Source organism: Vicia villosa, unplaced genomic scaffold (assembly GCF_029867415.1).
Source record: "Vicia villosa cultivar HV-30 ecotype Madison, WI unplaced genomic scaffold, Vvil1.0 ctg.000114F_1_1, whole genome shotgun sequence".
In the NCBI taxonomy this organism is placed as follows: Eukaryota; Viridiplantae; Streptophyta; class Magnoliopsida; order Fabales; family Fabaceae; genus Vicia; species Vicia villosa.
In genome coordinates this window covers 350,575-422,663 of record NW_026705022.1, presented here as the reverse complement: position 1 = coordinate 422,663, position 72,089 = coordinate 350,575, and the positions used below count along the sequence as shown (strand labels likewise).

General features: G+C 32.0%; 2 protein-coding genes and 1 pseudogene across 3 annotated transcripts; all 3 read right to left on the bottom strand.

The window, feature by feature from the left end:
* Positions 1 to 5,920: 5,920 nt before the first annotated feature.
* Positions 5,921 to 7,523, bottom strand: LOC131624339 (ribulose bisphosphate carboxylase small subunit, chloroplastic). 2 transcript variants are annotated; one of them, XM_058895287.1, is made up of 3 exons: positions 7,298 to 7,523; positions 6,987 to 7,114; positions 5,921 to 6,352 (listed from the first exon to the last, which is right to left on the bottom strand). In XM_058895287.1, exons 1-3 carry the CDS (start codon positions 7,472 to 7,474, stop codon positions 6,241 to 6,243), a joined length of 417 nt encoding a protein of 138 aa, XP_058751270.1. In that variant the 5' UTR covers positions 7,475 to 7,523; the 3' UTR covers positions 5,921 to 6,240. The 2 variants fall into 2 exon arrangements, with proteins under 2 accessions (XP_058751270.1, XP_058751269.1); XM_058895286.1 differs by having other exon boundaries at positions 6,980 to 7,114; positions 7,298 to 7,514.
* Positions 7,524 to 30,267: 22,744 nt separating this feature from the next.
* Positions 30,268 to 35,754, bottom strand: LOC131624379 (uncharacterized; annotated as a pseudogene).
* Positions 35,755 to 36,777: 1,023 nt separating this feature from the next.
* Positions 36,778 to 60,584, bottom strand: LOC131624378 (uncharacterized). The gene is made up of 11 exons (XM_058895330.1): positions 60,297 to 60,584; positions 39,073 to 39,216; positions 38,744 to 38,990; positions 38,538 to 38,628; positions 38,299 to 38,457; positions 37,941 to 38,088; positions 37,626 to 37,783; positions 37,417 to 37,530; positions 37,171 to 37,270; positions 37,030 to 37,086; positions 36,778 to 36,951 (listed from the first exon to the last, which is right to left on the bottom strand). The coding sequence occupies exons 1-11, from the start codon at positions 60,582 to 60,584 to the stop codon at positions 36,778 to 36,780; spliced, it is 1,680 nt and encodes a 559-aa protein (XP_058751313.1).
* Between the last annotated feature and the right edge of the window lie 11,505 nt (positions 60,585 to 72,089).

The window sequence follows — 72,089 nt, the reverse complement described above, 5'->3', positions numbered from 1 at the left end:
CACAATCCATACATGCCATATATTCATTCTAACAATCAATGATCCATGGTTCACTCACTAAATGTCAATAACCTAATAATTCTTTCATGAGCAAGAAAACATGGAGAAATGAAAAACAAACATGATCAATGAGGATATCTATCATCATACTACACATACACACCACAAAATCATGTTTATAACTTCAAAACTCACAAAACACCCAATCCACCATTGTTGGTCAAGCTTAGAAAAGAGCAAGAACAAGAACAAAACAAAACAAAACTATAAGAATCATACAATCAAGATAAACTAGATTCACCCCCTTACCTTGGTTAGATTCTTGGCTCTAGCTTGGTTTGGATTTCTACAATTTTCTTCTTCTCTTTGTTTTTCTCTTCTTTTTCTTCTCTTCACAAGTTTTCTCTCTTTTTTCTCTAAAATATCTCCTTTTCTCTCTATAACTCTTTCTATTTCTCTACTTCTCATTTTCACCCACTCAACTCCCATAAATTCCAATTTTGGCCCAAATGTTACTAAACATTGATTCTAACCAATTAACACCCAAAACATAATAATTACACACATGGAAAATAATAAGTAAAATATTAACATAATTAATATTTATCGACTGACACGACTCAAAAACGGTAAAATTTAGGAAAATGTAGCAAACATCACAATTAATTAGAAAAACACATTTACGGGCGTTACAGAGAAGATGTAGAAGAGAAGTTGGTCAGAAAATCCTCTAATATTTGCCTTATAAGTTTGACATGAAGGTAATAGCTATTGAAGAAGCTCAAGATTTAAGCACTTTGAAGGTTGATGAACTCATTAGCTCTCTTCAAACATTTGAAGTAGTTTATAAATGGAAGATCAGAAAAGATGAACAAAGGTGTATCTTGTGTATCCAACACTGAAGAGAGTGAAATATCTTGCCCAAATAAATAACCGGACTTATTGATATATTAAATATTTAAAAGACATTATTTTCCTAATACAATTATTGCATATAAATTTTACTGACATTCCTGTAATAGTTGCTGCTGAATAGCAATTGAGAATGATATTTTAGAGAGACAATATGAAGACTTGGTTGATGAATTTGTTTCAAAAAGTGTTCGAAGAATAACTCTTTTAAAATAGATAAAATGTTTATCATAATATTAACTTGAAATTGTATTTTAATATTATTGTTTAAAATATAACTATTTTCAATGTTATTTATAAGGATGATAATTTGTTTGATTTTGTTTACAATTTAAATAGAGAATACTTTTATTTAAATTATTGTTATATTTTTTATTAAAGGCTTATTTTTAAAATTAGAATAGGGCCTCCAAATAGTTTGAGACGGTCCTGATTACAACGGTGTAAAAACTTTTAATTTTATACACATCCGAACAGAGCCGTCTTTGAGGGCGTGCAAGACGGGCTACCGCACGAGGCCTCAAACTTTAAAAATTTCTTTACCCACCTCCCTATGGGGGTCACCCCCAGCGAAAACCCCATTTTACCCCGCTTCGGAAATGCATTTCCGAAATATTTTTTTTTCTAAATTTTTCCAGACTTCGGAAGTGCATTTCCGAAAAAATCCCAAAAATTGGGATTTTGACTAATTCGGAGATGCATCTCCGAAACAAAAAAAAAAAATCTAAATAAATCCCAAAAATTAATTTTAGGATATTAATTAATTCACACATCATAAATTTGATATAATTTATGAGTAATGAATAATAATAATTATATATTTTGATATAATTTATGAGTTATGAATAATAGTTATTATATATTTTTATCCTGATTCATATTTTAAAATTTAAAATAATTTTAATTAAAAAAATTAAAATAATTTCACTTATAAAATAAGTTATAATTTTTTATTTATATATTTATAATAATTGTTATATATTTATAAAAAAAATTAAAAAAATGTGTGTTATATATTTATAAAAAAAATTAAAAAAATGTGTGTTTTAATTTATATATTTATATAATAATTATAATAATTATTATATATTTATAAAAATTATTATATATTTATATAATAATTATAAAAATTAAAAAAATGAGTGTTTTAATTTATAATAATTATTATATATTTATATATTATATATTTATATATTTCACTTACAAAATTAATAATTATGATTATATATTTATATATTTTTATTCTGATTCATAATTAAAAATGAGTTATAATTTTTTATTTAGTTTAAAAAAATTAAAAAAAGATTTTGTCTTAATTTTATTTAATGAATAAATTTTATATTTAATTTTATATAATTCAAATTTTACTTATGAAATTAAGATGTTTTTGATTTATATAAGTTAGTAAAATAATTTTTAACTTTAAAATTGTTTAGGAAGTTTTGATTCATCTTGATTTTATTGATTCACCTTCATTTTATTGATTCACTTTCATTTTATACCTATTAATTGTATTGATTCACCTTGATTTTAATTTTTTAATAATTATTGAATTCTTTTGGAAGTATATATCCGAAACATTCCAAGACCAATTTGGTCTTGGAATATTTCGGATATGCATCTCCGAAAACACCTCCTCTCCCAAAAAAGGAGGTTTTCGAAAATGCATCTCCGAAAACTCAAAAAAGGGGTGTTTTCGGAAATGCATCTCCGAAAATACTTTTTTTTTCGTGTTTTCGAGAGTGCATTTCCGAAAACACTTTTTTTTCAATAAAAGTACGTTTTCGGAAATGTATTTTCGAAACAGGGGTATTTTGGTAAATTCGCCAGAGGTGACTAAGAAGGTTAGGAGGTGGGTAAAGAAATTCTCCAAACTTTTCTCATTTAAGTCATGGTTAGATAGGACCTCATAAAATATTAATTATTGTTAAACCTTTGAAAATAGGTTCTCTATTTATTATTTTATGGTTAAACCTTAACTAATCTATGCAGGGCCTCCAAAAAAATTAAGATGTCCCTACATCCGAACTATGTTGAGATTAGTCTGCATTACTAAAGACTTATACATCAAATTAAATAGGATATATGTAGTTAAAATATAATTATAAAGCTTTAAGTGTTTTCATTTATATTATGAATGAACTATATAAACAATTTTTTTTAAATTTTTTTTTGAAAAATACATTATCAGATATTTTCATACTCTCTCAAACACTATTTCTATTGAAAAAATATATGATTGTGTGGAATCAACTATTTAGAATATATACTGCATAAGTACTTATCCACTGTACTGCACATTATTATTTTGATGCTGTTATTTTCTTTTGGCTTATAAAAATCTAATTACATAAGCATATAGTTAACTGAAGATTTTGAAACAAAAGCTAAACAAATCATAATATGTTGTTTTATGCTCAGAATATTTTTATACCTTGCTATTATTAAAAATTAAAGCAGAAAAATTATAATAATCATATAATTATTTTACAACCTCAAATATTATGACAATGACTTTGTTTTTGTCTTCTTTTATATTTCTATGATTGAGTCATAGTGACTCAGCCTGACTCTGTAGTCAGTATAGACCGCACAATTACATATAAAGCACTTATCCTGTTTCTTTCTTTGTTTTAAAATTTTAAAAATATAATTATAAAAGAAGTGAGGTTGGAAAATGCCATCAAAAATGATTTCTCAAGTATCTAAATAGACTAAAAGCACGCTTTTTAAATAAAAATTATGCAAGTTACATTTGGAAATGATCAACTGTTGCCGATATGTTACAGGACTTACTTCAAAACTTGGAAAAAATAAATTAAATAATTTTGATTCATATTAAAACAAGGTTATAAGAGACTTACAAATTTTAAAATATTTTAAAAAATAGTATAAAAATTCGTTTGATGCACATCATAAGATAAAAAATGTAGTTATTATATAATGTGTTTGATGTATATATAATATTTAAATTATAAAATTTTAAAAATTGTTAAAATATTTTTGATAATGTTATAAGAAAATTATTGGCACCATTAATTTAAATAGAAATATGATATATATATTATATTAAAATGGTATAATTGTTTCGTTAAAAAAACGTGAAGTGATAAAATAAAGCTTTGATGTGGTGGAGGAAGTTTTTGTAGGGTGGAGAAGGAGTGGACCTGCAATATTACCACTTTAAAGCCTAAATTAGTGATTTAGGGAGACAAAAATTTGAATATAAGAATGAATTGATTACTTCAAAATGCACGATATATATATATATATATATATATATATATATATATATATATATATATATATATATATATATATATATATATATATATATATATATATATAGATATATATATATATATATATATATATATATATATATATATATATATATATATATATATAGGAAACAATCTACATATGATTCAACGTCTTGTGCATGTTTCCGCTCAATTATATTCAATGGCAAGAGATGTGATGAAGGATGTGTCCGTGTGTCCTCGACACATGATGACTGTCTTGTTCTATGTGCCTTTCTATTAAGCGCTTGTTATTAGATCTTCTTCTTCAGTCTTGCAAATGACCAAGAATAATTGCCTCCAAGCCTTTGTTCCTACGTCGTAGAGTGAGACTTTGTCAAATTTCTGTTCAGTCAGACCTTTGGTAGAAGAACATAAAGACCTTTAACGGGATATGAATGTCTTCGAGAAGAGGTGCATTAAATGTCTTCGTCAGTATCAGCAATGCTTTGCAAGTATGTCTCAACACGTATTCCTACGCACCATAGTAATTGTTCATTCTAGTATTTGGGAATTTGAGTATTCCCGAACAATGTGCGATGAGATCTCAACTATTGGGGGCATGGTTCATAGTTTTCAACGCCGAGAATCGCATGATTCATCTTTCCAGGGGTTATATAAGGAGTTCTAAGGTTATAATGTTTTTCTTTTTGCTATTTGTGAATCTTTGAGAGCTCCACTTCCACGTCTGTAATATCTTATATCTTCGTCAATCTTCTCCTACTAACTATTAATTTCGACATACTTGTGCAATTGATAGAATATACTATGAGAATCACTTAATTTATCTTGTAAAACTAACTTATAAGTCCGAACTTTCTCTTTGCATACTAACTTATTTTATTAGAATTTTTAGAAGTTGTGAATTTTTAATCCTTTCTATTTAGTACATTGGTGGGTTAAATTTGTAGACCATGTTTGAATAAGTGTATGATGTGGTAGTGTGAGAAAAGGAGGAGGAAATTCTTATCTATTTCTTTATCTTTAAGTAACCTTGTTCACAAAAGTACCTATCTAAAGGGTCCCCCTAAATATTAATGCTACCTATCATTAGTCATACTCACAACGGCTAAATGACTTTATCAAATGGAGAATCCATGACAATATACCAACGACTTACAAACAAAAATGAATCAAGGTGTGTTGGAATCAACTGCTTCCCATGGATAAGATTATAGTATATACCTGAGAATTATGGAAATTCTAAAAACAATTCTATTCTTTTGGCAAGCACCAACTTGATCCAATATCCATTTATGCTTAAATTTTGTACAATTTTATAGTTGATATTTATAAATTACAGTGACTTAATTGATTGAGAAATGGCACAAGAAAAATAATATGATGCTAATTAGTTTTATTTCTTTGAAAGGAATGTTTAAGAAACAAACATGTATAAACTTTTGTTTTTGAGAAGAGAAAATCATTACTAACTAAAGTGATAGCCGTTTTTCAAAAATCTCCGATAAAATTTGAACCGCATGTCTCAAATTATTAGGTCAAAGTCATACTATGAATCTGATACCTAAAAAATATATATTGACTATTGTTGAATATGACACATAATTTAGATAATTAAAAAGATTGAGTCTGCGAAGATTATATTTATATGCAAATGATTATATCATAATATCGAAAATCTCAACCCAATCATAATTTGAAATTTTACCAATATCATAGTATAGTAAAATTTTGAATCCACATAATTTAAAAACAAAGCAACATATTTTATTAATGATAGTTCTCATCCATTCATAATTTCCAAAGGAAATCCGAATACATAACAAAAAAAATACAAGGATGATGATACATTCATATAACAAAAACAAATGGTAGGAAATATAGTTCTTACAAATGGTCAAATAATACAAACAAAGTAGTAATATAGGGTGGTGCAAATATCAAATTTAGTAGTCCTTTGGTGTGTGAGCAATGAAACTAATGCATTGCACTTGACGAACGTTGTCGAATCCAATGATTCTGATGAATGCATTAGGGTATGCGGTTTTAGCTTCTTCAAGCTCCTTCAACACTTGAGATGCATCAGTGGTTCCAAACATAGGTAGCTTCCACATTGTCCAGTAACGTCCATCATAGTATCCTGGTGACTTGTTGTGCTCACGGTACACAAATCCTTTCTATATAACACAAATCAAACCAAACAATATACACATCAACCCTAAAAAAAACTTAACTCAAAACATAGAATTCAGACCGTCTTAATTAGGTCAGAAATTCTCCGCATATATAGTCGGCACATTTGTAGTTGTTTGATTGAGATCGAACATTTTTCTAAAAATAAAATATCGATTTTGAAATATGTATATTTAGGTCAAAAACTCAGCATTTAGGTAGTTGCCATATCAGTAACTATTTGATCGAGATTGAACATTTAAAAAAAAAAAACTTAAATATCAATTTTGAAATATGTACAGTTAGGTCAAAAACTCTCAGCATTTACGTAGTAGTCAGTACATCGGTAACTGTTTGATGGAGATCAAACATATTTTTGAAACTAAAATATCGATTTTGAAACATGTACAATTAGGTAAAAAAAAACGCTTAACATTTATGTAGTCAGCGCATTTGTATCGGTTTGATTGAGATCGAACAATCAACACATATATAATTGTTGGATTGATCAAACCTTTTATAAAATAATGATTTTAAAATATGTATCGTCTAATCTCAATCTAACAACCAATGGCGTGTTAACTACGTAAATTAAGAAGCAAAAAAAGTTTGCAAGAGTTAATGAAATTAACCTCCAACTCAAATTCCAAGCAAGGAACCCATCCCTTCCTAAGAAGGTACTCTACTTCCTTAGCCAATTGTTCCTGAGTGAGAGGTGGAAGGTAGGAAAGTGTCTCAAACTTCTTCTTGCCAATTGGTGGCCACACCTATAAATATTATGCATAAAATTAAGTCAAAAGGATAACAAAATTTACAATTTTAATTACTTAGTTATGACAATTATACTATATACATTGTGTATAAAATTTCCCTAGAAACATAATATAATTGTGTCAATTTAATTAACCTTAAGGTACTTAATTATGTATCATGACTTAATAATTAGTTACCTGCATACAGTTGACTCTTGAACCATTGCTTGCAATGGAGGTAATGTCATTGTTGACCTTCTTGGTAACCGGGAAACCGGCCGACGATTTGAGACCGATGAACGGTGCAACTAAGCTAGCTTGTGCGGGGGAGGCCCGGTTAACGGTGGTGATTGCGGCGGAGGAAATCAAGGCCATTTTTCCTTCTCAACTTTTGCTTCTACTGCTTCATGCCTCAACTCAAAGTTGCTATATATAATGGTGATATTTAGATGACATAATCTAATGGTGTGGAATGAAAAGGATTGGTTGATGAAAAATTTCGACCGTTGGATTGAATATGCGATGATGTTACGTAATATTGGCCACATGAGAGTGTAAAGTTTTGAAATGTTAGCCTTATCGTTAGGTACCACTAAGGTAATGCCACGTGGATTTGGTTTCATAATCTTATCTCTTCTTTGGAAGTACATAGAATGTGTGATTGTGGTGAAGTTGATATTTTTTGACATCACATTTGAATCTTAACATGTTTGTGACCATAATTTCCTAGGTGTCTATCTTAAGTTATAAGTAATTACATTTGTACCTTTGTTGCTTCAATTATATTTTAAAAGGTAGCAATGAGTCTAGGGTTTAGGGATCAAATTATTATGTAGGCTCTTAATAATCTCGACTATTAGTTTTGAGTATCTTACAATTTATATCACACAATAATAATATCAACTTTAAACAATTTCAACTGTTAATTCGAGATCAGATAATTGTTATGGAAAAATCGAATGATGTGATAAATACACCAAAAATTTGATAGATTGTCTGTCGTAAAAGCACACACGTTTACGTGCATTAAACAATAATCTCGACTATTAATTTGAAATAAAAAATTTACACCAAACAATAACCAAATCAATTTAACCACATGATAGTTAATTTGAAATCAAATAATTGAAATTTGAATTCAATTGAGAGATGCAATAATGTTAAATATTTTTGAGAGAGTTTTGCTATTAAATTTACTCTTTTTAATTTGAAAGATTAATCTATTAAATTATATATAAAAAGGACATCTAATTCACATAAAAGATTATCATAAATTTAGATTAGTAATGTTATTTTTTTAAAAGGTTACAAAAATTTTAAAAAAATCTCTTCAACTGACATTCTTATCCATTTTGTTGGGTTGCCAAAGGTAGGTTCTAGCTTCACCATTACATGGGACCAATATTTTTACTATTACAACAAAAATTTCCATTAGCATTGTTCCATTTTTGTTAGATTTTGCTTAGATTTTACAATGGCAAGTTGTAGCTAAGTAAAATTCATGTAGATAAGGGATGGTAAGGAGAAAGATGGGTCTTATCATGCTTGGTTGATTAGTAGCCAAACATACAATGTTGAAAACATAAGATCCACATATGGCACATGTAATCAACCATACAATACAAAAAACCTTATCTTAAAAAATTTCATTGTATAAAGATAAAATTTATTAAAGCATATAAAAATTAAAAGTCATGTATTATATAAAAAGTCAAGAATTTCAAATGTGCTTTTCAATCTCAATATCTAATCTTAATGATTAGACAATGTTTTGGATTAAGTTAGTTAATAGTTGAGATTTGTACCATAATGAATTTTTGTCAAAATAAATTCCATAAAAATTCAAAGAGTTTAAAAATAGGTTTTTTTTTTTTTTAAGAAGGCATGTTTCTTTTTTCTTCTGAGTCACATATATTATAAGTAACGATATTTATTTCATTCATTCTCTCAGAAGAAAAAACAAAGTGCTACATAATTTTACAACTGTGCAATTTTGTAAGTAGTTGAACACTTGTTCTAGAGGAAACAAAGACAGCAAAGTATGTGTGAAAAGGAACTGAGATGAATGTGATGCAGAATAAAATCAGAAAAGAATGATAATTTCCAAATATATTTTTGAGGATTTTATTATTTAATTAGACTGATTTTATTCTTTGTTGGTTAAAAAATTTATACGATGAACAAATCACAACCATTGTCACTATCTAATTTATTTAAACACATATATTATAATTCTAAAATGAATATAAATCACGTAGTCATTAAAGGTAGGTGGGAAATGATTTCTCTTGACAATGACATTGTTAAAGTATAGCACTAGGGCTGGACAACGGGCCGGGTTGGGCGGGTTCGGGCCCAAAAATGACACCCAGCCCAACCCGCGGTTGAAGTTTAGAGACCCATTTCCGCCCAATTTCATACCGGTTTTGACGGGTTGGGCCTAGACGGGCCACGGGTTGTTGCGGACGGTTTGTTCGGGTTGGTAAACTTGCCATATTTTTAGCCCAATAGCAATATTAAATTTATCACATAATATTAGATTCAGATTTATTTTAAATGACTTATGCTAAATGTAACAATATTAATTGACTAATGCAAATTAAAAATTACATCAAATTTTCATTGGAAATTAACTAATTCACATTTGAAGAATTTCTTGGTCAATATTTGAAGAATTTCTTGGTCAATATTGAATATGCATTTCTTCCTAACGTTGAGTGAAGCTCTTCATTCATCTGTAAAAGATAGCTAATAAAAAATTAAACAAGGTTGACAAGAATTAGAAAATAACATGGTCATAAATATATTATGGGGTAACCACAAAAATTACAACATATAAAGTGAACACCACATTTTACAAGTTGTTCTTGACCATGCATTTCCAGCGGTTACATAAGGAGAATTATTATCACTGACAGATGATTCTCTATGTGTAGATTATGACATCTTTATACAAGCATCCCTAAAAATAAACATCAGTCTACTTAAAACATAAAATGAAAATCCTTAAATCCCAATGGAACAGGTAATTCAAATTCTATTTTTACAGAGTAAATGTTGGAAGAAATAGACAAACCTCCATGTTTGGCAACATCAGCAGCATAATGTTAAAGGACCGAATCTACACAATTAGCTCTAATAGAATCTCATGGATCTAAATAACAAAACTCCATTGAATCCTTTAAAAATTTGACAATGTATATAAGAAGCATTTTAGCTTAAGGAGAGTAAAAAAGTTGAGGCATGTGAGTTTCAAATATATCTAAAAAACAGCAATAATAAAACCAGCAAACCAAAAGCAACAATAAACAAACAGCAAAGTAAAATCAACAAGATCGTAAACAATAAACACTGAATCAAAAACAACAACAACAATAAAACCAACAAACTAAAATCAACAAGATCTGAAACAAAAAACATTAAATATAAAAAACAACAGCAAACAAAAATCAACAAGATCTGAAACAATAACCACTAAATCAAAACCAATAACAACAAAACCAGCAACCCAAAATCAACAAGATCGGAAACAATAAACGCTACATAAAAAAAAACAAAAGAAAAATAGCAAATCAAAATCAACAAGATCTAAAACAACAAACACTAAATTAAAAAAAAAAACAAAAAGACAATAAGTTTAAAACAAAAATGTTACCTTTAACCTTTATAGATTTAGAAGAAGAATAGATGAATCTGAAAGTAGGTGGATTTTTGACCTAAAAAGAGACAAAAAAACAAACAAAGTTAGAACTTAGAAGGATACCAACATAACCTTTATCTTTGTAAATAAGAAGAAGAATAGATGAATCATGAAGGTTGTGACTATGAGGGGAGTGTATGAAAGTGAAACTGTTGTGGCGTTAGGTGAGAGAGAACGGAGAGAGATGTTTGTGTGTTCTATTGGAGAAAACCCTAGTGAAAGTAATTAGGGGTATTTTACTAATATGTGTGAGAGTTGAACGGGCGGGTGTGGGTACCTGCGGTTCTGATTCTATCACCCATATCCGCCCTTATGAACCCATGTCAACCCATTACACTGGCCCGCAAAACCGAAAACCGTTTGAACCCAATCCAGTTCGGTTTTTTTATTTCGGTTATTGCGGACTGGGCCGGTTCTCCGGGTTTTGTCCAGCCCTATATAGCACATACTGCTATTACTTTCATAATGAAAAAACAAAGATAAAAGTAGTGAAAAACATGTTTAGACTAATTAATTAACATTTTTACGGAAGTTAAAGAGGTTTGGGATATTCTTAAGACTTCTCATGAAGGCACATCGTAAGTCAAGGTTGCATCTTCTCACGACACAGTTTGAGAATTTGAGAATGAAAGAAGATGAATTCATCTCGTATTTTAACATCAGACTTCGTGACATTGACAACACCTCATTTGCCTTAGGAGAGAAGATGTCTGAAGAAAAGCTAGTCAGAAAATCCTAAGATCTCTACCTAGGAAGTTTGACATGAAACTTACAACTATTGAAGAAGCCCAAGACTTAAGCAGCATGAAAGTTTATGAGCTCATTGGTTCTTTGCAAACATTTGAGATTGTCATAAGTGATAAATTTGAAAAGAAGAACAAAAATATTACCTTTGTATAAAACACTGAAGATGATGAAGATCAAAACGAAAGCCTATCAGAGGCTATACTGACTACTAATTGTGTGTGCATGCATGACTAACTACTGATTTTGAAAGATTGCATGACTGACTATTTTGGAGCATTGACTACTGTGTAGCAACCATTTGAATTCTAACTATGCTATTGATTCATGTTGTTGCTACTCTGATTTTTGTTGTTGTTGTTTGCTCTGTGTACATGTGTGTGGTATGCTTAATGCTTAACTTATGTTGCACATCTTGTATGTTCTTAAGGAATGTTGTTTTCCAAAACAACATGGTGTGTTCAAGCTATTTTTGTGAAGAAATACACATGTGAGAACAGATGACCCATCATGTGTGCAACATTTGTCTCTTGTCAACAAGACAAGACAATTAATGTATGCACGCGTTTTTTAGTTACTTGGAGCATGTTTTTCTATTACTTGTATAACAAGGGTTGTTGGTATTACTTGTACAATAGGGAGATTTAAACTTGAATTCATATCAAATTAATTCTTTTTATTGGAGTTGTTTTGGAGAAACAAATCCTAACTAAATCTTCATTATTTCTGAACGAGATCAGATCAAATATCCAAGAAGAAAAGCCCATATATGAATTGTTATATATAAAGGCTCTTTCCATGCCTTAACGGTCACGAACTTAGTGTTTATTTGTGTTTTAGGTTGAATCTGTGTTTGTGTTTCTTGTACACCACATTATTGCTTCATTCATAAGACATCGTAGTTGGTTTGTTTATTTGAATTGTAATTCAACATTCATAATTGTGTTTATTGATGTTGATCACTTGAGATTAATGATTGAGAGAAAGTGAGAAGGGGCTTTTAATAATTATGGGGATCCTAAATAGAAAGACACTAGGGTAGAATTAAGAAAAAGGACTTTGAACAAGGGGCTTGTTCATCTAAGACACTTTGTATTAGTTTTATAGAAGAGTGACTTTTCTTATTTGGGTATGGATGCCCCCCATATATAAGTGTGGTTTACACTAAACTGGGTTACCAAATCTTTTATGTTTATTATTGCTTTATCTTTAGTTCTGTGTTCCTGTCATATTGTGTGAAACCTGGTATAATAAGTTAGATAAGTTATCCTAGATATCTGATCCAACATCTGTCTCCTGAGAAATAGAATTTCAATTAATTTATTTATAAGGTGTTTTGATTGTTCACATGTATATAATACATTTTTAAATGCATGTTGTTAATTATGTGCATTTGATCATTATTACGTTGATTCATGCATTTATTAAATCTTCCATTCACATTAGTTTTATCATGTATTTATATTTTGCTGTGTAGTTGCATGTCTATTTACTTATTTGTTGCATTTAGCATGTTTATCTTTCTATTTTTTATTCAATCTTTGTTGTTGTATACTCTTCTTAACTATTTTTAGCTCATAAGTTTCTATGGAATATCGTTTGTGTTGCTGGTTTTATTTGCATTTAGGCTCATTCACATCTATCTTTATTTGATCTTGTCAAAGGGGAAGAAGTTGTAATGTGAATCTAGATCTGTTTTATGTTGTTGTGTATTGTGCAACATTTTAGGGGGAACACGAGCAATTGAAAGGAAAGCATTGATCACATTTTTCTTTTGCTTTATATCGATTGAATTCTAAGTGAAAGCTTGCCAAGCATAAAAAAGGGGGAGACTGAAGTGGCTTATCTTTGATACATTAAGGGGGAGACCTCTATGTAGTTTTGTTTCTTGTCCCTTAAGCTTTCAATTTGAAATGATATTTATATTTGGGTCTCCTCTTTAATTACGCATCTTTAAGGATAAAGTTTTTTTTATCATTGTTTAGCATGCATAAATCAAAGTGTTTGTGTTTGAGTATGAACATTATGCTTTGAAATTGCATGAAAACTTTATTTTTTTGATCCAAATCTATTTTGTGAATATTTCCCTTTTAATCCTAATCATTAAATGATATTTAATCACATCTTGATCAAGGAAGAAAATTGATTCATCAATCACATAATTATCTTATGATTTTGTTTGATTTTATTTGAATAAAATCACATATAAATGAAATAAATTCATAAAATAAATAATATTTGACTAATGGACTCCTTTTGGGCTTAGTATCACGTGAGAAACTCAAATACATAAGCCCATCACTCAAAAGTTGGGGATTTGCCAATTAGGGTTTTTCCCTTTTCTTGAAAATCGACCAACTTGTGCCAAGCATATCTCTCTCAATTTTTATGGTATGGACATGTTATAGGACTTTCTGGAAAGCCCAAGATGTCTTATACAAGTCACTTTGGAACCATTTTTGCATTTGGATATTTTATCTTGAAGATATGGCCCCTGACAAAAAACAGCTTTTGTGAACTTCTAGAAGGACCTGTAATGTTTTGGTTCATATCTCTCAAATGGTGCATTTCTTGGTCTTGGTCCCGACATCAAAGTTGTATAGAATTGAATTTCCTTGGAAATGAGATTTGGTTGGGGAATTTCTGATGAACCATGTGAGAGTTATGGTTGGTCAAAGTTCAGTTGACTTCTAGTTCAAAAACCCTAATTTAGAAACTTGGACTTTTGTTGATTTATGAACTTTCCTTGATGAATCATGATCAACCCTTGATCAAATGATGAATTTAACTTCAAAATATTGATATTAACCAAAAATCAGGAGTTTTGGCTGTAAGTTGACCACAATTGACTTTTAGGTCAAACTAGTCGACTGTTCACTATTTGACTAAGCAATCTTTTTTTTTGAACAAAGCAAAAGAAGCCCTATATTAAGTGCACAAGGAGTGCTAAATAGTTATTTTACAGAACACCAGAACCAAACTACAGCACAGAGAGAAACAGCTGCTGGTAGCAACTATATCTACCCTAACATAAAAAATGAATACATATCTTTAAGACATTCCCCCACCACATCCTAACCATGGCTAAAAAAAACCAACAGAATGATCAAACTAAATCCCAAACGCCTGAAAACGAAGCTACAGGCTCCAATTCGAAACAAACAACAGCTGATTGATACTCCCGACTTCAGCAGCCTACCGTACACCGAGAAGTCCACCCTGTCGAGCCAGACCAGAGGTACCATGATTTCTAGAGTATCGAGACCAGAATCCTCCGCCAATGTGAAAACAGTTCTTTGACAGTTCTCCGCCGTCACGAACCAAAACTGGCAGAATAATTTAATTGAGATCTGCCCCTGGAAATGAATTATGTCGCTGCCAGGAACTTGAAGTCAATCACCCCTGAAACTTAAACATTCCTTGGGGTTCATATACCACATTGCTATGTCCACCGGAATCGAGTTTGACTTTATTCTTAGCCACTTCCAAGCCAGCATTTTCACTTCTTCCACGATCTTTTCGATACAAATCTCCTCGTTTTGGAAGACTTTATGGTTTCTATGTTTCCAAATGCTCCAAATGCCTGCAGCCCAGATAACGATAAGCTTCATAGATGACCTTCTACCTCTACCTATCAAATTCTCGAATTGCTCCAAGTGCTGCCACCCTTCGTTATGGAACGCTGAAACTACGCCAATCCATCTACAAATAGACTTCCATACATCTGCAAAAACAGGACACTCAAAGAAAATATGAGAGACCGACTCCTCACCCCCGCACTCTCCGACACAACACGACTGCCCCTGAGATAACACTCCCCTTTTACATAAATTATCTTTTGTGGGAATTCTATTATGCAATAATCTCCAGACCAAACAAGATACTTTTGATGGTAACGCTTTATTCCACACCTTAGACCAATCATGCCCAGAATTTTCTTGCTCGCTCGATGCCAATTTCTTATATACCTCTTTCACTGAGTATTCATTTGATGTGGCGAATTCTTCTGCAGACAGATTACAAATCTCCTTCCACCAGTTTGAGATACCAACCAGCCCCGAATTTTGAACCCTTAAGTTCGACCCATATCTGTTAACCAAAGCCTCAAACCAAATACCCCTTCTCTCCTTGATTACTTTCCATACCCATTTTCCTAATAAAGCCCTGTTAAACAGCCGAAGGTTTCTGATCCCTAAGCCCCCATCCTTTAGCGGCCTACACACGTTATCCCATTTGACCCAATTGATCTTTCTCCCTACCTCACAACCCCCCATAAGAAATGTTTAAAAATTGATTCTAGTCTAGAAATAATACCTGAAGGAGCCTTGAAGAATGAGAGGAAGTAAATCGGAATCGCATATAAGACAGACTTTAAGATTACAACTCGACCGCCGATGGATAATAATTTACTCTTCCACCTATTCAACCTTGAATTTACCGTATCTATCACATGGTTCCGTGTTTCTTTACGATTCGGATTTGCTCCAATAGGAAGCCCAAGATAATTAAATGGAAGGGCTCCTACTTTACAATGTAAAACATTTGCTGCCTCAGTAGTCCAGGAGTGAGGAATGTTGATTCCTACAACAGAGCTCTTTTGGAAATTTATTTTCAGCCCTGACATTGATTCAAACAGCATCAAAATGGCCTTTATAGTCCGAATATTCGTCCAACTCTTCACACATATAACCATAGTATCGTCAGCATATTGGAGATGGGAGAAACGCTTATCACCGGTATCAAATTTGTATCCCACTAATCTTCCTGTTTCTGTGGCTTTCCTCATCATAACATTAAAACCTTCCGCAACGATTAAGAATAAGAAAGGAGATAGAGGATCTCCTTGTCTTAACCCACGACTCATTGAAAATTCCGTAGTAGGACTACCATTTACTAACACCGAGACAGATGCGGATCTTAGACATTCAAGAATCCACTTGCGCCACTTCTCGTGAAATCCCATCTTTTCCATCATGTACATTAAGAATCTCCAATCCACTGAATCATAGGCTCTCTCGAAATCTACTTTGAGCAATATCACTTCTTTTTTCTTTCTTGTCGCCTCATCAACTATTTCATTCGCCACCAGCACCGCGTCTAGTATCTGCCTACCTTTAATGAACGCAGATTGCGTTTCCGAAATGATTGTTTCAATCACATTTTTCAATCTATTTGCCAACACCTTGGATATTACTTTGTAGATGCATCCTACAAGGGATATTGGTCTATAATCAGTAATCCTAGACGGATTCCTTTTCTTTGGAATTAATACCAAAAAAGTAGAATTTGCACCCTTAACTATCCTGCTGTTATTATGAAATTCAGAGATGACCCTCATGAAATCATCTTTAATCGTCTCCCAAAACTCCTTTATAAACCCGAAATTTACCCCGTCCGGGCCTGGACTCTTTAAACTATCGCACTCCCAAACAGCTTTACGGACTACTGCCTCTGAAAATTCTTGCACTAAATCATCTCTATCGTTTACTCCCAACCTTTTAAATTCCAGATTCGCAGGGATAGGTCTTATTCCTCTTTCCTCAAAAAGCCTCTGGTAGTGATCTCCAATCTCTTTTTTTATCTCCTCTACTCCTTTCAACATTCTTCCATTAGCTTCTAGCATCAGGATCTCGTAATCTTTCCTTCTCCTGTTAATGTAACCGTGAAAATATTTAGAGTTTGCGTCTCCCTCTTTCAGCCATCTAATTCGCGATCTTTGACATTGAATGCTGCAGTTGAGATTCATGAGCTTGTGTAGATCTGCATAAACTTCTCGTCTCCCATCTAAATCCGAAGGAGACAAGGCTTCAGCTTCACCTTTAATTTCCAGTGCATTAAGTTCTTCCTTTGCCTTGTTTATCTTTCCTTCCAGATTTTGTGTGTGAGATTTATGCCAATCTTTCAACTTGTACTTAATCATCTTCAGTTTTTCCTTTAATACATACATCCCCCATCCTTCAATGTCAGAATTCATCCAAAGTTCTTTCACGAAATTTTGATATCCGTCCAAGTTCTTCCAACAGCTAAGCATGCGAAATGGTTTCGGTCCCCAATTTTGACTTGACTCTCCAATCAAAATAGGACAGTGATCTGATAAACCCTTGTCGAGAATCCAATGCGTGTTGTTCGGCCATTTTCTGAACCACTCCTCTGAGATTAGAAATCTATCCAGCCGGCTCATTACCGTATCATAAGCAATCTTATGAACCGAGGCTTGAAACTTGTCATGGAGGTGATTTGAATCATAAGATACCATATGAAATTCAAAATTCAATTAAGACCTTGATACATCTTCTTTCCTTAGGAAATCCAAAACCCTAGTTTGAGGATCCTTGATTAGGAGGAAGTGGGCATAGTCAATCCTTGAGATATCTTGAGCTATTGACTATTAGTTGAGCTTGAATCATTGAAATATGGAGGGAAAATTTTGAGGTATGACATGAACTCTACAGATAGGTTATGAGTTCTTTTTGATCTTCGGACAAACCATCACTCAAGATATTGGCAGAAATGTGTGGAATTTTTTGCAGACAGAGACTTAGGAGATGGTTGTTGGGACTAGAAGATTCAAGAAGTGACCTCGAGTAAATATTTCACATAGATTTAAGTTTGTGGAGATGTGTACAATTCAAGATCTAGCATATAGGAAATTTTATTTTAGCATTTATTTGTGGACTGGTGATCATACGAACTCTTGTAATATTGTTGCAAATCATAATGGAAGACCGGCGAAATTTTAATGGGAAATCATTGGAGAGTGGATTAAGCACAAAGCAAGGTCAAACATGCCAAACCACTATAAATCATGGTGTACTCTCTTCTCTTTCAGTTATTTAATTTTGTAGTTGATCGCATGATTAAGTTGTTGGCGTTGCTTTCTAGAATTATATGTTGATCGATTTATCTGTTAGTAGAGATTTATTACATAAGTTATATGTTTTGTTAGAATCGGTAATTCGACCTTGTCTTAGTGTGTGGATTAAGTTTAAAGACTGTGATAGTAGAATCTTGTTCATAATTGAAAATCATTCGATAACACATCTTGCGGAATTAAATGATTTTACAATTCGATTAGCTTGTAGTTTGGTGAAACTCAATAGTTTAATCGGATAAATTATAAACTCATTAAGGACATTTTTGAATTTCTCATTATAAGCATAATCTCATTTACACAAAATTTTCTTCCGCCACGCAAATAAACTCTATTTTTGAAAATTTGTTATAAACCTTTTTCAAACGAACTTTTAACTTGAGAGGACAGTTCATAGTCCATATTCTCACCCGACATGTCCATTTGTGATAAATAAGGGAGTAAAACTCACTTTTTGGTTTTCTGTTTATGCAAGTGATTTACTCATCAGGTGTGGTCCTTATTTTTTAACACGACGTGCTATGATGTTAGTAAACATGTTTTATCTATAAAGATCGAGACTTATTTGAAAGAATGGTCTGTAAGATTGTGCTTAACATCTTGCATGGTTGATTTGCCTAAAAATTGGTCAAATGGAAAGTTTATTATTACATGTGATTGACAATATTTTATTGGCTACATGTGAAGCAAGATGTTCTCTCAAGTTGTGAGACATCCGATCTTAAAGTGGTTGTGACGTTTTAGTTGAAAGCAACATTTTAAGCAAAATATATTGCAATATGTGAGACAGCATCTCTCTCTCTCTCTCTCTCTCTCTCTCTCTCTCTCTCTCTCTCTCTCTCTCTCTCTCTCTCTCTCTCTCTCTCTCTCTCTCTCTCTCTCTCTCTCTCTCTCTCTCTCTCTCTCCTCTCTCTCTCTCCTCTCTCTCTCTCTCTCTCTCTCTCTCTCTCTCTCTCTCTCTCTCTCTGTGTGTGTGTGTGTGTGTGTGTGTGTGTTTCCATGGAGTGCAAGGATGATTGTAGTATTTCCCGCACTTTTGGAGATTTGTTTTCTTTTATGTCCAATCAGAGATTTGATCATTTATGGCGTTTTGGTTTGAGATAGATTTAATTTGAATTTGTTTTAGCAAGATTGAATATCATATTTTTAAAAGATTCAGACTTATTCAATATTTACAAACAACATACACACACACACACACACACACACACACACATATATATATATATATATATATATATATATATATATATATATATATATATATATATATATATATATATATATATATATATATATATATATATATATATATATATATATATAAAATTTTCTCATGATACACCCACTTGTTTTTGAAAAGAATATTTTAATAAATTTTAACTAAAAATGGTTAAATGCACCTAAGTTGCATGTTACTAACACTTATTCTAAAAAATAAGTGAGTCTAAGTTAGCATCATCTATAGGTATTTGTTAAAATACATCTATTTATTTTTTTTATTTAAAAAGTGTGTTAGAAAATTATAATTAAAAATTTATTAAATATACATCCTAATGTGTATGTTGTTAAAATACCCCTTAAAACAACAAATGAGTGCATCCTACCAAAACTCAAAGGGATAGAATTGTAGGTAAATGATCGCCAAATTAAAAAGGCCATTTCAAATTACCCAAGTATTTTCAAACAATGCTTATGAGATCAAAGAAATGTCGCTTGATCGTCAAATTCTGAGAGTAAACGGCAAGTATCTAAAGAGATATAAACCTATGTTCAGGAGGAGATTCGAATAATAATGAGTATATATATATATATATATATATATATATATATATATATATATATATATATATATATATATATATATATATATATATTTCACATGTATATTCAATTAAAATACCACTTTTTCAAGTTAATTTTTAAAATAGTTCATAAGGATATATTTGTCATGATTTGATTAGATGAGCATATAAAAAATTATAGATCCATAAAAATTTATTTATTTATATATTTAATATTTATTTCTTTTTTGGTGTAAAAAGCAAAAATTCTAATTCTAATATGTTATGCGAACACCTATATCAATTAACCATTAATCTAAAGATTATTTTGGAGATTTTATTCTAGCACCACCATATTTTAACTCGGACACCTCTACATATTTTTATAATAGTTATATTTCTCTTGTCAAAACTTTATCAAAAAGTCTGAATGAAAAATTTGGTTAAACAAATAAATTTTTTTTGATAGTGTATACAAAAAATTCGGTATAGTGGATATTTTAAAATTTTGATATGTGGAGTTTCATACCAATTTTTTTAAAAGTACTTATGTTTATCAGATTTTTTGAATATAGGTAAAAAAATCTGGTAGTTTGAAAGGTACTAGTTTTTTCAAAATTAACCTTCAGATACCAGATTTTTAGTAGATCTATTAAAATATTTATAGTGCAAATTGAAGGGTCGAGATTTTGCCGACAGTTTTGTACGTCGGCTGCAATTGCATCAGCCATTTTATATGATTTAGAATAAATCTGAATTTGTATAAATAGGATCACGTGTTGTTAAGAAAAACATCTCACAATACCTCAATTTTTATTTAAGGCTGAAGTGTACTTCAAAAGGGTGAAACCTCCTAGGGGTGATCAAAACCAAACCAACCCAATAGAAAACCGCAAACCAAACCAAACCAAATTGAAACCGCAAAAAACCGCATTTGGTTCGGATTAGTTTGGGTTAGTTTTTACAAATCCGCACGGTTCGGTTTGGTTTGCGGTTTGTATTTTGTAAACCGAACCAAACCGAATCAAACCGCACTATGTTACAACCTAAATTTTACTAACTCACATCCAACCCAAACTTAAACTTATTATACATTAGCATTATGATTACGAATAATTTTCTCATCCTTACACATATAATTTCAGTCCCGATCTTCTAAAATCTCTAATAACATTATCGCACCTTCTTTTTCACATACATCTTCCCTCTTCTTCTATAATCTCTACTCTCTTATATTCTTTCTTTTTCATCTTCTCATTTTTATGTAAATGTTCCGTATTTCAGTTTCGTTTTTATCGCATATCTTCTTCTCTAATCTCTCAACACTTTTTTTCTTTTTCACTTTCACTAATTTTTCGTCTCTTCTATTTTTTTTGTTTCGTTATAATAATTTTTATATTGTTTTATGCTATTATTTTATGTTTAATATTCCACTTTTGTCTAATTTAATTTTTACATATTAAATGGAAAATTGTTGTCAAAATATGACGAGTTTTGTTGTTATTTGATAGTGTATGAATGTATAAATACAAAATTATGTTATCATCTATATGTGTATGTATGGCTCAATAAAATATTTGTAAAAAACCGAACCAACCGAACCGAACCAAACCGCATTAGTTTAGTTTGGTTTGGTTCGGATTTTTTTTTAAAGCCAACCGAACCAAACCAAACCGCACTATTTTTTCTCTTGCGGTTCGGATGATTTTTTTCGTCAAAACCGCCCAAACCGCACCGCGAGCACCCTCCTAAGATCTAAGTTAAATAATGTTACCCGACACTGATAACAGATGGGTGAGTAAGATCGAGTTTCATGCAGACTGGATTGATACTGATGAAAAGGTTAAATACAATCTTATTGAGTTGAAGACCGATGCGGATTTGAAAGTTAAGTGGAGAACATATCACCGTAGACTGACTAAGGGACCGATCGAGTTTAATACAACAATTTTTAGATATGAAGATGGCATAATAAAAATGTTGAAGCATCCAGAATCATATGGTAGTGTTTAGATTTTCTTATTTATTATTGTTTTGTTATGTTATGTAATTGTTTGTCCAAGTTATGTAACCGTTTGTCAAATGTTAAGTTATGTTCATCATGCAATAATGGAACTGTCAAAATGTTATCTAATAAAATGTGTTGTGCAAATGTATGATTAATACCACACATAATATACAAATAATACAAAAATGAAAATAAGGTATAAATAGGTCCCCACGGGCTAAGTGTGCAGCATGCGATGCCGAGATATAAACCTCACCACCTGGATTTTCCAAAACCATGAAGTTATCCATAATGACTACTATCATCTACAAGCTCTAAGCATCATCCACACCATGTGAAGGTGGTGGAGGCACGTCATCCGAAGGTACCCGAACATGAGAAGGTCCAACAACATCTCCATGTTGTCCAGGTTGGACGATGTTAGAGTGTGATATAGTAAGGTACCACTCCAAGTACCCATCCACGTACACTCTGTAAGGAACTAAATATCCACTACACGATCTCCAGTGCCACAGGAAAAACCCAAAACATGACCAACAAACCATCTATCAATGCCGTTAGATGGAATAACAGGGACTGGTCGTGGAATGTCATGGACATATCCAAACTAGCACAAACACCTCTCAGGTAAGTATCTAGCCACTAAGGTCTCCCATCACAGATAACCATAAAAAGTGAGGTGTCTTCGAACTCCCAATGTACTTTATGGTCTGCGTATGATGTCCAGATGACATCGTCTACAGTCAGCGCATCAATCTCCCTTCTATACTCTGCAACACCTCCTGGGTGTGCATGCATGCCCCTCCATCTCTTAGTCGGTGTGAACTAGCAACTGTGTCATATGATCCTCTAATCCTCATTGAACAAATAAAACAAAAATATATAACCTACTGGATTTTTTTGTAAAAAATCGGTAAAAACCATGACAATTTCCATATTTTTTGAAAAAACCGTTAAAATGCATACACTTTATCGAGTTTTTTGAAAAATCCGATAAAACTATACACTTTTCTAGATTTTTTTTAAAAATCCAGTTAATATGCATGTATGTTTACCAGTTATTTCAGAAAATGTGTATAATGTATACATTTTTAACGAATTTTTCAAAAAAATCAGGTAAAGTGTGTGCATTTTTCCCACTTTTTAAAAAAAAAAATCGATATAATTGCATGCAAAACATGTGTTTTTATCGGATATTTTCAAAATTGCGGTAAAAATGTATGATTTTTAACTAAATATCTAGTATAACCAGAAAAATGCGATAAAAATTGATACTTACTAGTCATAAATGCGGTAGTCTCTTTGAAAAATCTGATAACCTCACCAGGTTTTCAAAAAATTCAAAATTTCCTAATATTTTTATTTAGTAAATGCATAAGGTGTATGGGGTGTCAGAATAAAGCATGGGGTTTGGCTGGATAAAATCTCTTATTTTGCTAATGCAAGAGAATTTTCAGGCCCACGATATTTCTATTATTAGGCCCAGAAGAGTTTACCTAGTTGGAAGTAGCAAGTCTCTCATCAGCATAATCGACAAAAAATTGTCAATTGCATTTACAAAGTGAGTGTCTAAGAGATAATTAACCTTTTTTTACACAAACACTATCTTAGCTAACTTTTTTTTTTGGTATAAGATAGTTATACATTTAACACTTCAAATGTGTTTTGTCCTTTAATTATCTATTTTATACTTCTGAAATTTGTCTTTCTTTATGTTTATTTTCCCTCACTTTAAAATTATCTCGGCATAACTTTTGCAACATTTCCTTTAATCTAATTCGATTTTTTTTTTTTAATAACAAATACATGTGTATGAAAGACAAAAATGCATGCATTTGTGAAATTAAAAACATTAATATTTGTGCTCTTATTAGATACTAGTAAAGGATCCGTGCGTCCGCACGGGTCACGTAAAGTCGGTATAAATATTAAATAAATATAATATCGTTATGGTTAAAGAATTATATTAAAATATATATTAATTAAGAGAAATAATTTCTTCAATAATTATTATCATATCAATATTAATTTAATTTATCAATCTGTAGTTGTTTTCGCGATAAATATAGAAGTTATATTAAGTAAAATTAAACTTTAAATAATGTATCAAAGCAAATAATTAAAATTTTGAATTACATTATATAATAAATATAAATCAATATATTTTTTTTCACACAATTAACAAATTGAGTTATATATGAATAGTGTGAAATTAATTATTACTCTTAAAAAGAGTTGATTATATTTAGTTCTGCATGCACACAAAAAAGACAGTTCAACAGTTTCCAAAATCTTTTGCACGTTTACCTACTAAAAGGAAGTCTAACAGGTAATGGACCTTTGAGTATATTAGGTGATAATAACCTATCAAAATTAGATTTCAGTATCAACGCACGAAAACTAAACCATCAGTGGGAAGAAAAATGGGTAGCTTCTCACAAGTTGCCAAAGCATGCAGGTGGTAGATCAATTTTTTTTAAATCCAATCTTTTTCTTTCGTTTTTTTCTATGGAATTTGACTTTGGTTGATGCTTGTTTCTTATTATGTAGATCTTTGAAATTTCTTGTTGTTGAAGATCGATTGGAACGATTCGCGATTAAACGGAAGATGGAGCAAAGATCCAAGCTTCTGCGTATGAGGTCGAAGTTGAAGAAAAAACGGATTACCAAGATGTGCAGTGAGTGGGCTTTACATGCAGGAAACAGTATTGCATGCGGCTGGGAAAGGGGGAGGAAGATTAAGAACATATCAAGGGTGTGGCAGAATGAGATGCTTGGAATCAAGTGGTCGGGAAAGCATCAGGCAATGAGAGCTGGTTTGGGGTTTGCTTTAGTTGAAGATGTTCAATTTGTAGCTGATGTTATGGGAAGTGTGGGACTGCAGATCAAACCCATAATGATAGAAATATCCAATTCAGTGTCTATTGGGAAGATCGGATTTGAAAATGAAAGGTATAACATTATTATTCAAAGGTTTTCGAAAAAACATGATATTAGGTTAGATGACTTTATTTCGATTTCACACATTAAGTCTATGTTTGTCTTCTGGATGACAGTGAATGGATGATATGGACAGAGTTGGTGAAGAAACTAAAAACAATGGTTAGGAATATCTCTGTTCACACAAAATCTAGTATAATATTGACATTAAATACTTTGTTTGTTCATCTGTATGTTTCTGGTAATTTTTTGAAATTATGATTGTTGTGTAATGCAGGTTTAAGTGAAGATGTATTGTTGAAGTGTTAATGGCTATACTGGATGAAGTAGTGGAAAGTTTTTGAAGAACAGCAGTTTGTTATGAATGATGTTGCTGGGTTTTTTTGTTTTAATTCTATGAAGTTTAATGTGATGTTTCAAACTTTTTTTATTTATTATTCATAGTTTCTATTTGGATTGTAACAGTTAATGGTTTGATAGCTACTTTATAATTTCAATATTACCATGTTATGATTTGCACTAATGCATGAAAATCAAAATGATCAGCATGGTTTACATTTAGTCTTATCTGCTGGTGTTATTATAATGTGGTTATGTTTCAGATTTCACTAATTTATGTAAGATATGTAAAGTTAATAGGAAAATGGAGAATATATGTATATATATGTCTTTTTGTTAACATGATGATGAGTTTGGATACATCTGTTAATAATATATTTGTTGAAAAATATACATAAGGATATCATTATATATAAGAAATATTGTAACATGATTTACAGTTCAATAAAATTGGTAATAATAAATTTTTTAAGAAAAATACATATGTATACCAAAAGATGTAAAAATTGAATTTTTTTTTGAAATATAATATTAAGTGTTTAAAATTATTAATAATATTTTGTATAAAAATAAGATCTGTAGGATATTTAAATTAGTCGGATCAATATTAATAGGAGTATTATTAGAATAAGATTAAATATTAAATAAATTTAACAATTTGGAAAATATCATAAATTTTATAATTTTATGACACGGTCCAATTTAAAATTCCAACAGTTAAGGCCCAACAATAAGTGTTTTGATATAATATTATTTTGAAATATAAATTTCATATTATCTTGAGTCATGGATTCCTAATTATTAAGTGAGTGGGAAAAAATAACTTGACAACTTTTGTTTGGAAAATTTATTCTAACGTGTATTTAATAATGTTAAAAAAATTAAATATGAAGTATTTAAAAACTAATATGTGACTTAATTTTTAATTATGATAAATTATGTTATAATTATTAAATGTGATGATAAAAAGTAATAGTTGATTTAAAAACAGTTGATAAAATATATTGATTGTCCCTAAAAAGTGGATTCTAATAAAAAGGCAGAATATAAATAAAAAAATATAGAAACTTTGTATTTTAAAACGCGGGAAAAAATAGTAAAGACTAAAGAGGAAGTAATAAAAAAACAAAGGAGAACTGAATATAAAAACACTGCATGGTATTGGTAAAGTAGCAAAAAAAGTCGTATATGCATGTACGTTTGAAGTTAACAGATAAAGATAACTTAAATGCATTTTTTAAGTTACATTACAAAGCGTTGTTTCCAAATGGTTTAGTAATTACTTTGGTTACACGGTGGATCATAGGTAACAGTTATGATTGATTGAGATAGGTGTCATTTATTGAAGACGTCTAGGGAAAATGAAGCGTGCAAAGTTGAGTCACAATATATTTCGGACTGTTCACATTACACCACTTCTCTCATTTTCATTCCTCTCTTTAGAAAAATACTGACATCACTTCTGGAGATAGCAAGAAATGACGACAATGAGGGGTGGAAGAAAGCCAACGCATGGGTGGATATCAGACGACGAAGAAGAACTCATCAGGTTATAAACATGAATTCCTGTTTAATTTCACTGTGTTGGGATTTTCTTCATGTCCGATCTATTTAGGTTTTAGGGTTTTTTGATTTCTGCTGCATGCTAAAATAGATTTGTGTAAGTTTTAGAAAATGATGTGAATGGAGTTTTTTTTTTTTACTATTTCACAGATCCTGTTTTCTGAATATTGTGAAACTTCGATTGCATCTTTATTTGACTGTTAGTGTTACTCTCTAAAGTATAAGAGTTTCGTTTTCATTCAAGAGTGTCATCTTATATATATTTTAAAGTTGTTAATCTTTCAATTCTTCGCTGATTTAAGTAAGACTTGGGGTTATTATTCTTTATTGGGCATTCATAATGTCCTAACGGACTTACAACTGTTCTTTCAATGAGGAGACAACAATGAATGAAATACAAAAACTCGTGGATGAGGTTGCAGAGGGTTCAGTAAAACAATCTTCTGCCAAGTCGGTTAGAAAAGGTAAAGCAAATTCAAAGAAATCTGTTACATTTGCAGAAACTTGCAAGAATGCCACTGCAGTTGTTCCAAATGTCAACAACACTGTTGTTCCTATGAGGAGTGTTAAGGTTGAAGAAGATGATGTCCCCCTTGTCTCTGGGAACGATAATGAACCAAGTAACAAAAACACTAAGAAGTCTAAAACTGTTGTTGATAAAACAGTTGGGAAGAAAGCAACTGTCCTTGAGAAGAGAACAAATAGCAAGACTCTGGGCAGGACTGCCAACAAAAAAGCTGTTAAAGATGGGAATGAGAAGAGAACAATGAAACTTGCGAAGAAGGGAAAAAATAACTCAAATGTTAGGATAAGAATGTTTGGGGGAAAGCCAACATACTGCCGGGATATTGCTATAAAGAATTCAAAAGTGAAAAAGGATAATGTCCAGGTAAGCATACTCAAAAACTTCCTCATATTTTAGTACTTTGCTGATCTCAATTGTTTATTCAATGAATCTTTGTGTTGTTGCAGCATTTCCCTAAGCAGATAACAATAGACTACTTGGCAAGTAATCAGAAGGAGGTAACTATTAGGGATTGTGACTTGTATCAACAATTCAAGTGTACTGTGAAGACGACATACCGCAACGGGGTTCCAAGTCCGTCTGAGAAATACATGACTCAAGGATGGTACGCCTATGTGAAGGCCAAAGGGTTCAAGAAAGGTGACACACTAACATGTCAGTTGGCGCGACATGGTACTTTCATTTATGTTACAATGAAGAAGAAATGATGGTGCTTTGAAAAGTTGTGGAAGAAACTTGCTTACTGTTTTGTTGTTTAAGTAGTTTCAGTGACTAAACTCTTTTAATGTTTTGTATGTGGTGGCTACTGGTATAACTTGTTTAAATCTTGTTGTTTGATGACCTTATGGGTTGGAACTTTTTCTGCATTGCTGCATAACTCTATCAAAACTTTTTTGCTGGTATGCAAAATTTCTAATGGTTACTTCTTTTGGTCATCTTGATGTTCTACATAATAAATAGTTGCTCCTTTACATTGGCCATCATTATTGGCTCATGTGTGTTAGAATAATTTATTTATATGCATTATAAGAGCTAACTAAATATAGTAGTTATAAATTTTACATGAAAAGTTTTTTTAAGAAGTTTTTGTTCGATAAACGATTTACCATGTTAAAAACAAATTAGAGTTTATAAATAATACATATTATATAGTCAACTTGCATATATAGCAACTTCAATTTACGTAACAAAAAAATTCACACCAATATTTTTATTAAATTTACAAAGCGAAATATAGGCCCATATATATTTAAATTCCTGATTTATATATATATATATATATATATATATATATATATATATATATATATATATATATATATATATATATATATATGTAAAGGAATTTTGAAATAGTGAGCCAAAATAAATTTTGTCTAAATTGATATTTGTAAATGTATTATGGCAAATATTTTAGACTCATTGTTGAGTTTTAATTGCTATATATGGCCTGTATATAACATCTATGAACTACTTCAATAATAGATATAATTACTTTATGTAGTTAAGACTCGTTTACCTAATATTTTGGAAAATTGTACATATAAAATATGTAGGCCCATCACTGTTGTCTGGCCCAATTATACGGAGTATTACTATCTATATATAGAAAGTATTGTCATAATGCATCAAACTATTGTCTTATAAAATTTAATTTTGATATGGTGAAGTAGGGAGTTCCATTTGTCCCATCTCCATCAAGCAGGTAAGTATTGTTTGCATGCATCTGGTAATAAAAAAACTGGATTCCCTTGATTTCTCATCTCTTTGCTTAATAGCAGTGTTACTCTTTAAAATATATGTTTCAGGGATCCTGAGAGAGACAGTCTTGAATGGGCACGTAACATTAACAAAGAGTTTGAGGAAGATCAGGAAAAGATGTTTGGAACACTCATAAAAGATGGGTTTCTTACAGAGGCTGAATGCGTGGCTGATCACACCGGGGAGGTAAAGTGGAAATCTAATGTCACAGAAGCGAATATGCGAGGGCAAAATGCTCTGGTAAGTTCAAAACCCACTTATATCCACTGCTGTATATAGATCTATAGATCTCTGAGATTAATAAGTAGAAAGTTACAATGCAGAATATTCCAATAGAAATATCAAGGACATGTTTTCGTAAAGACCAAAATGCAATAAGGATGGTAGATCTTATTGACGGTAAGGGATATCACTGTCGTATTCTTAGGGCTGGAAGGAATGAGTATGAAAAACATATTGGAGTTGGATGGTACGATTTTGCAAAGTCAAAAAATCTTCAAGTTGGAGATTTCATGGAATTCTCCATGATTCCATTTTCAGATCTGATGTTTGTGTACTTAGGGAAAAAAAGTAGCTGATGAATATCTAAAGCTGTTAGTTGGAGCTTTAAATTTGTTGTTGATGGTACTTAGATTGTAATCATTGATGGTTCTGTAATGGATTTAAAACATAATATCAACATCAATGTTTGCCTTTGCTAATCTTTTAAGTGATGGTGTTTTGTAATCATTGATATTATGACAGCTAATATTCATCATTATTTTTCAATCCAGCTTTACAAATGAAATATGTTATCAGTATGCAAAGGTCATATCCAATCTTTAATTCATGACAGTTAATAAATTGTTTAAGTTGTAACCTAATTTTAGGCAACCGAGCACAAAATCTCTACCAATAACAACATTGCCATAGATATTGCAAACACATATAGACTACACATTTTCAAACACTTCTTTAAAGACCACATTTGTTGTGGTGGTTAATGGATGTTTCTCCTTATCATGGATCAAGATTTTAAGGCCTTTTCTGCTCTTTACTCTTGAAACTGCAACATAAAACTGGCCATGGCTGAACACGCTCCTCGGCAAATATATGCCAACATGATCCAACGACTGACCTTGAGATTTATTAATAGTCATAGCATAACAGACCGTTATAGGAAACTGTCTTCGTGTCATCCTGAATGGCCATGGCGTTTGCGTTGGAGTAATGTCCATTCGTGCAATATAAATGATACCGCCGATGTTCTTGCCTGAAATTATCTTGGCTTCAATAACATGATCATCCAATCTTGTAACGATTAGACGTGTTCCATTGCATAAACCTTCTGCTTGATCAATATTCCTGAGCAGCATGATTGGAGTATTTACTTTCAATCTGATCTTATGATTAGGAAGTCCCGACGTTCTCAATCCATTCAAAAACTCAGGAGTTAAAACATCAAAAGATTCATTGCCATCACCATCATGCGTATCGACTGAATCAGAGCTTAAGTATTCCTTTTCGTCCCCTGAAAATGGAGTGACTTTATATTATGATTTGTTAAAGTTGCAAGTGAAAAACTATTCGCATAAATGTTCACACAAAATTTAATATTACCTGGAAGATTGTCTAATACATAGTGATTTATTTCATCTACTGTCTCAATTGTTCCAGCCAATACTGCCCTTGACTGCAGAAAAGCTACATTATTGAAGTTAGCTTCAAAATATGGATAAGTGTTTACGAATATTGCTCGAAGGGGATCATCAAAATTAGATATCAAAATATCTGCTGGAATATCAATATCAGCATAGCCATCGTTAGGTTCTGCTAGTTTTCCATCTCCAACTTTTAATATCCAATTTGAAAACTGTTCTAACTCGGATGCTGACGTAGTCGTCCCAGACTGCTGGAGCCTCATGTTTTTTGTAAGTTTCAAAACCTTACAATGATCCCAAATGTATGATGAATTGATAGTTGCATGAATTATATCTGAATGAATGCCTCTTGGAATAACCGGTAGGATCTGTCTGAAATCGCCACCAAACACAATTACCTTACCACCAAATATTTTATCTGATGACCTGGATCAGCCCATGATGTCTCTGAGGGTTTTATCCAAAGCTTCAAAACAAAATTTGTGACACATCGGAGCTTCATCCCAAATAATCAACTTTGATACTTTTAGCAAGTCCCCCCTGTCACTACCCTTGTTAATGTCACATATCGAAGATTCAAGTGTGGGAATTGGAATCTTAAATTTAGAGTGTGTCGTTCGACCACCGGGGAGCAACAGGGATGCAATACCTGAAGAGGCAACTAACAAGCATATTTGTCTTCTTACTCTTATGTAGGAAGCTAATGTTCTCCACATGTATGTTTTGCCTGTACCGCCGTATCCATACAGAAAGAATACGCCTCCGTTCTGGGTATCAACAGCCGTCAAGATTTGTTTGAAAACATCTCTTTGTTCATCTGAAATTAAGTGAACATATAATTTAGAAATATCATATTAGCAATATAAATTTGTAAGTAATTTGAAATTCTTCTGCCAAATTGATGTTATTATTATTTAGACCTGTGAGGTTATTATACAGCGTATTGAACTCTTGAAGTTATCCAGCAGGATTGTAGTTTCGCTCTTCATATATTAAATTATTTCCAAGCTCCTCAATTATGTAACCATGTGGTTTTGGCATTCCAGGGAAATCACTTAAACTCTTTCTACTTCGCCGAAGAAGTTTTTCAATTTCAATCAATGTTAAATTCAGAATTTCTTCATTTGTTAGCCGCAGACCTGTTAATAAACAATATAAACAAATGGATGGTAAATATTGGAACATAATTTCTATTTAAAAATTATTGATTCTGATCAAATTGAAAATTTACCTCTGTTGTTTGCAATCCTTTGCTGAGAATAAAGAATTCCATCAGATAACAGATGTCGAGTTTTACTCCATACATGCTTAGGCCTATTAATGCTACTTGACAATAACATGTGAACTAAAAGTAATCTCAAATAATGTCCAGAACCCCAATGAAATGCTTCTATTATTGCAGATATGAATTCTCGATCATCCCCAATAAATCCCATAGCAAAACATGCATCACGGAAAGTATCGTACTTAACATTGTTTACTGTCTTTATTTCATCATAGCTTTTCGGTCCTTTAACATGTGTTAGCATTATCCTGAGATAGTACAATTCCCCGGTAGTTGGAGGAACCCAAATTAGTCTTCCAATTGTGTATCCCTTTTGTCTGGGTTTCCACTCTCTCTTTTTTTTAACGTATACAAACTTCGAAACAAAATCGCTATACGTTAGTTGGCGCGCTTCGTCGTATTTCTTGTTGGCTTCAAACCAAGATGTAAACATTGACTCAGTAACGCTCTGTTTATCAAGGACTGTGGTAATAGGGCTGACATCAGTATAGAAAACAAAATTTTGTCCCTCAACATGAAAATGAAGTCTTTCTACAGCTGGTTTTCTTCCATGAATAGGAAAACCATAAATTCTCCAAGCAGCTTCACTTGGAGAAACGTACCTACAGTCAATATACTGCTTTATTTCATCAACGACGTCATGTTGTGAAACAGATCCATCTTCATTCATGACAATTGCAGCAGTTATTCTATCATATCCTTTGTTGATGTATTTGAACAAATATTTGACGGATGTGCTTTGATTGCACCATTCCATGTTAATATGAGCTCTGTACTTCAACAATAACTTTGAATTGTAGGGAACAACAAATCTGTTGTCAATCTCAATTCCATTCTTAGAAATTGTGTGTCCATTGTCCCTTCGTCTATAAAACGGATATCCATCTTGATCAACGATCGTATCACGTCTAAAGTCTTTAGGGAAGTATTTAGAGCATTTTCCTTCCTTCATACACGTAGAATTACGAAAAGCATTTCCGCAAGGTCCGTGTATCATGTGAGATTTGACCAAGTTATATAACTCTTCGTCAGTGTCTTTGTTTGGTATTTCTGCTGATATGATACGATCAATGTCAGCAGGTGTTGGATACTTGCTCGACGGATGAAGGAAAATTAATATGTGCGCATGGGGCAGGCCTCTTTTCTGGAACTCAATTGTGTACATATCTACAAATATAAAATTCAGGTATTGGTTTATAATATGACATTCAAAATGAATAAGGAAATTAAATCAATAAAAGTTAGAAATTACTTACACGCAAGAACCTTCCCCATGATACTCTTTTTGGTCAAATCGGACAGTAACGCATCAAATTTCAATTTGAAGATTCTTGTAATGAGATCCGGACGGTCGGACGCTTTCAGATTTGCAGAACTTAGTACACGTTGTATTTCCGGCCAATTGGGATTACATGTGAATGTAATAAACAAATCAGGAAATCCAACATAACTACAAATTGCCATGCCATCAAAGTATAACTGATCCATAAATCTACGGCTTCCAACATACGACGAAGGTAGGACAACTCTTTTCCCTGTAGCTGCACCACGTGTATGTCCATTTGTCCTAGCATCTGCAAGATGATCATATTTGCCTACTCGAAGTTTTGACTGATTTTTTCTTAACCATCGAAGTCTCTCAGATTCCATTATTGTAAAACCATCAACCAAAAACTGCTAGAAAAATCTCATTGACCTGAGAATTGTCTGTGCCTTGTTTTTTCTTGACTGAATCCTAAAGGCGAACCACTCTCCGATACCGTAGCCGTTGTCTCTGCATTACGAACCGTGTTAGAACCTTTATTGCGATGCCGTATGTTTGGTCTGTAACCATCTTCACCGTAAGGGAAAAGTAAAGGATATTGAAATCCCAAATAAGACGTATGATATTCATCTATTCTCTGAAGTTGGCCACATTGTTTTTGCATTATAATATCCCTTTTTCTGCAGTATCAACATCACCAACAATGAGAGCAGCAACTTCTGAAACTGTTGGTTGATTATATATTCTTCCATCAGTTTGGCGCTCAGAAATGAGACGTAGTTTTAAATCTGCCACTTTGCCTTCAGAAAGTCTATCCCTTGCCATATTAAAAGACTAAGCATGAACATTATGTTCATATAACATTGAAGACAAATTTTCCACTATATTACTATCTACTCCGCTCCTTGATATGCAAACATCCAACGTATAAAGTTCAGATTCTTGAAAATTGTAGAAACAAAATAATAAACAGTGATGACACAAAGACAGTTAAAGAAATAAACCTGAAACCATCAATTCTATTCTGAACTTCATGTTCAGTATCGAATATATAGAGTTGGGCAAAACAGGACTTTTCACCTGGCAATGGTAACATGCTACCTATACGATGACATGATTGACCTTGAATACGATAGTTAGGAGGACCTCTACCATTGTTAAATATGTTGTCCATTTTAGCACCAGGAGAAGTAAATGCGAACATCATATTGTAAATACGAATTTGTTGTTGAAATAGTTTTTATTCACTTTTGTTTTGGTCGAACAACAGGGTCTGCAATACGGGTGGTGGTTCTCTCAACAAAGGTATTTGAATCTTTCCTCCTCCACAACACATTGAGAACTTAGGATTAGCAGAATGTCGACACTTGTTCTTCCTTTCCAGATACCACATATTTGCACCACATTGCTGACACTCAAATGATGGGTCACCTAAATCGTAGTATTCTCCTAAATGAATATGTACAATTGTTAGCTAAAATACATAATGAATCATGAAATTTGAAAGAAAGAAACATATTTATAAAATAATCTACAACCTGAATTGTGAAAATCTATTTCTTCAATGTCAGTGTCGAAACTTACGTCATGCTCATCCATTGAATAGTTAGAAACTGAACTGCAGACTACAAAAACATAGTAAAAAATATTTCGCAAATATTATGTCCTTATATATTGGTGAAATGTTTAAATATTAAATGTCGGTTAATGATCAAATTAAAACATGTTACTTACTATCTGAAGAATTACCGGAACCTGCATCACCTTCACTGTCATCTTGGAAAAGTTCGTTGATATTGGAATCTGGATTTGGTGTATGGCTTGAAGATGTTGTCGCACCACGCATAAAATCATTATCAAATCTCCTTCCTAGGTTAACTCCTAAATTGTTAATGTTCCTTACAGAAACAACTCTTGGGTGTTTTTTTGTTAATGAGCTTGGCAATGTATTCAAAGTTGATTTACTATGAGTTTTCTGCTTTGTATTTCGATGAGTTATGCTGGAACTTAGAATATTTGGAGAAATAGAAGATAGTGGCAATCTGATATGTGAAGATATAGGATCAGCAGGAGGTTGAGTTTGATCTGCATTTTCTTTGTTCATTGCCGCCAATCTCTTGGCTCTCTTAGCTCCAAGCACACTTTTTCTATGCTGTCTAGCATCAAAGTGCCTTTTTCTTCTGAGAACATTTTTGAAGTGATCATGCTCAACACTTTTTTTATTTTCCATGCTTTTTTACTTTGATTTTACCATCATTTTGCAAACTATGGCTGAATAATGAGGCAAGCAGCAAATATATGGACAAAAACTCCCTCCAAACTTTTTATATGGAGGGAAGCAGCTGAATATGAAAGGTTGTATGTTAATTAATATTTTTTGGACAACTTCAAAATCTTGTGAAGTAATCATTAAAATAAGCTAACCATTAATTTCCAAGCAACCATAATTATGTAAAGCGTGCAAAGGCAATAAGAACAAAATCGATGCATCGGTAAATGACTACATGCACACATAAGATAATAATTTAATGCAAGTTACAGGTAATAGGTTAGGTAGGTATGAAGGTTGACATCATGCTGGTGCAATATTCAAGAGTCCCATTAAAAAAATTGATAAATATACTTCATTAGTATTTATTTACACCATGCATGCTGTTTGCAGATTTTGTTGATCAATTTACCAATGTTGGTTAAGATGAATCTGTTGAAAAATGTCTTTATTTTTATCTTATTAAAATTCTGATGCTTGAAATATCAGTAGTGAACTTTTACTGCATTAACTGACTGTAAAAATGAAACATAAAAATATGGTTTATTACAAAAATTAATCTGCAACTAAGAAGAATTCTGCTATACAATATATTAATCAACAATTTATTTTCACATGAAGGTTAATATTCAATTAAGCCAAATTAATATGCAGTATTAAGACAATTAACCTACAAGTAAGAAGAAATATCATATACAGTGATTCATTCAAACTTTTTTTCAATTGATATGGATCGTTTGTATACTCGGGCAATATTATATGCAGTATTAAACAAAAATGACAGTTAATCTATTTAGCATAGCCAGATGAAAATATTACAAAAAAGTAACAGTTTCCATAAATTAAAACAAAAACCAAGTCAGCATTCATAGATAATGCACAGCAAATAACTCTTGTCTCTTGTTCAATAAAAGTAAAATAACAGGAAACAAATAACTCTAAAATAATATCAATGTTGGCATATAAACTGGTTCATAGGAGTCTTCAGACATTTGATTCAATCTTCACTTTCTTTGAAGGTTTTGTTCCTGAAAGTTTAGTAGTTCCATAAGGTTGACATTCAGAATCTCCAGCATCAAGAGTAACGGGACTTCCTTTAGATGGAGTATTGGTCACAACTTTATCAGGATCATTTTCTCCGTATGCAGACAATGACTCCTGGAATAAAAAAAATAACAGTAAGTACTAAGAAAATGATGTCATTTACTTCTTATTTTTCAGGCAACATTAACATACAATGGAATCATCGACACGATCAACGACTAGGTTTTGGGTTAAAGGTTTGCTATCCCCCTGCAGATCAGACATTGAGATGAAGATTAAGATACAAATATTCATAAAAGTCCTATGTATATGTTCACACAAAAAATGCCCTACTTCATTAGTAATATAATCTTTCTCAATCTCCTTGACAAATTCTTCATCATAAGAAAGTTTCCAAACAGATGCTTGGCCAAATGTTGGCTGAACTTTAGCCCTGAATGCCATTTTTTTTACCAAGAAGCATGTCAAGTTCATCGAGATATATCATAGGGTCGTCGTCACCTTCCTACACATTAAATTTAATGTAAGTACAACACTTATACAAATAAATATTATAATAGATAATGAATTAAACTTAACCTCAAGCATTGCTTTATAAATACTATCAGCAGACTTTCCAATAATGTCGGCACAGTCAGTGTCCCAAAACACAAAGCGAAATTTTGATTCACCACATATATGTCAACTCGATACCTTTTAGAAAAATGCATAGCAAAAAACTATTAGAACTTTAAAAATATTGAAGAATGGCAAATGAATTAAACTAAAGAACAATTGAAAAATACAACCTTGGTATGGCATGTTCTACATTCTGACCACATGAACATTTGTATGGATTTTTCACATCAGATGCCTTTAAAGAACATTTAGTACATCCATAATAAAACCAACCATGTTTTGAGACAAAAAACTTTTGAGTTGTTCCAACAGTAACACATAACATGTCCTAAGATACAATAAGTTAAATATTAATATATGCAACAATCTAACATAAAATCATCTATATTCCAAGTTAAATATTAATATATGCAACAGTCTAACATAAAATCATCTATATAAAACAATATTGAGCTTACTTTTTGAAATTTTCCATAACCACTTACCTGTTTCACCTTGCAGAGGTCACTCAGAGATATACATTTGGCCTTATGGACGAAACTTTCAACTGGGGTGAATTGAGAGGCACCAGACCAAAGAGACACACCCTTTGAAGACTGCGAAGGCTTTTCAGTCTGCTCATTTGCAGGTAACCTGCAACATTGTACCAAAATTAATGTAAAGGATAATAATTTTTAAGGGAACTTATTATACTGGAAGAAGATAACAATTTGTATCTACTTTGATAAATACTCAGTTATCTCTGGAATGTCTTCGTTAATAAGCTATTTAGATCCACTCCATCCATTTGAGACTGAAATAGATAAAAATTAAAGTATCAAATTAACTACAGACAGATATCACAGCTTAATAATAGGATTTTGTTGATACACACCTTGTGATTCCTTTATCATTACATGAGTTAGTACAATTACAATAGCACCACTGTTTTTTTCATCATGGTAGAAATCCAAAAAATTTGTTCCGTAGCTCTCCCATAATGTGCAGTTAACGATGACACCTCTGTAGAAACAAATATAAAAAGATCAATATGATAATAATCGTCTACTTAAATAGAAGAAATTTGAAATCTGATAAGTTACTTCAAGTCTTTAAGACTCAATGAAACAAATGACTTTTTTCCAGAATTGTTATATTGAAAATTGTTGATTTCCTGAACTACACCAATAATATCTACAAAACAGAGTGAAAGAGTAAGTTAAAATCAACTTCTGTAATAATATAATAAATTGTAGTAGGAAGAAAATAAATGACCTAATATATTTACCTTCGAGTCAGTTCATCTCACTATTGCCTCCAAGAATATCAGTAAAGTCTTTGAAAAAAAATCTTTTGGGAGGAAGGTTCTGAATATCAACTTCCTTCACAGTCGTACCACCAATAAACACAAACTTCTTGTCATGATCACAAAGCTTCCACTGAAAATCGTTATCATAAACAGTTCCATTGTTGATTATGCAAGACATGTTTTCACGTATTCGTTCTTTCCATTTCGGTGTATGGTCAGAACGAATCAAAACTTGTATCCTATCACCCTGTTCATGACAAACAACAACAATATCATAACTGAAAAATATAATAAGCTACGAAACGATTTGAGAGAATACGAAGCATTACCAATGCGTCCATTATAACCATCTCCATATGCTCATTACCCTTGCTGTTGATAACACTCCATAGATCAACAACTCGAACGGCCAATCTCCAAGTTTCCTTTGAATCGTTAACATCCTTAATGGGGGTAAATTTTCGACTCATGTTCTGTTTAGAAACAAAATAGAAGACAAAAAATATCAGTATTCAGTTAAAGAGATGAAGAACGGAAATAGGGGAAGGAGAAACGAAAAATACCGGTCAAGTGTTGATTGAAAAAGGCAAGTGGAAGGTGGAAGAGTTTATACATGCAAGGTGGAAGAGTTTGTACGAATATATAGCTCTATAGTGAAAAAAAAATGAAAGGGTAGGGTTTATTTAATATGAATGTTCAATGTAATGAGAGCATAGAACGTAGTGCAGCTTTTTTCATATTCCAATAAAGAAGTTTTGCATTAAATTAGTTGTTGAAATGTAATCATGATTAGATGTGTAATTACTCTCAGGGGTATGTAAAACCATCTTAAATTGATTGTGATTAGGATAATCAAGGAATTTTGGTGGTAATCGATTTTTATATATTAAAGTAGATATCTAAACAGCTGTATCCATTATTGTTCAATGCCCTTAAACTAACTAAGAAATCATAAAAAATATAAATAATTCAAATTCAATTACGACAAAATTAAAATGTTTCAAATATCTTTAATCATCAAATTACAAACATAACTATTCCCATAATAATTAAAAAAATAATATTAATTTATTAAATAAAATATGACCTAATCAATATAATTAGAGTCATTTCTAAGATTTTAATTTTTTATTAAATTTCTTTTTTCCAAATAAAATTATATCATTCATAAAATTGATATTGATTCTCGAAATGTTAACCATATGATATGGTTAACCAAAAAAAGTCACCAAAAATTGATATGATTAACCAAAAAAAGTCACCAAAAATGATATGATTATATTCCTTATAATTTTTTTTCCAAATATGATTATATTAAACAAAAGAAAATTTAATGAATTAAATGGGCCTCACATCCGGAGTGGATTGAACTTGAATATGTAAGGATGTTTTTTAATTGAGAAATCTACGTGCCATCCCCCAATTAGACATGTCACCCCCATAGGATATACTTTTACCATTATACTCTTGTTTAAAGTTATTAATTTTCAAAAAATTAGCGTTTTTTTTTTATCAGAAATTTGGGGGGTGTACCGTAAATTTCGAAAATTTCCTAATTTTTTAAAATTTCTATGAGTTTTACCAGAAATTTCAAAAATATACCGGAAATTTTGAAAAAATTACCGAAATTTTCGGTATTTTTATAAAAAAAAATAAAAAATTGGACAACCATAAATTTGAAATTGGACTACAAAAAAAATATACCAAAAATTTCATTTTTCACCCCACTAACTTGTTCAAGGGTAATTTTAGAATATCAAAATGTGGGGGTGGTATGTATATTTCTCTTTTTAATTCAAACAATATTTTTGGTGACTTTTGCATTTTTTTTTTGCAATGATGTGGGTTGCTTGATTGTTTAACTACTAGAGGAAAAAAAACTCATTTTCTTCATTTTCATCATCTTCCTCCGTATATTGTTTCCAACAATTCATTAAGGAGTTATAGGATTCCCATTTTTGTTCAGCATCCTAGTCAATCCTTGACTATCATTTTCGAACATCAAATCCAAAAAAACAACAATCAATCGCAATTTTAATGGCTTTTTTTAAAGCCATCGTTTCCTACACTATAGGGTCATCGTCTTCCTTTATGAACTTCGTGCAAGTCGTTATGATTTCTCACTCGTCGTTCTTGAAATAACTCAAAGGCCCCATTTTCCTTTCGTATCCGGACATGCATCAATGTTACATTTAATCCAAACTAGATAAGGAGGTTCCCACTTGGTGTTGGAGTTGTTGTTGATTTTGTTCGCGATTTGAGAGGAGTTGGCCTCGGCCTCTTCCTTCCTAAGATTGTTCACTTTGCATGGTTTCGGACTTTGTATGTGACTCTATAATCTAACTTATATCATTTTCTGAGTTATTTCTACCATTATCTTTTGTGTTTCTAATCATTTCCTTCATGTTATTGTGTGAGGAGTTTTTACGGTTTTCACATCTTCAATAGGGATTCTTGTTGGGCTCGTCCTTGTTCTTTTCTTTGGAAAAATAATCTTTATTCTGAGTTTTTCCTTTGTTCCTCATTTTTAGTATATCAAATTTCTAACAATTTTTTGTTTGTTAATAATTCTCTCTTGCACGTCTTTGTTAGCTAGGTGATCGTTCACTTTCGAATGAGTATCTTCATTTTTGTGTTGTTTTCTTTTAGACATGTTTTTCATTCATGTCTTCATAAAGGTGTTTATTTTCCTGGGTTTCCTTGTAAATATTTACAATCCCCTTATTTTGATTAATATTCATGCCTTTATCAAGTTGATTGTTCTTTGTTTTGTTTTACATGTACCTTGAGTTACATCTCGTTGTTGGACTTTAGAGTTTTGTTATCTTTCATGTATTTGTGTTGTTGATCTTTGTATTGGTGTAGAACTTTTTATTTCTAGATATTGTCGTTGTGTTATCCTCCAGGTGATTATTATTGAATTCCATATTACCTTCATCTTCATTGTTTATATTTGCTTTGTTGATTTATTTTTTTCTCATGCAAGCATCTTTATTGATGTTACTGTATTCCTTCTAGTTGTTCTAAATGATAAAGTTTGTCTTCAGGTTGTTGTAAGGTAGGTCTATAACACCATCGTTATTTTTATTTTTGTTTTCTTGTTTGATTGGTTTGTTGGGCTTGACATAGTTGTTGAATTGAGGTTAGTTGAGACCCAAACCAGACTTGTAATGCCCATATGCAGTTCATAAAATAGTGGTCGATGGAATCTATTTTAGAGTTACATCTAGGGCATAAAGGGTCAGATGTAATGCCTTTTTTAGAAAGATTTTCTTTAGTAGGAATGATGTTGTTAATTATTCTCCATGTGAGCATTTTTTGGTGTAGTTTGAGATTTTCATATCTTATTCCGAACCATTTTATTTTTCTTCCTATATGAACTTTCTATATCATCATCTTTTTGCCAATTCTTGATGCAAAGGTACCCTGTTTTCATAGTGTAATGACCATTGTTAGAGGTCATCCAACTAGAAAAGTCATATTTCTCTCTGTTAATTAAGGGAATTTGTAGGATTGCCTCCCTGTTAGTAGGAAGGAAAAGATTATTCTTAATGTTAAGATTCCAACAATTGTTTTCCTCTTAAATGAGGTCCTTGACTTCATTTATCCTTGTTTCCAATGGTTTACATGTTAGGAGTTCAAATCCACACTTATTTAGAATCCAAATGCCGTTCCAAACATTGATTTTATCACTTTTTCCTACATACCAACAAATTCCTTTCTTTTATGATCCATCTGTTGTGTTGGAAGCTTCTTCAAGTATAGCTAGGATTGTTTCCCCTTTTTACCTGCAGAAAGTCACACTTATGGTAGTTTTCGCTTTTAGGACTCTGGCCACCAGAGTGTTAGGATTATCGTGAATTCTTCAACTTTCTTAGCAAGAAAGGCTTCAATAAAATATCTAATGGATTAGAAACTCAAGTCTCCTTCATTTTTTCGTATGCATATATCAAACCATTTCATCCACTGAATTTTCTTGTCTTTATCGTTATCATCCCGTCAAAACATACATCTTCATGCAAATGGATTTAGGGATAAAAATGAGGTCATCATGTAGGTGGGGATGACTTGTGCAGCTACTTTAATAAGGGTAGCACGACCAACATGTGATAGTTTATGTCTTTTCCACTCCCTTGAGTCTTTGTCTAACTTTGTCAATAATGAAATTGAGAGTCTCGACTTTAAAGGGGCCGATTTAGGTAAGGAGCCTAAGATAGGTTTGAATACTATTGATGAGGATGTTGATCTAATTATTAAACTTCTCATTCTTGTTAGAAGCTACATTTTTTTTACTGAACATCATCTTAAATTTTTGAAAGTTAATATTTTGACTTGAAGCCTCTTGGTATATATTTAAGATATTGAGTAAGATATTTGCTTCTTATTCCCCAGCCTTATAGAATATCAAGTTATCATCTTTAAAGAAAGGATGAGTGATGTTAAGGGCATTTCTAACAATAGAAATACCATTAATTTGGTTATTATTTTGAGCTAAGTTTAACATGTTAGGTAAACATCAGCACAAATGAAAAACATATAAGGGGATTGAGAGTCTCCTTGTTTGATACTTATAATATGCATAAAAGGATCGGTAGGATAACACTACTATAAATAATATATTTTATGACAAAGTTTTCACTTCACCCAACAAAAAACTCAGGCTTTAATTTAGGGCGGGCCACATTTTAATTTTTAGTAGAAAAAAAGTGCAATCTATTCCCTAGGCTGATACACATAACCGAAGGAAAAACTAACTAAAGGACATACTTAGAATCCCAACAACTATAGTTTATAATTTTATTTCTTTTATAATGGAACCATTCTTTTTTATTTGAATATTATCTCATCTATTCCTCGGTTAGACTACCAACTAAGGAGAGAGATAACTCAGTTTTGTCTATAAGAACATTCGTTCATTATGTTTTTCCCTAATCTAACTCGTCTGGTGTCGCTCCACATAAAGACTTCTATGTAAAACATTGTTGATCAAGAGAAAAACATTTAATGTAACGACTCTCAATTAATGACATCTCGTGAAGATTCTTCATTTGCTTCGGTTAACAGACATCCTAAAAGTATTCACGGCTAAGCACTCATTCTACGGTATGAACAAGGGTTTTAGAGGTAATTGTTCTAGGTCGTCTGTAAGACCCATGACAAAATCCCCAAGAGCGAATTCCAAGTAGAAAGATGCACGAAACAAGTAAACATACACTTCGTCCGTGAATATATCAATCACTGTCAAATTCAATCAGATAGTTGTTCGTACACAGTGTTTTATCTCGCGCGAACGATTTCAAATTCATTCTCACCCACATATTACTTCTCATTTTTTTTACTAATTTAAGCGTTGGAGTGCTAACTTTGTAGATCTTTCCTTCTCCATAACATCGAGAGTATTGTTCCACCGTAGTGTGAGACAACTCTACTATTTCATCTTCTATTTTCCATCTAACAGAACAACTCTTGATCATTAAAATAATACAAATATATTTAATAACAAACTTTAATTATAAATTATTAAGTAGAATAACTAAAGAGAATTATTCTTGAACTACGTTGAATATATATATATATATATATATATATATATATATATATATATATATATATATATATATATATATATATATATATATATATATATATATATATATATATATATATATATATATATATATATACACATACCATTCTAGAAATATATTGGTGTAAGCATATACCGACAGCTAGCGCCCACGGTTTTTGATTAGGGTGAAATTCTTGCACAGGTTATTTTCCAAAAAGCATGGAGGCTGGAGCAAGTTCCTAGTAGTGGAGATATACTATGCTGTAATTCTTGAGGGTGACAAAAAGTGTCCTACTTTACCAACGTTTGAAACTTCGACAAATATTTCTTACTTTACCTATTTTCTTTTCATTCTTATCTTATCCATCATAGTATTAACTAGTGGGTGTTGATTTCATTAATTTATTATCATCCATTTAATCTATCCAAGCATATATTAAAACAAAACAGAATTAGATTCCATTTATAATTAACATGGAAAATTCGTCTATTTATTCTGTTAATTTATTAGATCATTTTAAGTAAATTTATAATATTCTTATAATATAAAATAATAATAATAATAATAATAATAATAATAATAATAATAATAATAATAATAAGTAATATTTTAACTAAAAAGCATTTGGTTAAGATGATAAGAAATTTCGTCTATATTTTTAAATTCAAAATCAGTCATAATCACAATATATATAGTCACAACAGTAGAAGATGATTATTTACTAAATGGTTGATTATGATTAGGATTGGAAATGAGTCGAGTCGAACTCGCCTCAGTTTAATTCGATTTGTTAAGAACTGGCCGAGTTCGAGTTCGTGACAAACTTTTTTTCCAGCTCAAACTCGACTCGTTACGAATTGGTTGAGTTCGAGTTCGAGTTTGAATTCATCACGAACTTTTTCTCAGCTCAAACTCGACTTGTTAAAAGTTCACGAACATCTCGGTTCAACTCGTTAGGTTTATCTCGTTTATTTTACGGACTTAAAAATAATTTTTTAAAGTTTATATATATATATATATATATATATATATATATATATATATATATATATATATATATATATATATATATATATATAAAATAAAAGTTATAAGATTAGAAATACGATGTTAATTTTATTTGTAGAAATATTTTGCTCACTTGAGAATATAAATTATCATTTTAAACTGTTAGATTAAAAGAAAATATGATACTTAAATTTAGAGCAAATTTTTAAATTTACTCTTAAAGACAATATAATATAACTCATATATAATTGAATTGACTCATGAATCTAACGGGTCGGACTATGTATAGTTTAAGTTCAGCTCATTTAATTAACGAATTTAGTTTTTAGCTCATATTCAGCTCATTTGGTTCATGAACCTAATTTAACGATTTAATTTACGAATCGAAATTTCGAATTATTTTCGAGTTAGTTTGATTTATTGTTAGCCCTAATTATGATGATGGATATTAGTCCAGAATTATAACTCCAATGAAAGTTTTAAACAAATTTCTTTAATACTATATTTCCTCTTCCATAAAATTCACATGACAGGTATGTTTTAAATAAATGTCTTTAACACTATATTTCCTTTGTATAATGTTTAAGGAAACTTTAATCCTATCTTTTAAGCAAAATGGCTATGGCATCTCCTTAATGAAGAAGAATACCAACATGTATTTTCTCTAGTCTTTAGATTTTATTTAATTTCTCAACATTGCCTCTTTAAGTCAATCTTTTAAACATAAATTAAAGTATCTTCTTCAAATCGTAAAATATACTGGTAAGTTTTGTAAATATGTATGCAATTTGTTTTTAATAAACAATAATTAATTATCTTTTTTTTTTTTACAACTAATCTCAAATCTTTTGAAATTAAATATTAATATATTTGGAACGTTTATAAAAAAAAAAAAAAATACTTAGTAAAATAGACAACTTGTAATTTAAGTATATCTTTGAAGAACTACTCTACTTCTAATGCATTATTTCTAAAATTCTTCTTATTCACTAATTTGAGTATCACAACCGGTTGTTATTGTATATTTTGCTTTAATGGTAGAAAGCGTGAAAACATGTTGTTTCTTCGAAGATAATAAAATTACATTATTGCCCAAGTGAAATGTGTTCCCTAACATGTTTTTTATTGTTTCAAACTCAATCACTATTTATGAGTCCAAAAAACTCCACATAAGTTTACCTTTGACATAACAAATAATTTTGTTATCTCCTTGCAAATGGATAACACACGGTCCTTGCGTGAACTTGCTAAACAAAATCAGCTCCATATACTATATGCGATATAGAGAAATAAAAATTCTATTTTATTGTTTAACAACCTCAATACCTACCAAGGAAATCTAACATTAGGTCCAAATTTGTCATTTTAAAATAACTTATCATACCCTCTCTAAAATTTGAAGCCATCCTCTAATTATTGTCCATATAAATAAGATTATCAACATATATCAAACAATACAAACATCTCTAGATTGACAAATTTAATATATAAAGTGCGCTCAAATGAAAATATACAAAAACCATGCTATATAAAATTAGAATAGGTATTTTTTATACTAAACTCTTGGTGTCTACTTTAAGCCATATAAATATTTCTGCAATTCATAGATTTTATCTTTGTTTTCTCTGATGACATATCTTATAGGATGCTCAACATATACTTTTTTTTTCCTTCAAATTACCATTAAGAATACTCAATATTTATACTATCCTTCTAATTATTATTTAATCAATAATACTCATATTTAATTTTACGAGATACATTTAAAATATTTATTAATTAATTCAATTATATAAATGGAAATAAGTTATAAATATTTTTATAAACAGGAAAAAGTCTATTATTGACACAATTATTTTTATAAACGGTAATAATTAAGTTATAAATATTTTTATAAATAGGAAAAAGTCAATTGTTGATTTATTTTTATAAACGGGAAAAGGTTACAAATATCTTTATAAACAGGAAATAGTCAACTGTTGATACAAGTATTTTTATAAACGGGAATAAGTTACAAATTTTTTTATAAACGGGAAAAAGTCTAACATTGATACAATTACTTTTATAAACGGGAATAAGTTACAAATACTTTTATAAATGGGAAAAAGTCTATCGTTGATATTTTTATAAACGGGAAGAAGTTACAAATATTTTTATAATTACGGAAAAAGTCAACTATTGATACAATTATTTTTATAAACGGGAATAAATTACAAATATTTTTATAAACGAGAAAAAGTCTACCGTTGATACAATTATTTTTATAAACGGAAATAAGTTATAAATATTTTTATGAATGGACACACAGTTTTTAAAACCTTGCACCCGCCCTACAAAACCATGGGTGCGGAGCATGGAGGACATTGCATGTTTTATGATTGGGAAAAATTCAATTGTTGATAGAATTATGTCTCTGTGTGAAGTGTACTACACCATATACTCATATATTCTTCAACATAATTTCTATGTATATCATGATAACAACTATAACCTAATAAATTAAATTAATATTTATATGATAATCATCATTTAAGATATTATTTTCTCTTAATTTATATACATTTTTTAACGATAATTTTTTAATATTTATATCGATTTTTTCGCGACCCGTGCGAACGCACGGGTCCTTTACTAGTTTTATATAAAATTAGAATAAGTATTTTTTATACCAAACTCTTGGTGTCTGCTTCAACCCATATAAATATTTCTGCAATTCACAGACTTTATCTTTGTTTTCTCTAATGACATATCTTGTAGGATGCTCAACATACACTTCTTTTTCCAAATTACTATTAAGAAATGAAGACTTAACATCCATTTGATGTACTTTCCAATTATTTTGAACAGAGATTGAAATAAACGTTTGAATTGTATCTGACCTTGCAATAGGAAAAAAATCCCTAGAATTAATTAATAAATGATTCTTTTGCTTGTGTCCTTTTTCCACCAATCTCGTTTTAAAACGACCATTCTCACCACTGAGTTTGTACTTTGTATTCTTTTATTTTGTATATTTCATTCTTCCATAACTTTTCTTTAATTTTCATCATTTGTTATTTGTTCAAAAGTAACTATCTCACAATATGCAATTAAAGCAAAGTCGATAGTATCTTCATCAAATGGGTCATTATTATTTCCTAAAAAACAATCTTGCAATTTGGTTAGTAATATATGTGACCCCTGTTGCCTCTTAAATGTTTTAGGATCATTAGTCATAGAATTAAGTTCATTCTCCTAATTGAGAACACCTAGGAAAATGAAAATAAACACATATGTTTCCTCCTAGCGACATTCATGGGGGACATTTTCTATTTAAAAGGAAAAGAAACGGTAAATATGAAGAGATAAGAAAAACCTAATTGAGAACATCTACGAAATTTAAAATTATGCAAATACTCGTCAATTTCCTTCTAAACCACCGCGAAATATTAAATAAGTTTGGAGTAAAATCATATTCAAGGATGTTACAACTGAAATAAACAAAATTAAACAGTCATTTTGTCATGCTTTCTGAGGAAAAAGACGCGTTATTCAATAAACCATATTTAACACCGCGGAAATAATTTTAAACTCTGAATAACATAAATCAACCATTATCAATACTAAACCACCAATCACAAATCAATTAAACATAATCCAAAACAAGAGTTTGTCAATTAACTCTAAAACAAGCGTTCTCCAGTGTTACAGGACCAGAGCATGACACTGACGCGAAGACTAAATGGACTAGCCTATAAGCTATCCTCACCAAGCACAAATGAAGCTAACTCCTCAATCTGAAAAATGGTCAATAGTAAGGGTGAGACAGATCACAATTAAACTATATTATAAGTTCAAAACGACAAAAAATCATAAGCAGATTATTCACCCAACTGCAACATATTTAGATTTTCAGATTATTTACCAACCAGTTACGAAAATACAATCAAATACATCACCACGAAATAACACTGGAAATCTTCCAATCATGTTATAACGACGCATATGCAAATGCACTGACACTATGCATGTGGTATCAATCATCATGGGATTAACCCATCAAACCGATCCAACCATCACCGGGATATGGCCCTGCCAACACTAATTCCACACAATGGGAATTATGCCTCCAATGATCCAAACGTCACCGGGATTCAGCCACCAAATGATTATGAATGCATGCAAAACATATAGCATACTCACCATCACACCGATTACGATGAACAAAGTCATCCCATTATACTCACCGATATCACACCGAATTCAGTATGTTCATGTTCAACACCATTCAACAATCAAATTATACATATTCGCAACAATTACAACATTCATATCACAACCATATTCTCAGAACATCACCACATCTATTACATTTATCAAACACACATCCGATATACAACGTACCATAAAAAATTAAAATCGGGATTTAAAAATAAAATTGAGCCACTTCCCATTACACCATTTTATTATATAAAATATTTAATTATCTTTACAACGCTCAAAACGGCGCTTAAAACGGATATATGGTTTGTAAGATATGAGTTTTTAAAATAATTTTTCAAAAAGTGTCAGGTGTAATCGGTTACAGCAAGGAGCGTACCCGGTTACGTCTTTACGTAACTCTATTCGCTATTTTCAAAACGCAGCTGTAATCGGTTACTACATGGAGGGTAACCGGTTACAGTACCTAAAAATGCCCAATTTCCTTATTTTTCAACGCGGTAACCGATTATAGCCCCGTTGTTACCCGGTTACAGCGTACCCAGTAGCAGAAAATCATATTTTTTACAGCACCTTTCCATCTCCAATCCAAACCAATTCGTACCAAAACGATTATAACACCAAAACAGCTCTAAATTCAATATCCTACCATATTTCTAACACACTTAGGGGTCATTCAACATCAAACATATTCCCAATTCATTCAATTACACCAAAATCAATCAATTGTTCTAAATCTCCCAAAACCCCAAAACCTAACATACATTCAATTGAACTAAACAACCTACACAATCAATCCTATCATCTTTAAATTGATAATATAGGCTAAATGGATTAGTCACCTCTTACCTTAGCCAAAGTTCTTGAATGCTCTTCTCTTCTTCCTCTTGCTCTTTCACGTTCTTCTCTTCTTATCCTCTTTTTGCTTTCTATTTTTCTTTCTTTTCCCAAATTTTCTTCTTTTATGAAAAATAGAATTTAGTTTAGTAAAAGGCTTAACAATTAACATCTCCCCTTTACGAATCACCACACTGGCCCAATTACTCCATTTTCATATTCTCTCCAATATTTCAATAAAATGCCAATTAATCCAAATAGTTAATTTAAATTTCAATTAAATTAAATAATGGAAATTATGGTGTGTTACATTAATGTCAAGGTGTTTATGTTTTTTGAATTATAGGGAAAGTGAATGAAGAAAACCACCTTCACAAAGTGCATACTTTGGTTATGGTTTGTGTTGCTATGGAGAAACAATACAAGAAGTATAAAGCAACAAAAAGTAGAACACAAAGCGCATCTTTGGCTATTGTGGAAGCTTCATCCGCCTAGTATTTTATTCTTCATAGCATTACAACGTAGATCAACTTCTGTTTATTCCTTAAATCTTTTCAATAAAAGGTACATTTGTAAAATATTTTATGTTGTATTGTGTTGTGGTATGTTGTTGTTGTAGTATAGTTGTATGTTGTTGTATGTTGTTGTTGTTGTTGCTGTTGTTGTTGTTGTGTTTTTTATAAATGTTGTTGTTGTTTATTAATGTTCTCAAAACAAGAACAAAACATTACTAAGTCACAAGAAAAAGATTCTTGTGACTTAACAATCTTTTATTCTTTAATTTCTTAAGCAGATTGATAGAAAATCGAGCTAAGTTTATTATATTGTATGTATATTGTTTGTTTCACTAACCCTAAGGTATTAATTTAAATTGATTTAAAAACTTATAATCTGAAAATTAAGTTATATTTGAAAATCAACTTAGATCAATCAATATTTTTCTAATTACAGTTGCCTCGTAATTCATCTCTTGCCTTTTAACATATAGAATGTGGTTCAATGACCTAAATCCTTCATGGCATACATTTCTTCTCTTATAGTTTATTTTGAATATGATCAATTTATTGGCTAAGTCTGCCTCGTTATCGTCACTTATTATCATGATTGTTACAATGATAAGTCATTGTCACAATCATCATGATAGTGACGATGATGAGGCAGACTTAACTAATATATTGATGTTATTCAAAATAAACTAGAAAAGAAAGAATCAATGCTATGAAGGACTTAGGCCATTGAACTATATTCTATATGTTAAACAACAAGATATGAGTAATGACGTGCATACGATTCGAAAAACAGTGGTTTGTTTAAGTTGTTTTTCAAGAAGAGTTTAATATTCAGATTATTTTCTTCTTCATCATTTTGAATGTTTGTATTTGTTTAGTGAGGTGTATGGAAAAACAAGTAATCTACATATTATATAATAAACTCAAGGTATTTTCCACAATAGTTATCTATTGTAACAGTAATGGAATGTTAATTATATTTTAAATAAATCGTTGTTGTTGGGTTTCGAATTCATTTCCTAAATATATATCACAATGGTTGTTCAGAGTAACAGTTGTGATAGGTAGCACGCGTCATGCCTTATTATCACGGTCGTGCGACCATGGTGATCGACCGTGGTGATACGCATCATACATACAACCACCCCTTACATCACAACGGTTGGTCAGGCGTTATGGTATCCTTTTTCCAACTGTTATGGTATGACTTTTCCGTAGTAGTGAACCATCAACATTCATTTCTCAATTGCATAAAATCAGGAAAACATTACAATTTTAGGAATTCAATGTTACTTATTAAACAAGTTTACTGAAACCATTGTTTCTCATGCACCAACATTTGTCACGAATGTGTTTTGATATAAAAGAATGTGTACCGGTATAACAACAAACATCATTAATACACAACCATTACCTCCATATTTTCCTCTATCTATTATCAATTTTCTTATCTTTTAATATCAATAGCTACAACATGAAATTGTATGCATTCCATTTCGATTGATAGTTTTTTAATTATTAGTCTATTCGAACAAGTGTCATAATATATTTCTATCATCCTTTTACTTATTACACTATAATTTATCAAAAGTATTTTAATATTAAGGATTTAGTGTTAATTAGTATTTTAAAAATAAAATTAATGTTTGAAATAATTATAGATATATCCAGAGGTTCAACCTCTCTTTGTTGATCGGTATTACAATTAATTGAAAAAAAATCCTAAAAAATAGTAAACAATGAAGACACTCACCATGTCATCCTCTATTGATAATGATCTTGAACATCCTCTTATAATAAGTGGATAGAAAGTAATTAAAAGTACTATAATCTGAAAGACGGTGTTAGTGTTTAACTTACATATTTCGACAATAACATTTATTCAATACAAGGCTTCATAAATCTTTCAACATTTCAATTAATTTCAAGATTTCATAGTCAGAATCTATTTTATCCTGATGTTTTTGAATTTAAAAATGCTCTTAGATCAATTAACATATCATCACCTAAATTAGTTAAATTTCTCATTTATATGATTTACGTTTTATTTATCATGCCTCCTTTATTTTTGTTGAGAAAATAACAAGCATAGAGAAAAAGAGGAACAAAATAGCAACAAAAGAGATTAACGTGGAAACTCAAAAACCGGAGAAAAAACTACGACCGTTGTCAAATGACAACCAGAGAATAACACTATGTGAACATTGTTATAACACATAGAATACCCTCAACCACCCCAAGGCCCCAATACACCTGCACTCTCCAAAGAAAATATTTAACTACCCCTCACAACACTCTAAAACAAGAGTATAAGAGAAATTACAAAGAGTCAAATATAAGCTTAAAGTGCTTTTGACTGGTACATCTTGTAAAGAAAAATTTGAATCCTATATATAGCATTGGACTCACTCTTCCTTCACAAAAATAAGCGATATGGGACTCTTTCAACATACATATATTTTTAACCAAACCCAACAATCTCCATCTTGATTGAAAATAATACATTAACTTTCATTGTCTTCACCGATAATCATACTCCACCATAAAGAGTATAGTCACTTGAAGCTATACCACTCCAAGATTTTTCACACTGTCTTCACCGACAATAATGGTTTTAAAAACTATCGTAGTCCACCTAAAGAAGAGTATTATTCACTTGAAATTAAACCACTTCAATAATTTTCACATGCTGAAAACCAGGTTGAAATTTTATGGTGCAACTTCCATGTTGGTAGGAAAATCTTCAACCATCGACATAATCTCACAACACATTTTGCATCAACGCCCGTGTGTTAATCCGCTAGCAATAACTCTTCCTTTTCCTTGACAGCAAAAATGTCATGAGGACACACTTCTCAATTTCAAATAAGATCATCATCTCTCATAACGAGCGAGACATTGAAAGCATTTGACTCAGAGTCCTTCTTTGACGCTACCCCATCAGGACATATATACTTTATATGTCCAATCTTTCCATATTTCCAATATTTCACACCCGTTTCACTGTTTTTATTCACATGAGGCCTTCCTCTAGCAATCAACATTGAGTTTGATGAAGTATTATCCTCACCCTTCAATCTTCTTTCTTCAGAAATAATTTTACTAGCAAATTATTCATAACTCAGAGTTTCCTTCCCATATATCAAAACAGGTTTAATATGCTTATAGGAAGATGGAAGAGACCATATGAGTCTCAAAGATTTATCTTAATCATCAATCTTGACTCCAATAGTTTCTAATTCAGAAACATTACCATTTAGAATACTTAGATGATCAGATACTTTTGTATGTTCATCCATACGCAAGCTATGAAACTCCTCCTTTATAACAAGCGATTTGATATACTCTTTCCTTGATATAGCCCTTCAAGTTTCTCCCAAAGATCTTTGGCTGACGACGTACCAAGAACATTCGTATGAATATTCTTAGCCAAAGACATATGAATTGTACTCGAAGCTCTCAAACCCTATTCCTCCCACTTTTCCTTGTCCATGTTGGAAATGTTTCCTTTCAACGCCTTGTGTAATCCTAACTGTATCAAAACATCATTGACTTGAATTTTCCATAAGCCAAATTGATTCTTACATCAAATTTCTCTAAGTCAATCTTCATTGCACTTGAAAACTTGACATTGCAGCCAAAACCTTTTCTGCAACAAAATAAAATTTCCCAACCAACACAGAGTATAAAATTTATTTTCTGATGTGGAAGATCAGACAAAATTGCAACCACACAACATACTAAAATTTATACCCTACCAAACCAAGGTTCTTGATACCATTGGTTGGAAAAATAACAAGCATAGAGAAAAAGATGAACAAAATAACAACATAAGAGATTAACGTGAAAACTCCAAAAACGGAGAAAAATCCACGACCGTTGTCAAATGACAACCAAAGAATAACATTATGTGAAAATTGTTACAACACATAGACTAACCTCAACCACCCCAAGACACCAATACACCTGCACTCTCCAAAGAAAATATTTAACTACCCTTCACAACACTATAAAGTAAGAGTATAAGAGAAAATATAAAAACTCAAATATAAGTTTATTGTGCTTTTGATAGTACATCTTGTAAAGAAAAACTTGAATCCTACATATAACTTTGGACTCACTCTTCCTCCACAAAAATAAGCGATGTGAGACTTCTTCAACATATATATTTTCAACCAAATCCAACAATTTTATCATAGAATTCTTTTTTTAATTACAAAAGCTACAACAGAATTTTGTTTCATTCCTTCTACTTCATGATTTTCATTATCTTCTCTTATATGGGGATAATGTTAAAATAAATTATTACAATACTAAAAACTAAATGAAGTTCTTTGTGAAATGGCCATTTGGATTGGTTGCATTTTGCAAAACAACAACATGGAAGAAGTGTTCAAAGTGTTCAAGTTGACATAGCTTGCTAAAGTTGTATGGTGATGCATATATAAGGTACACAAGTTAGACACGATGTCCCAATATGTTACTCGGCATCTGGGCCTTGTGGATCAGGACTTAACTGTCGCGTTTTGAAAGAATCATTAATCAAATATTATATCATATTTTATTGTTATTAAGTTAACAATATGATTATATGATTTGTTGGACAACTTTGTAGATAAAATCAAATTTAAAGAGATTTAAATTTGAATTTGTAACAAACCAAATTATATATTTTTGTTGGAGATATTTAAGGATCAAATTAATTATCCAACATAATCTGCTATATTTTTGGACGAAATCAAATCTCAAATCCATGAAGAAAAACTCAAAAGAATTGCTAAATAAGGATGACACAACTAGCTTTGGAATTCAAGAATTCAAGTATTTATTGAATATTTTTAGAGTACAAGGTTTTATGTATTGTATTTCACGCTAAGGTCCTAATAGGATTAGTGTAAAATCTATATGTTCACCTCTATTTTAGTAACTTGGCATAGAAGGTTTGTTCGGTTAAGTTGTAAAATTTAACATCTTTCAACAAGTTGATTGAAGTTGATCACTAGGGTTTAGTGGTTGTAATCTTCTATCACGAGGCGTGTGATAGAGGAAGAAAGTGGTGGATTCTCAGATTTACGGGGGGCTCTAAATAAAAAGTTATTGGATAGTGTTAGAAAGAAACATTGAACAATATGAGTTTGTTGTTGCTTGTAAGTCTAAATGTATTAAGCTACTAATAGTAAATTTCTTTTCTTTGTGTTGTGAATTCAACCCTCTTTATATGTGTGATTTCACCGAATTGGATTATTAATTTTTTGTGTTATTTACTGTTTTTCAACTCCATCAATTTGCACAACTCAATCTGTTATATCTATGTTAATTTTAGTATATCTTGTCGAACCTATTGTCGAAACATTGTTTTATACATCTATCTCCTCGTGGAGAATAGAATTTTACTAAAGATCAATCCAAAACCAAATTAACTTACTAACTTACGAGTAAAACGACTTATATGAATCCAACGGTTTTCAACCTAAAAACAAAATAAAGTTTAAGATTGACATCCATACACTTTACCACAAGTGTTATGTTTTTAAAATAAGGATGTGACTATGATATTTGATCATCAACTTACCTACCGTAATTTCTTCTATTATTTTATTGTCATGTTTTCCATGTTATTTTTAATTAAAAAATTCAACACAAGCTACATTATATAATGAATTACTTAGATTATTTTATGCTTCAACGCATTATAAAGTAATTAATATTAATAAATTTTTAAAATCACTATATCACTTGAACTATTTCACTAATGTTATAAATGGGTCTTTTAAAACAAAAATATATAAGTATTGCAGATTAATAATAAATTTATTAAACATATTAAATTAGTATATCATATCAAATTTTTAATTAACAACTTTATTTCTCATCAACTACACTATAAGAAGAGGCAGCGGTTATACACGAATATGTTACTAGTATATATATGATAAATAATTTGAACAAATTTTTTTTTTTTCCCTTAAAATTCCTTAGAGTTCTGGGGTATGCAGGTTGACATGCAACTAAATTAATTAAACCAATTGTACATTAACTTTCAATTTAATTAATTACTCAAATCTAATTGTACATTTTGTCTGTTCTCCGATATTAAACTGCATTGGAACAACAAACAAACTACATATAATTTTCAAATTGTTAGTATTTGTTTGTGCTAGATTCTCAGTCTAAATATAAATTGTTTAAACATGTCAATGGGCCGTATGATGACTAAGTGCATGCACCATTTACTTCACTTAATAATCTAATGCATATAGTTTATTATAAATAACGATGATAGTACTGCATTTTAGATTACTAAATTCTCCTTTATCTATGAAGAATATAATAAAATTTTTCAATGTAGTACTAAATTTCCGGTAAAATATTCTAATGCATCACAATATTCCGGTAAAATATTTTAGCGAGTACAACTAACACAAAAAATTTAGAAATTTCTTTACCCACCTCCCTCTTTTCTTGGTCACCTCTGGTGAAAAACCCAAAATATCCTCACTTCGGAAATGCATTTCCGAAACGCTTATTTTTTTTTTAAAATTTGTCTTATTTCGGAAATGCACCTCCGAAAATACGAAAAAAAGGTGTTTTCGGAGATGCATTTCCGAAAACACCCCCTTTTTTTGAGTTTTCGGAACTGCATTTCCGAAAATACCTTTTTTTTGGGAGGGGGTGTCTTCGGATATACACTTCCGAATTTTTTTTGGGAGGGGAGTGTTTTCGGATATACACTTCCGAAATATTCCAAGACCAAATTGGTTTTGGAATGTTTCGAATATACACTTCCGAAAGAATTCAATAATTATTAAAAAACTAAAATCAAGGTGAATCAATACAATTAATAGGTATAAAATTTCCTAAACAATTTTAAAGTTAAAAATTATTTTACTAACTTATATAAATCAAAAACATCTTAATTTCATAAGTAAATTTTGAATTATTTAAAATTAAATATAATATATAAATATAAATATAATATATATTATAAATTAAAACACTCATTGTTTTAATTTTTATAATTATTATATAAATGTATAAATATATTTATAATTAATATATAATAATTATTATATAAATATATAATAATTTTTATAAATATATAATAATTATTATAATTATTATATAAATATATAAATATATAAATTAAAACACTCATTTTTTTTAATTATTTTTGTAAATATATAAATATATAATAATTATTATAAATATATAAATATATAAATATATAAATAAAAAATTATAAAATGAAATTATTTTAATTATTTTAATTAAAATTATTTTAAATTTTAAAATATGAATCAAAATAGAAATATATAATAATTATTATTCATAACTAATAAATTATATCAAAATATATAATTATTATTATTCATTACTCATAAATTATATCAAATTTATGATAATTGAATTAATTAATATCCTAAAATTAATTTTTGGGATTTTTTTAGATTTTTTTTTGTTGTTTCGGAGATGCATCTCCGAATTAGTCAAAATCCTAATTTTTGGGATTTTTTCGGAAATGCACTTCCGAAGTTTGGAAAAATTTAGAAAAAAAATATTTCGGAAATGCATTTCCGAAGCGGGGTAAAATGGGGTTTTCGCTGGGGGTGACCCCCATAGGGAGGTGGGTAAAGAAAAAATCAAAAATTTTGCTACAGGCAAAATTATTTTTCCAGTATAGATTAAATTTTTTTCAATGTATCACACAATTTTAGTTTAAAAAACCATCATATTTTACACCATCTACCCAATATATTTTTTTGCAATATTTTTCTTATAACATTAGTTTGCTTAATATTCCCTCCGTTCTTTTTTAAGTGTCGTTTTAGCAAAAAGCTCTTCAACTAAGATAGTGGATTATTAGAGTTACTTTCTCTATTATACCCTTGTTTATTTTTCTCTTTCCTAATAAATTTAATCATACACTCTCTTTTTCCAATAATTAATTGAAAAATTTAATGTGGAGTTATTGAGAAAATAAGGGTATAAATGACAAATTATAACATTAAATTATAAAACGACACTTAAATAGGAACAAAAAAATCTTCTAAAATGACACTTAAAAAGAAACGGAGGGAGTAGTAATTAGATTCTTTTATTTGTATTTTTAGTTCTTAATATGCTTTCACTTATATATTTTATCTTACTTATAATTATGTCTCCTTTTATTTTAGAATTGAGGGAACTCCAGGGATAGGTTAAAAGGTTAACTTTGATATCCAATAATATAAATATATATTATCAAAGATTAGAATAGAGTAAAATCACAATTTTTTCAAAAATATATATCAAAATTAATTTTTATAAAAAAAACTATTTAAAATAGGTATAAATTTAAGTGATTTTAAAATTTTTAACATTTTAAAAAACTTATGAATAAAGTGATATACTTAAAATACATTTTTAAAAATTTATTTGAAACTTTTAAAAAGGAATTATACATTTATAAAAAAATAAAAACATATAAAAAAAATAAATGAAACTAACTGTCAGCCCACATTTTTTCCTTGCACTATAAAAAGTCATTTTATAGATGAAATGCGTATGATTATCATATCGTAGAATTAGAAAAAAAAATTTAAATAACCAGGTTTGATAAAAAAAATACGAAAAAAACCATGTTTTCGGGGTATTTACCAAAGTGTCTAGGTTTGGGATATCAGAATACTGAATGCGCCAAATGAAATGGCGTATAAGTGTAAATTTTGGGTGCATGCGCCAAATGAATTGGCATGCCCTAAAATCCAATATGTTTGCGCCAAATGGAATGGTGCATAAGTCTAGGGTTTTTGCCCTAGAAGCCAAACCATTTGGCGCCTTAGTTCTAGGGCTTTTTTTTTTTCTTTTTTTTTTCATTTTTTTTTAATTCATTTTAGTTGAATATATTAAACTTAAATTTTTTTTTTATTTTATTTGTTATGATATTTACAGAAATAAATTTGTAAAATATTTTTTTCGCCTTATAAATGTAATGCAGAAAACGAAAATCAAAATGGTAACATCGATTACAATATAATTTAAGAACTAAACATCGATTACAATATAATTTAAAAACTAAACATCGGTTACAATTAATTTCAGAAACGATACCAAAGATTAATGAAAAATACAACAACATGATCAATGACGTCCATCACCAAGATAGCCATCCGTTCCGCAACCTGGTCTTGTAATGACACGTTTACCGCGATCGTTGATTCCGCCGCGAATATTGACACCGCCTCTTTCCCTAGCTCTACCCCTACCCCTGCCCCTTTGTGCTTCTTGTTGGGTTTGTGTCACGGGGGCTGGTACTGGGATGTCGCGTGGATCGCTGTCTATGAATTCGTCGACGCCCCCATAATTATCCGGAAAACCGCTGTTGTAAAGTCGGCTACCCATTCCCTCAAATGTGTTTATTCGTGGTGGTGGAGTGGGGTGGGAAAAGACCTCCGGTTCATAGCATCCCGCAGCACTAGAACTACCTTGGTTAAAGCCGAATTGGTTTGTAGGTGTTGCGTAGCCGGAGGGGGCGCCACGGTGAGAGGATTCACCATGAGGACCATCGTCGGGACTAAGATGAAGGCTAGATGAACCGGGAGTTAGGTTTTGGCCGAATCCCCTTGAGGACCCAACAAATGTTGCAAATCCGAATGGTTGTGAGTGGGTCTGATATTGGTCCGAGGAAGGATGGCGGTCTTTATACCCTTGTAATGGTTGAGATTGGGATTGGAACATATTTGATTGGCGGATGTTGCGTGCGGAACGGGATGGAGTACTGAAAATATTTTGTTGTTGTTGCTGGATTTGTTGTTGTTCCTGGAGTTGTTGTTGTCGTTGCTGTTGTAGGAGTTGTTGTTGGCGGTGTTGCAGGCTTTGTTGTTGTCGCTGCTGAAGTCGTTGTTGTTGCCGGAGTTGTTGTTGTTCTTGTTGTTGTTGTTGTGGTTCTTCTTCCGGTTGTTGTTGTTGTGGCAAGATGTAGTTCTGTGCACGGGGATCATTCAAATAGAATGGAGCTGCAAGAAACAGGTTAGGGGTTGTGGCTGTACGATACCAACTCATGTACTCAGGAGAAGGTTTCATTTCATGGTCACTAACGGGGAAGTTTAGGACATACTGGCGACGGTTCTTCCACATCTGGCGATGATCGGGTGCAAAATCCTTCCAGTTTTGGTGTGTCCATTGATGGTTCACTCTTTTTAGGTGCCACACTCCCAAGTCAACAGGAGGGTCGGGTATCCGTTGACGCATCCCAAATTGAAGCATCACCCGGTCACTTTGATGCATTTCTATTATGTTGTACCGGATTAAGCAGCATTTTGTCGTCCAGATTTCTGCATCCTGAGCTCTAGGCTCATACTCACACTCGAGATACGGTCGCCATATGAACTGGATGCATGAGATTTATACATTACTTCGGGAAATTTTTTTTAAGGAAAATACTTATAAAAAAGAAGAAAAGAATTAGAGATAATACTTGATGGGGTCCAAGGTGATCAATTAGCGAGCGGTACATTGTGATATTTGACCGCGGATTACGTGTGAAGTCCATTTTTTTCACACAATATCTACAACAAAAAAATAATGATTTAGTTAGAATGGAGTAGAATGTGTAAGGAGAAAATGGTATAGTAAAAAATTACCTCAAGGCATACGGAAAGTCCCAACTTCCGTTGTTAACCGGGGCCAGTATGGGCATCCTCCACCACCCCCACACCTGCACCAACAGGGCGCATCCATAGAATGTGCAGGACTCAGCAACCGCGTTTTTGCATAGTGACTGGTACAAGGTAGCCAGTACCGCAGACCCCCAGCTGTACAGACCTACTCTACTAAAATCCATTAGCAAACAAAGATACATAAAGTTAACCGTGTTACCCGTGCTATCCGGGAACAAAACGTTTCCAATAAGCAACAATACATAACACCTAGTTTTCTGCAGTATGGTCTCTTGGGGAGACGCATCATTCAAGTGAAAATTTTTATAATGCTCCTTTAACCTCTTGAGGTTAACACCTTGCCCCCTAGCACCAACGGCTCCTTCTATCAAGTCTATTCCAATTGCCTCTTGGCATAAGCTATTCGCCTGCATAACACAACCATTAATTGTCTTACCATCAACAGGAAGGCCGAGTAGCATATGAACATCTTCAAGGGTGATGGTGCACTCCCCTGTTGGAAGATGGAAGGTGTGTGTCTCGGGCCTCCAGCGTTCTAGCAAAGCAAGAACAAACTTGTGGTCAATAGAAGACTCGGCGATCCTGCTAATCGGACCGAAACCAGCAATGTTCAGGTATGGTATAATGCGGTCGTCCGGAGCGATGGTATGTTTACTACGAGTGCGAAAACGTTGAACGTTCTGAAAAGAGTAAGCATGCCCAAAAAAATCAGTTAGTTTATCAGGGACAGTTGCATGATTTTAAAGTAATACTGATACACTTACGAAGGTTGCGATGTTCTGGGGGGTTCCTCTGTGTGTTTCGCCCATGGTTAGGAGAGACATGGTTGAAGGCTGAAAATTCGTAAGCTGATTGCAAAAGGATTGTTCTAAGAGTAGATGAGTGATAATGGTGATGTATCTCCAGAATCCCAAGTGCTTTATATATTGATGAGGAAAAAAACGGTAACATCATGCATGCTTGACATGTCAACACAGCCATAAGTGTTTGGTGTTGCTTCTGCAGGATGTGTTGGCATGCATGCAGTCAAACTATCGGTGACAAGGCATGGTGGAATGCATGCAGCTCAGGTCTAGGTGACAGCTCGAGTAGCATGCATGCAGGAGTAGGAGGAATCCTGGCAGGAAGCTGATCAGGAATCTTATCAGAAATTTTTGCAGTCGCATGCTTGTTAACAGTAACTCCATGCTGGTTTACAGTAACTCCTGGAATCGTTTCAGAACATGCAGGTGGGACCATGTGGGACCAGGTGGGCCCCTGGGGGTCCACACATAATACATATGCGCCAAATGATTTGGCTTATTCTCCTAAAATTCCTTCTTATGCGCCAAACCATTTGGCGACTTGCAGTTGAATTTTTTAACTAATGCGCCATTCCATTTGGCGCATTAGAAGGCCCTATTTTTTTTTTTTCAAAATTAGGGTTTACGTGTATGCCTTGTATACGAAACCCTAATTGTGATCCAGACCTAAGGCAAGACTTCAGACCCTCTATAAATTAGGGTTTACTGTGTGCATTAGTACACACAAGCAAAAAATGAGATCTCGAATAAGGCCAGATAACTCGCACCGGACTACAGAGCCTCCACCCCCTGTGAGGCGTTTCGACTATCAACCGGACTATCGTCGAAGGACTGGATACGTCATTTTCTCTGCCGTCAAACCTCCTATGCAGGTGTTGTTTTGGAACATTCAAACCATGGACCAGCTTAAGAGAACCCTCTTAAGGTTTTTGGACGGAGAGTGGAGTCCAGGCGAACAAATCAGATCTATCAAGAGACTTAGAACAAGGGGCGGTGTTTTTCTTGAAAGACAGCGTTGGTGGGAGACTATGGAGGACGACATTCAATGCACTCGAATGATGGAGGACAGAGAAGACATTGTCCTAACCGTTGTAATTTCCTAGATGTCGCAATTTCTTTACCCTTTAAATTACTTCTGTACCGTCCAATTAAATGCTCTGAGCATATATTAATGAAATGTTTTTTTAACATTACCAAGTTTCCTATTAGTGTTTAAGTTATTAATAATTAACAAAGTTATTTTCCTCTGTATTTCACCCCCTATAAATATAGGTATGAGTGTGTGGAGTTGAAGTACCAACTCTTTCTTCATTCTTACTGCAAACACTAAAAAATGAACTCAGTTTGGGCTGTCGTTTTTTTTTAGGAAGGTAGGCACATGCGTGTCTGCCTTAACCCCCACTGGAATTTCCAGAGAATTGTTAGAGCCATCAACACTGGGTTTCGTCAACTAGATGGTCCAACCAGAAAAGTTAAACAGATAGATTACCGTTGTCCATACATTACGTTGACGGATAATAATCCAGAAGGCACCTACATGTATTATTGGGACCGTGTGAAAGACGATGTGGACGTGGATCTAATGTTTTGGACATACAGTGGAGAGGTTAACCGAGGCGTTGAAGATCCACTTGTTCTTGCAGTGATACTTGAGTAGTTTAGATTAAGTGTTGTTTTCTTTGTTGCAACGATCGAGCGTGTACTACAAGTTTTTATTTGTTATTTTGCAATGTAATATTGTGATATACCGGTTGTTTTGGGTTGCCAAAACCGGATCGTTCAATTAAAATTAATGTGGTCGTTGTGTTAATTATGGTTTTTTGAAGATTAATTACGCTATATAAATAAATAAATAAATAAACATATATATATATATATATATATATATATATATATATATATATATATATATATATATATATATATATATATATAAATATATATATCTATATATATATATATATATATATATATATAAATATATATTATGTATATATATAAATAAAAACATATACATGAATATAGAAATAAATAAATATATATATACATAAATAAATATTTATATATATATATACATAAATAATTATATAAATATAAATAAATATTGATATATATATATATATATATATATATAAATAAATAAATATATAATTATAAATAAATATTGATATATATATATATATATATATATATACATAAATAAATAAATATATAAATATAAATAAATATTTATATATATATATATATATATATATATATATATATATATAAATATTTATTTCAGAACTAGCTGCTAGATGTAGGGCTGCATGCATGCTTTGTCTAGGGGGAATCGTTGCAGGAATCTTATCAGGAATCGTTGCAGGAATCTTATCAGGAATCGTTTCAGGACATATGCAGACGCATGCTAGGGTACATGACATATATAAATAAATAAATATATATATACATAAATAAATATTTATATATATACATAAATAATTATATAAATATAAATAAATATTGATATATATATATATATATATATATATATATATATATATATAAATAAATAAATATATAATTATAAATAAATATTGATATATATATATATATATATATATATATATATATACATAAATAAATAAATATATAAATATAAATAAATATTTATATATATATATATTTATATATTTATATATATATATATATATATATATATATATATATATATATATATATATATAAATATTTATTTCAGAACTAGCTGCTGGATGTAGGGCTGCATGCATGCTTTGTCTAGGGGGAATCGTTGCAGGAATCTTATCAGGAATCGTTGCAGGAATCTTATCAGGAATCTTATCAGACGCGTGATGGGGTACTTGACATAGATCAGCGTGTCTATGTGTTGGCAAGGATGTAAGAAGCACAATTTATAAGGCCACCCAATATTTTCTAAACGTTACAGCCCACACCAACAATTTTATCCAATCTGACTTGAGCTTACAACACCCAAACACTTTCCCAGTCAAAATGACTTCATCAACCCAGTACCTTGTGCATGCCCATCTGAACGGTGAGACCTACTCTCATGAGATAGCCGGTTTTGTGTTGAGAAACACTCAGGTTGTACCATTGTTGTTGAGCAAAAGAGCAACATTTTCGTACTTCATTCAGCGACTATACTCTAAGATTGCAATGGGTCCTATTGCAAGCGTTTTTTACCAATGTCCCAATTTCAATGAAGACAACACCGTCAAGTTTTACGAGATGGAAATTGCCAATGACGAAGACTTGCAAGATATGTTTACCACCCACGAATACTCTGGGTTGGATTCCATCGAGCTGTACGTTACTCTTCAGGTTGAGACACAAGAAACTAATGTTGTCCAGTCACAAGTTATTGACCCACCAGTCAACGAGCAAGACGAGGTTGACGTCATTGACGAGGAAGAAGACGATCTGGAAACTGAATTTGACGACATGGTCAACGAGGAATCCGACGACAAGCAGCAAACGTTGGTGCCTCCAGCTCATGCGTACGCACCTCCAGCACATATGAGTAACTTGAACCTCCAAGGTGACGAACCATCATCAGACATCTTCTTCACACCCTACATACAAAATGACGAAGAATTAAAGGAAGGACACAAGTTTCCTTCTAAGGAGGCATGTCTGAGAAGAATAAAAAAATGGCACATGGCGAACAACGTTGATTTTGAAGTAGACCGTTCAAACCTGGAACGGTATGTAATCACTTGTAAAAATCCAGAGTGCGGGTTCAGACTGTTGGCCTCTTATAGGAAGAGAAGTAATGCATGGAAAATAGGGTCGATTACGCAGAAACACACGTGTGTCAACCCTAACAATTCCCAGGATCATACAAAACTCAGTGCCGATCTTATATGTCAGGAGATCTTGCCTCTCGTAAGCTCTGATCCGTCTTTGAAGGTTAAAAATATAATATCACACATCGTTACAACCTTCAACTACACTCCATCTTACAGAAAGGCGTGGGTTGCAAAAACAAAGGCAATTGAGACAGTCTACGGCAACTGGGAGGAGTCATACAAAGTTCTTCCCCGATACCTCAATGCGCTACACAGTTACGCACCTGGCACTGTTACTATTCTAGAGACACTGCCCGCGCATGCACCGGATGGAAACCCTGTCCAAGGAAACGGAATATTCCATCGGCTTTTTTGGGCGTTCAAACCTTGCGTCCGAGGTTTTGCACACTGTAAACCCATACTTCAAATTGATGGGACATGGTTATACGGCAAATACAAAGGAACAATGCTCATGGCGGTTGCACAAGACGGGAACAGCAACATATTTCCAGTGGCGTTTGCTATCGTCGAAGGTGAAACTGCGGGGGCTTGGAGTTTCTTTCTAAGGAACCTCCGAGAACATGTTGCTCCCCAGCCTGACATATGTTTAATCTCTGATAGGCACGCTTCCATAGAGAGTGCTTACAATAATCCAGCGAACGGATGGCATGACCCCCCTTCAAAACACGTCTATTGTATTCGCCACATCGCCCAAAACTTCATGCGGGAGATCAAGGACAGACATCTAAGAAAGGCCCTAGTCAATGCTGGTTATGCATTGACCCAACCCACGTTCCAGCATTATAGGAGTGAGATTGTAATGACAAATCCAGAGGCAGGTACTTGGGTAGATAATCTTTCCAGGGACAAATGGACAAGGGCATACGACAATGGCGTGCGATGGGGCCATATGACAACTAATCTTGTGGAATCCATGAATGGCGTTTTCAAAGGCATCCGTAACCTTCCAATCACAGCACTTGTGGAGGCCACATACTTTAGGATGGCTTCACTCTTCTCAACAAGAGGCAGGAGATGGGGTGATGTTAGGCAAGCTGGTCAACTATTAAGCGATAGTTGCATAAAATTTATGCAACAGCAATCGGCAAAAGCGAACACTCATCAGGTGACTTCTTTCGACCGATTCAATCGCACGTTCAGTGTGCGCGAGACAATTGACCACAATGAGGGACTGCCAAGGCAACAATATAGGGTTCTTCTTGACGAAGATTGGTGCGACTGTGGAAGGTTTCAAGCTTTTCGTATGCCTTGCTCACACGTCATAGCTGCATGTGCGTATGCCCACCGCGACGCTATATCACTACTGTCTCCGATTTACAAGACTCAGACATTGCTCAGAGTTTACAGTGTTGCGTTTCCTGTGGTGGCCAAGGAGGATTACTGGCCTGAGTATGAAGGAGAGGTAGTTTGGCACAACGACGCAATGCGGCGAAAGAAAAAAGGGCGTCCCAATAGTACACGGATTAGAACCGAAATGGACGTCCGCGACAAAATGGAACGAAAATGCAGCATTTGCCGTCAGGTGGGGCACAATATCAAAAGATGCCCTAATCGTGGCTCGACAACGTCGCAAGTTTAGTATAATCTGTATTTTTTTTTAATGCAACGTATCAGTTTCGCTTACCGCCTCTTGTAACCTTGCCTCCGTTTTTCATCAACAAATTGTGCTTTAGTGAATAACCGAAATTGCCAAGGCAAACATTATTCAGACATATTCTTCTGTTTTTCCAAAATATATTTTTCAGACCCTTTCCAGAATCGATTTATCAGATATATACCCGAACCGGTGTGCGAAAATACCGGAAACAAGTAAAATTTTAAAAAAAAAAAAGACACAACACATAGTAGCCAAATGAAATGGCGCCTATGTGTTGTTATAGGAGTGCATGCGCCAATTGGATTGGCTACTCCCATTTGCCCTAATTTTTTTAGGGTTTACGCCAAATGGATTGGCTAGTTGTGTATATATGCGCCAAATGGTCTGGCGCATTCACTTCTAGTCAGTCCCAAACCTAGACAGTTTGGTAATTTACCTGAAAACATGGTTTTTCTTATATATTTTTTATCAAACATGGTTATTTTAATTTTTTTTCGTAGAATTATTCTGTTTTATGCGACTATATCTTAGGATTTAATTTAAGCAGGCAAAGCAGCAATGAATTGAAAACACATGTATATTATAAAATGAACTACTATTTCAATAATCCATTCAATAAAACTCAGCCATTGAACACTTCCTAGTTTGACACACGTTATGGTCACCGTGCTAATTATAATTATATACTTAAATAGGAGGTCAGCGTATATTTAATTTATGTGAGAAGATTGGGTAGGGGTGCAATTTATTCTAGTTAGAAATATTGTTATAAAATAGAATTTAAATAGTGTGTCATATTGAATCCACGTAACAAACTAGACTACAAACTTATCATTCATCAACCTATGGGCTATGGCCCCATTCTATAAGCAATTTCTTTTTCACCTTATAGTGTAACTCATGTCTTTAAAAATTTCAAATTGTTTTCAAAAAAAATTTGAAAATGCAATTTTAAACATATTATAAATTACTTTTATCAAAATTTGGTTCGAATATGTGAATATTTTTGGAATGAATTATGATTGGAATGAATTATGAGATGCATCTTTGAAAACTCTTATTTCGGATATATATTTCTAAAAACTTTCTCAAATGTATTTTGGGAAGAAACATGTTTAAATTTATATTTCTTTTTAATCCGACAAACAGTGTCATAATCTATAATTTGATTTAGACATTAACATCTCAAAATAAGACAATGCATTAATTAAAAAAAATATCTCAGAATATTACAAACATAGTTCTCAAAGTATGAAAAATACTAGTAAAACATTCGAAAATACAAAAAAAAAACACATAACCCACTGCGTATGCTTAATCCTAACCCTTTCACTCCTCCTCTGTCGTCAGTAACCCAAGGCATTTTGTACCTTAGTAAGAATGAAATGTGCTAGGGCAACCGGATCATCGTCATCTCTCTCAAACAGCTCAGACTCTAAGCCCCCCTCTCTAATCCACATAATATCATGACAGGTCGGCGACGCATCAACGACATGGTCATCCCGAGCTTGGCCATTCTTCAGGATCTCCTCATGAGCAGACCTATATGGACATCCAGGAGCGTCTAATGTTATAACAAGGTGTGACATAGTATAGAACCAAGTCATGTAACAGTCTGCATAATGCCACTGACTTGTGGATGACATATTTTGAGACTGCTCTAGTACTAGATGACTCTCAGAATCCGTCGGTATGTCATCGAGATGTCTGCACAAATCCAAATTGATGCGTGCATCGCTTCAGCATATAATGCACATCAGATTACTCCCACATACCATCCATCTAGAGTAATATGAAATGTGGTCGAAGGGAACAATATCCTGGTGAGTGACATATGGTGTCCAGTCGATGTCATTATGTTGAGTTCTATCAATATACACATGAAATGGCCTAACAACATCATTTCCTCTATGTGGGCAATACATGCAAGCACGTGGCTAATCCTTAGTATACCCTAGCACACGATCAAACCTATGTATGCGGTAAAAGTGGGATAGGATACATCCTTGAAAGTGAATAAGAAAAAACATTAGTAACAAATGTAAAAAAAAAGGTGCTTTTAAAATTAATAATGGCTATGGAAATTACCGTCATCAGGGTGAAATAGCCTATCATTTTCTTTTTCGTCTAAAGAGAACCTTCGCTCTGCATAGAGTATAAGTATAACAAACAAGCGGCCCCTCAGTTCCACTCGTGAATGGCTGACAAGTCGATGAAGTACTTAAGATATGCCACATCAACTTAGATTGCACTTTTGCCCACAAACATGGATGTGTCATCCAAAAATAGGAAGAAACACCTCAAAGCACACTCTCGGTAGAAGGTAACACTACGCCAAAATTGGCTTTTAACAGCACACCTACGACAGCGCTTATGCCCAAAAGCGCTTTGGTAGGTTTGTCTAAAAACAAAATAAAAAATCACGCTAGAAAAGCGCTCTTATAGGGGGGGTAATGAAAGCGCTTTTCAAAAGCGCTCTTATAGGGGGGGAATGAAAGCGCTTTTTAAAAGCGCTCTTATAGGGGGTAGGTATGAAAGCGCTTTCTAAAAGCGCTCTTATAGGATGGGGTATGACAGCGCTTTTGAAAAGCGCTCTTGTAGGGCTGGGTATGAAAGCGCTTCTGAAAAGCGCTCTTGTAGCCCTGATTAAATTTTTCATAAAACACAGACACGCTAATTTTTTCCAGAAACACGCTATTTTTTCAGAAACAGTCTTCTTCTTCCTCGCAAGTTCTCAACCAGTACTCCTCCTCTCACTCCCTCCGCCGTTCTCAACCACTCCCCGTCCCTCCGTCGTCGTCTCACTCTCACGCCACCGCCGCCGCCGCTGCCGCCGCCGGTCTGTGGGATTTTAGGGTTTTCTTGGTCAAAATCAACACTTCTTGCTTCATCCAACCCATTATTAAGGTACATATATGAATGATTTTATTTGCAATTGATTATATGAATCAACTGATTTGGGTTTGATATTTTAGAAATTTGTATGATACTTTGCTACGGATACTTTGCTAAGGTACACATATGGATGATTTTAGAAATTTCTGTTGCATGAACTGAATCAACTCATAATGAATTTTTTTAGTCTGGTTTTTAATCCTTTAACAAAAATATAGAGAAATGAATATTGTTTGTGTTTGATAAAATATAGAGAAATAGATATTATTAATAAGAAACACCACCATCCTTTACCCAAATTTCTTTGATAAAATTTTGTTTTTGCAAATGACTAGTTTAGTAGCCATTTCATTAATTAATCATTTTCATCCAATATAATCTCTTAAAGATACTTATTTGAAAAGGTAGAGACAATAACTCACTTAGTAGTATGTAGTTTGTAGAGGTGAGGTGACTTTATGAATAAACATGGAAGGAAGAAAAATTAACCTATGAATTAAAAATGGTGCTTTTTATCTCCAGTTGTGAAACTGCTCTTTATCTCCTATTCTTTAAGGTGCAGCTAATTTGATTTCTAATTTGTTTTTTTTTTAGGTGCAGGCTTTGCGTCTTTCTTTGACAGTTAGAAACACGATAGTGTCATTTCACGTTGGTCTAGAGCTAGAATAAGACTTGCTAAGGTAAGATACTGGATAATAGTTAATGTTCTCACTAAATGATGTTATGCTATGTATATGGTGCTAATTATTTTTCTTGTGTTTGAGAAGAGGAACACAAAAGTTAGTGTTATTTTTTTTAGTACTCATGTTCATGTCTTCCATTGATGCTATGCTATGCTATGTATATGTGCTAATTATTTTTCTTGTGTTTGCTTCTGAATTAAGGACTTGTTGATTCATGAATCTTTGAATCTTTGAATTGGTCATATTAGCAAGATTCATATATTATTCAATTGTATTAAGTATCTAAGGTAGTAGTAATGTATTCTATTATACGATGACTTATGATTGCCTCTTTGTATCTGCAGAATCTGAATCTCTAAAAGAAAATTGCTTAACCTTGTTCCCAATATATCACCACTCTTCTTTCTCCTTAGTTCAGGTTTGTGCTCTTAACTATACTTAAGTATACTTAAGTTAGGTTGTTATGCTTCAGGTTTTGTTGACTTATTGGAACAATGTTTCGTGAGGTTTTATATAAAAGTATAAGTTTTGAAGTTCTACTGTTATTTTGATTACATGAAAACTTTGGCATACTATTTCGTGAGGTATATTTATATATTTACTTATTTGTGGGATTGAGAATGAAAATGCTATCTTTATTCTAAACCATGATCGTTGTGCACTATGAGCATGTTTGAATGTAATACAAACATTTCAACTCTTCCTCTTGCTATTTTGTAACTTGGTTTATGGAATTCTACAAGTTTTGAAATGGAT

What these genes read in the sequence shown, in the direction of transcription:
- LOC131624339 (XM_058895286.1), bottom strand. Translation starts at nt 7,474, where the DNA reads ATGGCCTTGATTTCCTCCGCCGCAATCACCACCGTTAACCGGGCCTCC. An exon ending in CAAGAGTCAACTGTATGCAG is followed by an intron (nt 7,115 to 7,297) that starts GTAACTAATTAT and finishes TAATATTTATAG; the next exon opens with GTGTGGCCACCAATTGGCAA. An exon ending in GCTTGGAATTTGAGTTGGAG is followed by an intron (nt 6,353 to 6,979) that starts GTTAATTTCATT and finishes TGTGTTATATAG; the next exon opens with AAAGGATTTGTGTACCGTGA.
- LOC131624378 (XM_058895330.1), bottom strand. Translation starts at nt 60,584, where the DNA reads ATGTTCCAATCCCAATCTCAACCATTACAAGGGTATAAAGACCGCCAT. An exon ending in TGATATTCTTGGAGGCAATA is followed by an intron (nt 38,629 to 38,743) that starts GTGAGATGAACT and finishes TCTGTTTTGTAG; the next exon opens with ATATTATTGGTGTAGTTCAG. An exon ending in TTTATAAAGCAATGCTTGAG is followed by an intron (nt 37,271 to 37,416) that starts GTTAAGTTTAAT and finishes AATGGCATTCAG; the next exon opens with GGCTAAAGTTCAGCCAACAT.